The sequence below is a fragment of the Theropithecus gelada genome, chromosome 7b, assembly GCF_003255815.1.
Source record: "Theropithecus gelada isolate Dixy chromosome 7b, Tgel_1.0, whole genome shotgun sequence".
Classification (NCBI taxonomy): Eukaryota; Metazoa; Chordata; class Mammalia; order Primates; family Cercopithecidae; genus Theropithecus; species Theropithecus gelada.
Genome location: NC_037675.1, coordinates 6,640,498 through 6,712,169, shown reverse-complemented (window position 1 = coordinate 6,712,169; position 71,672 = coordinate 6,640,498). Strand labels below are relative to the sequence as shown.

The 71,672-nt window shown below is 44.3% G+C and overlaps 2 protein-coding genes across 7 annotated transcripts in view; one reads left to right on the top strand and one right to left on the bottom strand.

Annotated features, from left to right (window-relative positions):
• MRPS11 (mitochondrial ribosomal protein S11) overlaps positions 1-7,862 on the top strand; it is a 10,576-nt gene extending 2,714 nt beyond the window's left edge. For 2 of the 3 annotated variants that reach the window (XM_025391711.1, XM_025391713.1), the window contains 4 exons: positions 2,256-2,354; positions 4,716-4,845; positions 6,587-6,652; positions 7,466-7,862. In XM_025391711.1, the coding sequence (XP_025247496.1) occupies positions 2,256-2,354; positions 4,716-4,845; positions 6,587-6,652; positions 7,466-7,573 (403 nt within the window). In that variant the 3' untranslated portion in view covers positions 7,574-7,862. The remainder of the gene's footprint in view (positions 1-2,255; positions 2,355-4,715; positions 4,846-6,586; positions 6,653-7,465) is intronic. The other variant, XM_025391712.1, reaches the window with a different exon arrangement.
• Positions 7,863-42,942: 35,080 nt separating this feature from the next.
• DET1 (DET1, COP1 ubiquitin ligase partner) lies at positions 42,943-67,443 on the bottom strand. Of its 4 annotated transcripts, none has more exons than XM_025391707.1 (7): positions 67,280-67,443; positions 65,147-65,216; positions 60,537-60,643; positions 59,551-60,401; positions 56,256-56,443; positions 46,928-47,119; positions 42,943-43,603 (listed from the first exon to the last, which is right to left on the bottom strand). In XM_025391707.1, the coding sequence occupies exons 2-7, from the start codon at positions 65,167-65,169 to the stop codon at positions 43,414-43,416; spliced, it is 1,551 nt and encodes a 516-aa protein (XP_025247492.1). In that variant the 5' UTR covers positions 65,170-65,216; positions 67,280-67,443; the 3' UTR covers positions 42,943-43,413. The 4 variants fall into 4 exon arrangements, with proteins under 4 accessions (XP_025247492.1, XP_025247489.1, XP_025247491.1 ...); XM_025391708.1 differs by having other exon boundaries at positions 42,946-43,603; positions 60,541-60,643; positions 67,280-67,340; XM_025391704.1 differs by having other exon boundaries at positions 59,551-60,643.
• Between the last annotated feature and the right edge of the window lie 4,229 nt (positions 67,444-71,672).

Genomic DNA, 71,672 nt, shown 5'->3' with positions numbered 1-71,672 from the left:
ATCATTAATAGCGTAAATGTAGATGAAGAGAAGAGGTTCAAGGATTGAACCCTGGAGCACTCTCACATTTAGAGATTTGGGAGATTAGGAAGAACCATCAGAAGAGACAAGGAACTTCCAGAGAGATAATAGGAAAACCAGGAGAGATCATTTGTTTTTTAATTTGGCTCAAAGTGGGGAGATCAACTGTGTCAAATGCTGCTGATGTGATAGGTTGCTAGATCAATAACAGAATTGCGTATTGTATTTAGCAATGTGGAGTTAGTCGGATTAAAGCATTTTTGGTGGAATGGTAGGGGCTCATATCTGATTGAAATGGGTTCAAGGAGAATAGAGGCAGAGGACAGGAAGAAACAGCAAGTATAGTCAGTACCTTAAAGTTCCTTAAGAGGGCTCTGCTCTAAGGGTATAGAGAAATGGACAGTAGCTCCCAGGAGGTGGGTTCAAGAGGTTTTGGAGGGTTGTTTTGTTATTTTTTCAGTTTGGAACGTAACAATATGTTTTGCCATTGGGAGTAGTGCAGTATACAGGGGAAAAAACAAGTGATACTGGAGTGGGGACATTGTGGGAACAGCGTCCTTCAGGGGCTAATACACAAGTGGAGCACTGTAACAGGAGACAGCACAAAGGCTGTGGGCACAGATGTTCGGTAGTGGGAGCTGGAAGAAAGTCTGATTGCTTCTATTCACCTATAGAGGTCATCCGCTCAGCAGTGAGGAAGCAGGGAGTTGGAGGTTAGAGGAGACAAAAGAAGGTATAAAAGAGTCATCTAGGAGAATGGAAGGATAATTGAACTGGGGATGTGCTGTACGATTGCCAGGCAGTTCTAATCACTTATAAGGTCAAACCCACAGGAAAGAAAATACTTGTAACCTTTGAATACCAGTGTGTTTTTGTTTTGCCTTTTAAAATACCTCTAGAAAAGCAGGTAGGGCTGGGGTGAGAGTAGCCCTCAGATTATAATATAATTTCTAAAATGGAATCTATTGTATTTCAAGTGGCTGTGGTAGGTACAAACATGAATCTGATTTATGTGTGTAGGCCTAGTGGAACAGCAAGTTTATTTCCAGCTCCATCGCTGAAGGATGGTTGTGTGCGTTCAAATTTTAAAAATCACAGCTTTGGGAGGCTGAGGCAGGAGAATGGCGTAAACCCGGGAGGCGGAGCTTGCAGTGAGCTGAGATCTGGCCACTGCACTCCAGCCTGGGCGACAGAGCGAGACTCCGTCTCAAAAAAAAAAAAAAAAAAAAAATCATAGCTTGGTGAGGAAAGCTCTAGACTGAGACAGATCTCCTAGGTCCAAGGCTTGGCTTCTCTTACTAACCCTATTTCCCTATTGGTACCTAATTTTTGCCATCTGAAAATAAAGAGTACTTAGCTAGAAATAGCCAGAAAACAGCTTGGACTAAGACAGTGGAAGATCTTGAACGCAAGACAATGTGTTCACATCTGATTCTATTGGGACATTTGAAACATTGATTTCCAGACCCCAATCAGAAGTCCAGGGTGAAGCTTAAACATCTGTATGCTTCACAGCTGGCTGATGTTCAGCCTGCATTGAAAACCACTGGTCTAGGGTAGAGGTTGGCAAACTATGGTTCACTGGGCAAATCTGGCCAGTTGCCTGTTTTTGTAAGTAAAGTTTTATTGGAACACAGCCTATTAATTTACTGTTGTCTATACCTGTTTTTGGGATATAGTGGAAGAGTTTAGTAATTGGGACAGACCTGTTGGCCCGCAAAGCCTAATATATTTACTATCTGGCCCTTTACAGAAAAGATTTGCTGTCCTTTATTCCAGGGGATTCTGGATTTTTTTTAATGGTAATGATATGAGTATTATTTTTGTCTCTTTTTTTATAAAGTAAAGTCCAGAGACTGTCTATGGTTGATGAAACAAGAAACAGGTTTGAGTGTATTTTTTAAATTGTGAGAAGAGGAACCTACAAAAGATCTGAAAATAATGATATGGGTATACTAGCAGGGACAAGGAAGATGGGGAGTATGAATTAAAATATCTTCTCATAGCAGAAAGTCCCTAGATGTGTCTGAAGTCAACAAGTCAAGAAACAGCCTCATAAGCACGGTAGTCACAGATGCAGTGGTGGCACCAGAAGGACTGAAAAGGAATGGTGGGGGCAGCCACTTCAGAAGCAGCAGGGGGCAGAGAGCTGTTGTTTTTTAACCATGTGTTGTATTTCTTTGACTTTTAAAAAGTTGAGATAATTTTAAATAAAATCTTTCTTCTAATTGCAGCATTTACCCTCCCATTCCAGGAGAGGAGAGCTCTCTGAGGTGGGCGGGAAAGAAATTTGAGGAGATCCCAATCGCACACATTAAAGCATCCTACAACAAGTAAGTGGGAAGGGAAACACTGGGCAGGTCTAGCATGAGATTCTTTCTGCTTCAAAGGGAAAGTCAAGCTTGGCCCTGAATACCCTGGGGTAGAAGCGAGGGTGCTAAGTGCTGCATGATGGCGCCAGTGTAGAGCAGCATCTTCCTCCTCACTTGAGGAACCACCTGCTGTCTTTACAAAGCTTATTCAAGTTTCGTGAAAATGTGACATACGGTGGGCATTTCCTAGTTATAAGATTTCTTTGCTTTCCTTGAGAATAGTTTTGCTCAATAGTTGGAAGAAGTGTATTAGGGGCATATGGTCCCACCATGAAGGTGTTTATTAAGTGTTGCTGATAGGGAATGGATGATATATAAATTAAAAGAAATATGATTCAAGATATTAATATGATTTATTAATACACTAACCAGAATCTAAACGAGTAAATAGATACTGTCCTTACTGTGGGCCACTGTGCACTGGCCTCTGCCTTGTAGAGCTAAATGTGGATGGTGAGTTTAAAGTGACAAGGCTAGTGTTCTTGTGTGGCTTACAGACGGGGGCAGTGCCAAGGGAATTCCTAAACATATGCTGGCAACAGAAGCATTTCTGGTATTAGTGACAACTTTGCAGGTTGGCCCCCACTTGGAAATGAGATCAGTATTTGGTCACAGCCAACCCACCCAGCAATTTAGAGACCAGCACAAGAGACTAGAGTCATGGGCTAAAGTGTGTGGCACAGATGAAATGCTCTAGGATTCATTTCAGCATTTGTCAGATAAACGTAAAGTGACAGCAATTGGATTTCCTTTTTTTCCCCCTTTCAGGCTAATAAGGACATAGGCTAACTCTGCATTTAAGTGTCTATGGTCTACTCTGTACAGCACTGTTTAGGCTGTCACAGAGACAAGCAATTATGCATCTATTCCGTATGGAAAACCCTAGAAACTGGTAGGGGGAATGGCAGAGCCATACCCAGGAAAACAAGCGGATGACCCAAGCTCAGGGCTGACTCCAGCGGGCCTCCCCTTTAGTCACTTCTCCTGCCTCCTTCTGTGAGCTCTCAGAGCTCTCCAGACCAGAAATAGAATGACGATGACTAAAGGGGAAATTGAAAGCATATCTGAGGATTTCTTAAGGCATAATCTTAATTGTATTAATAAGTTAACTTATTAGAGATGATTAGGAAAAAGGTGTGGCTCACACCTATAATCCCATCACTTTGGGAGGATCACTTGAGGCCAGGAATTTAAGACCAGCCTGGGGAACATAGTGAGACCTAGTCTTTACAAAAATACAAAAACTAGGCGGGCATGATGACATGCACCTGTAGTCCCAGCTACTCAGGAGGCTAAGGTGGGAGGATGGCTTGAGCCCAGGAATTGGAGGCTGCAGTGACCTGTGATCATGCCACTGCACTTCCAGCCTGAGTGACAGAGTGAGACCCTGTCTCACAAAAAAATAGAAACAAAGAGAAAATTTTACTTGTTTAAAATAATTTTTGATCATGAAATATAGTATCATAAGCATCAAAAGTATCCAATATGAGGCCGGGCACAGTGGCTCACGCCTGTAATCCCAGCACTTTGGGAGGCCAAGGCGGGGAGATCACCTAAGGTCGGGAGTTCAAGACCAGTCTGACCAACATGGAGAAACCCTGTCTCTACTAAAAATACAAAATTAGCCGGGTGTGGTGGCGCATGCCTGTAATCCCAGCTACTCTGGAGGCTGAGGCAGAAGAATCGCTTGAACCCGGTAGGCAGAGGTTGCTGTGAGCCAAGATCATGCCATTGCACTCCAACCTGGGCAACAAGAGCAAAACTCCGTCTCAAAAAAAAAAAAAAAAAAGCATCCAATATGGTAATGTTACTAATATTTTTTTAAGAGTCCTTTTAGAGCTATATACTGAAATATTTACAGACAAAATGATAGGTCTGGGATTTGCTTCAAAATAATCCATTGGTGAGGGGAGTGGGGTAGGAACAAGCTTTATAAATGAAACTGAATTGGGTAAGAGTTGATAACTGTTGAAGCTGGTTGATGGGTCCATCAGATTTCATATGTTATTCTCTTCACTTTTGTGTATATTTAAAACTTTCCCCAATAAAGTCATTTTCTGGGTGATACTTGTAACTACTCTCAGATTATGGAGCACCCTTTAGATTATGTGACTTACCAGTTTTCAGTCAGGTTTAGGGGAGAATTCTGACCTTTCCTGATACTTCTTGTAGGAGTTCAAAACATGTTCATCTGATAAGCTCAAAGTAGAAGCAACTGAATTCCTTTTTCTTTCTCACCCAGGCTTCTAGGGGCATAGATTAGCTCTCTCTTATTTCCCTAAAGAAGAGTGGTATCCTGTGTGTTTCTTCTGCTTTTCTCAGCACACAGATCCAGGTAGTCTCTGCCAGTAATGAGCCCCTTGCCCGTGCTTCCTGTGGCACAGAGGGATTTCGGAATTCCAAGAAGGGCACAGGCATCGCAGCAGAGACAGCAGGCATAGCCGCAGCGGCGGTAAGTGTGTGTTCCTTCGGCTGCCCTCTGTAGTGTGTGTTTGCTTTCTGCATAGCTCATCACTGAGTGGAGAATCCTCATTATACTACCCATTCAGAAGCAAGGGTTTGTCATGGCAGCTTAGATGCCCTGACATTGGGGCACTGGTTTGAAAAGGTTTATGTGAAAGGCTCCTCTTTTTTCTTTCTCTCAGCTTCATTAGAGGTGAAGCCCCTGTTCGTTCATTCTAGGATGTAAAAGCCAAGATACCAAAAGCTTGAGAACCAAAGACCCCTCAATTTAAAAACCATTAGCCAGGTGTGGTGGCACCTGCCTGTAGTTCCAGCTACTTGGGAGGCTGAGGCTGGATGGCTTGAGCCCAAGAGCTTGAGGCTGCAGTGAGCTATGATCTCACCACTGCACTAAAGCCTGGGCAACAGAGAGACCCTATCTCCAAAAAAAATTAAAAATAGGCCGGGCACGGTGGCTCACAGTTGTAATCCCAGCACTTTGGGAGGCCAAGGCAGGCAAAGAGATCGAGACCATCCTGGCCAACATGGTGAAACCCCGTCTCTACTAAAAATAGAAAAATTAGCTGGATGTGGTGGTGCGCGCCTGTAGTCCCAGGTATGCAGAAGGCTGAGGCAGGAGAATCACTTGAACCCGGGAAGCAGAGGTTGTAGTGAGTCGAGATCACACCACTGTACTCCAGCCTGGCGACAGAGTGAGACTCCATCTCAAGAAAAAAAATAAAAATAAAGACCCATGGTTTGGGGTTGGGGGAGATAAGATAGTCTCTTTGGAGAGGATATAGTATCGTGAGGACTCATACGATACCAGTTCCAGTAAGAACTGTTGTAGACCTTTTTTAGAAGCAAATTGGCAAGGTGCTGCTATTGGTATAGTTATTGAGCATGTACATGTGCCAGACACTTTACATTTATTATCTTGAATCTTCAAAGACCCTCAGGATTATCCACATTTTCATAAGCCATTTGAGATTCAGAGTGTGTGACTTGCCCAAAGCCATGCACCGATTCAGTTCACTCATCAGAACCCAGATTGGTCTGAGACCAAAGCCTGCACAATTTCTACTATAGCACAGGCCTTACAAATGTTCAGACTGCCAAACCAGATGTATTTCCTGAAGGAAAACCTTGACCTTCAAACAAGGCAAGGCACCCCAAAATATTGATTGCATGTACTATCATCAGAAATCAAAATGTGTAAATGCCCAACCATGGACAGATCATATACTATGAAAAGAAGTACGTCAGTGTTCACAGTGGCTTCTGCATGGTGGGTCATGAGTGAGTTCTGTGTATTTTCCCTTTTTGTAATGAACTGCCTTTATTATCAAGAAAGAAAATTTCAACTCTAACTACTTAGAGATTTTAAACAATACTTTTGAAGTGGGTATTTAGGTTCAGCCTTGAAGCCTAGGGTGTTGCCTCATGGTCTGAAATTCTGCATGTGCCCAGCTGAGAAAAAGCTGAGCAACATTTAGAAATCTCCATTAGGTGGCAGTGCTGTCCTAGGCTAAACAGATCACAGTCACGTGAATTCTGCAACCTGCCAAATTCTGTGTTCTCTGCTGGCGCTTGTCCTCCACTATAGCCATCTGCCCTTTGCCTCCCTGTTTACTTCTCTGGGTGCCCTTTCCCTGAGCTCATACCCGTCCTTGCTCTAGGAGGCCGTAACAAGAGATTTGGATGCAATAGTTCTCTCTCCGGGGCACTAACCACTCATTGCTTCTCTCCAGAAAGCTACACAAAAAGGTGTGACCCATATCCGAGTTGTGGTGAAAGGCCTGGGGCCAGGACGCTTGGTAAGCTACAGTGATTTCCGTAGTGTGTGTGCCTCCTAGTAAGTGAGAATCTGGGGCTTGAGAGCAGAGTATAGAGAGATTAGAAAACACCCTTTAGTGGATTTCCATGTTTGCTTGAAGTTCCCGTCGGTGGTTTATATAATCGACTAAGCCCCTCAGAGCAAGCCTAGATCACTTAGTATAATTCATCAGACACTCACTGAGTGCCTGCTGTGTGCCATAGACTGGGAATTTGAAGGTGGTTCCTGGGGGAACTGTCACAAACAAATCCCTCAGGACAGACTGGTGAGTGCCGTGGTAAGCATGTGCCAGAGTGCTGGGAGCCCATCAGGGGATCCCGTACCTAGCAAGGATAATCTTTCCTGATGATCATTAGCACAGATAATCTTTAGCTTCCTCAAAGAGGTGACATCTCTCTGACTTTGCAGGAATAATGAGGTATTAGGGAGGTGGAGGCACAGTGGGTGGTGGGGGACATTGCAAGCAAAGAAAACTGCCGAAGTAAGCTACAGAAGTATGATACCCAAGGTGTGCCAAGATCTACAGGAAGTCTTTGTTCAGACTGTAAAGCACAACGTGGAAAGTGGTGGGTATGATTTGAGAGGGGGACAGTGAAAACCTAGCTAAAGGGTTTGGGTGGAGATGTTTGTGAGAGTAGAATAGGATTGGGATTATAGGTATCAAAGCCAGTGGGCATCTCACCCCTCCCTTCCCTTCTCTACCCCACCCTGTCCCTCTCCGAACCCTGCCTGGAGACACTGGATTATCATTTCTGGGACCATGCCATTCTACTTTTCTTTCTGCTCCTTCCAGTCTGCCATCCACGGACTGACCATGGGGGGCCTGGAAGTGATCTCAATCACAGACAACACCCCAATCCCGCACAACGGCTGCCGCCCCAGGAAGGCTCGGAGGCTGTGATGGGAAGGAAGCCTGCACTTGGACCTGACCTCAAGCCTCAGCTCCAGTGGGACCTTGTAAAATGCTCCCTGTCAGAGCTCTCTCCAGAATATGCTTGTTAGAGGTCCTTCAAACAGTAAGGGAGAGCTTTGCCTCCTTACACAGTGGCCTTTGCTTGCATCTCCAGCTGGAGATGGGTGTGCCCAGAAGTAAGCTTTGCATCCCTTACAAGAGAGGAGCTACAGGGGCAGCCGTGGCCTAGACCCAACCTGTGCTCAGAGAAAATAAATATCTGTACCATCTGTCATAATTTTGAGATTTTTGTTTCAGAGTTACATAATTCCTACTTCCTCCTGAAAAAGAGAGTGTGATTTGAGGTGAGACCTTGGATGAAAGGGTTAAAATGTAAATGTGAGTTGCTGTTTACCAGACACTTTTGGTTTCAGATATTTCTTATCTAGCCCCTTACCCAAGATTTCCAGAGCTAATCCTAGTGACTTTTCTTATTAATGACTTGTAATTTGGCCCAGATTGAGAGCTTTTTGCCACCTACCTCTGGATTCTGATAGATTTCACCATTATGGGCATGTTTAAAGTTAGCCCTAAACACAGGATTTTCTACAAGTGGACAGTCAGACTCCCCACATTAAAGTGGCATTCATCGTTTACACTCCATGGGCTTCAGCAGTCCCAGCACTAACGAGAGAGTGCCCTAAAAGCGGGGAGGGTAGAGTTGTGTAAGACATGATTCTTGGCCAGGAGCAGTGGCTCACACCTGTAACCCCAGCACTTTGGGAGGCCAAGGCGGGTGAATCACTTGAGTCCAGTTTGAGACCAGCCTGGGCAACATAGTGAAACCCCATCTCTACCAAAAATACAAAAATTAACCAGGCATAGTGGCGTGTGCCTGTAATCCCAGCTACTCTGGAGGCTGAGGCATGAAAATCGCTTGAACCCAGTAGGGGGAGGCTGCAGTGAGCTGACATCGTGCCACTGCACTCAAGCCCAGGTGACAGCGAGACTCTGTCTCAAAAAAAAAAAAAAAAACCTGATGATTCTCTAGAAAATAGGATGCATGGCAGGATGGGCTCGAGTAGAGCCCAAATCTAGAAGTGCAGAAAGCAAGCTGATAAGGAACCTGGGTAGTGCTGGCAGTGGGGCACAACTCAGCACCCCCAGGCAGGACTGACTGCTTCTCTGTTGGGGCTCTAGGGTTCCTGCATACGGCACAGAAGCCAAAGGTGGGGGCTCTAGAGACACGACCAGAGAGGCCCCTCTTCCACAGGCAGAGAAGACCAAAGGTAAGAGTATCACCAGAAGCTGAGAAGGAGTGATCAAGTACGCAAAAGCACTGTTCCTCCCAGATGAGTGCAGGAAGGGCCTGCTGACCAGAAGGGGAAGGCACTGTGGGGTTTTACTTCTGTGTCCAGCCAGCTAAGCACTGTGATCTGCCTAAACTCAGTATAGGAAAAGACACAGATGCCCCTTAAATAGGCAAGAGGCTGTGTTAGGGCAAAGAAAGGAGGAAGATCATGAACCAAGACCTGAATTTAGAAGGAAAAATGCCTCCCTACTGCCTTCTCGTTAATCTTTAGCAGGACCTATGAAGGTCATCTTGTGACCAGTGACCAAAGAAGCCCAGCCGAAGGCTTCTTGGATCAAAGCCACTGTCGGAAGGAATTAGACTGTTTCACCGCAAAACTACATATAAATACAATGCATAAAAACATGGTGCATTTGAAGATCGCACTTTGTGCCGGGCACGGTGGGTCACGCCTGTAATCCCGGCACTTTGGGAGGCCGAGGCGGGTGGGTCACGAGGCCAGGAGTTTAAGACCAGCCTGGCCAACATGGTGAAACCCCATCTCTACTAAAAATACAAAAATTAGCTGGGCATGGTGCCTATAATCCCAGTTACTTGGGAGGCTGAGGCAGGAGAATCGCTTAAACCCAGACAGCGGAGGTTGCAGTGAGCCAAGACTGCGCCACTGCACTCCAGCCTGGCGACAGAGCGAGACTCCATCTCAAAAAAAATTAAAAAATAAAACTTACACTTTGTGATTTGATATGGTTTGGTGGACAGAGGGCCCATAGCAATCAGACAGTTCATCAGTCAGGGCCTGAGCAGGAAACAGCTCACAAGATTTAAGAGAAAAGCTCAATGAAAGCTCTTTGCAGAGGCATGGGCAAGGTTCAGGAAATAAGGTGGAGTACAAAGTAGCTGCCACCCTAGGCTAGAAGAGGCAGGGGAAGAACAGTTCCTAGAACCTGGCAGGAGCTGCCACAGCAGCAGAGTGCAGCTCTGCCAAAACCGTGGCCTGAGGGAGAGGGAAGAAATGCCTGACTGTTCCTACCCTATAGTCCCTTGCTGGGGTCTCCCTTGGCTGATCCCAAAAGGAAGGGAACTCAGTGTTGTGGTACTTGGAGGCTCAGCCTCCCAGGCTGCAGAGTGATCTGGAGGGGCACCTGGAGGATAGCAAGCACAGAAGGCTTCTGTGGCTCCTAAAAGTCCTCCATACACCATAGGTTTTTATTTTGGTTTTGGTTTTTGAGTCTCGCTCTGTCACCCAGGCTGGATTGCAGTGGTACAACCATGGCTCACTGCAGTCTCAAACTTCTGGGCTCAAGCGATCCTCCAGCTTCAGCCTCCTGAGTATCTGGGACTACAGGCACATGCTACCACACCCGGATAATTTTTGTATTTTTTATAGAGACAATGTCTTGCCATGTCACCCAGGCTGGTCTTGAACTCCTGGTCTCAAGCAATCCTCCCACCTCAGTCTCCCAAAGTGCTGGGATAACAGGCGGGAGCCACTGCACCTGATCTACACACCATTGTTTCAAAAATGTTATTTTACTCACAAGAGGGCTTTGGAAAGGAAGATCCTGCCCAGCAGAGCCTACATGCGCAGACAGGACAGAGGACCCTTAAGGATCAATGGTCTTGGGCCCAGAAATGGATGTCTGGCGCAACCCCGGGAGCAACAAGGGAGGCCACCTTGTTGACTGTGCACTGGAAAATGCATGTTCCTTTATTGTAAGCTCTCGGTGCACAGTGTTGTTTCCAGGCTCTGAGTGGCCAATAAAGCTGGTGCTGTCTTAAATTGTACTGTCTCTTAATCATTTGTCTTGGCCTCTAAAAGACTGACCCTCCCACCCCTGTGAGAGACAATGTCACCCTCACCGAAGGCTGACCAATCTAGGCGGTGATTATTTACCTAACATGCCGGACTGCCCTGTCCCTGCTGCTGCAGCCCCTCTCAGCAGCAGGTCTCCTTCCTGAGGAAACAGGTGGAATGTGTGCTTGCACTTCCCACAGGTGGAAAGATGCAAAGCCCAGCATGTGGGTCCCAAGTATTTGTACAAGCAGGGTGTTGGCATCAGCTTGTGTGACACACTTTGTTGTCTTCTGGCAGCACAGCCTCAGATTATTGCTATGGGTGCATCTGCAGTTTTGCTTCTAAAGCTGGCTGCACAGGACTGGCTACATAAGGAAAGCCTATCCTTCTACACCAGCAAAAAAAACGCAATTTCTTTCCTTTCAGCATAGACGTGATGTTTTCACATCTTTCTGCCAAGGCTGTCACCTGACACCGAGATGTATGGTCACTGCCAAAATAAGCCTGTTTACCACTAGAGTCCCTGAATGCTAGCAGAATTTCACTGGCACCTTGGGAGAAAGCATTTCCCAACTGTATTTGCCTGCAACCTGGCTCTGACATGTCTCTTTAAAAAGAAAAAAAAAAATGCATATATACCTTACTGCTGGGCTTTATTCTTTTTCTCTACTCATTTTCTCCTGTTCTGGAAAGACACATTGCTTTTTAAATCTGGGTACTATCAGCCCAAGGTGATGTAGCTATCTCTTGCCAAAGCAGAAATTATCCAATCACCAAATTAAGCCAACATGGGCTAGCCACAAACATGGAGGCTGGGCACTGGGAGAACGGAGCTGGAGCTGTCCATACTCTGGAGCTCACACTCTGAGGAGGCAGGACAGGTATGTGGCTGAGTTAGAATGGAGTTCCATAAAAGAGGCACAAATGGTATTGGCGTTGGAGTGAAAGACCCATCCTCTCAGCTTCAGGACCGGAAGGGAAGTCTTTGTGGAGGAGAAGGCGTGCAAGAGGAACCATGGGCGAATGAGCATCCTCAGGAGCTCAGAACACAGGCAAGCCTGAGGGGTGAGAGGTCAGGTTCCCGGTTCCCGCTAAGTTGGCATGGTGGGTCATGCAGTTTGAACTGGATAGGGAGACTGGATGGAGAGAATAGCTTACCAGAGGATTACAGGGAAAGAAAGGGGTCATTAAAACTTGCAGTCAGGCCAGGCACAGTGGCTCACATCTGTGATCCCAACACTTTGGGAGGCTGAGGCAGGTGGATCACCTGAGGTCGAGAGTTTGAGACCAACCTGACCAATATGGAGAAAACCCATCTCTACAACATGGAGAAAAATACAAAAAATTAGCCGGTCATGGTGGTGGGCGCCTGTAATCCCAGCTACTCAGGAGGCTGAGGCAGGAGAATCGCTTGAACCGAGGAGGCAGAGGTTGCAGTAAGCTGAGATCGTGCCATTGCACTCCAGCCTGGGCAACAAGAGTGAAACTGGGTCTCAAAAACAAAACAAAACAAAACAAAACAAAACAAAAAAACAAAAACTTGCAGTCACACCAAGGATAAAGAGCAGGCTCCACAGATGGGATGGACAAAGGGAGGTGGGTGTGTAGACAGCTGCGGTCAACAGGAACTTCAGAGTTAGAGATTCAAGAGAGAGCTCATTCACAGGAGAGGAAGTGAGGCACATGGGTGTCTAAAATAGTCGAACTATAAGTCACTGAGGTTTAAGTCAAGTAATTATGTGGACAAAGAAACTTACCTTGATGCTGAAGCCTGGAAGAGCATGTCAGGGAAAAGGATAGAGAAGTCTATGAGGTTCAAAGTCCTCAAACAAAGTGGAGTGGCCCATAGTGTAGGAAGCAGACCAGGAGTTCAGGAAGGCGGAAGTAATAGATTGTACACACTTCAAAAGAGCAGGGCTATCAAATGGGGGTGATGGAACAATATCCCTGGAGGGGCTGAGGAGGTGGGAGCATGCTGACACCTATCCCTGTCCACTGGGTGGGAGGTAGGGAGGGCGTGCACAGTGCTGGGGAAATGAAGGTGATGAGACACTGTGTCTCCTCAGTAGACTGAAGGTGTAGGGACCATGGTGGGAAGGGAGGGGCGATGAAAGTGCAGCAGCCATGGACACAAGATGCCCAGAGCGTGGAGAATCAGAAGAGCCTCTGGGGGCCAGAGCCCCACAGGAGCCAGAAACTGGATTGGAATCTGTCTAATACCCATCATCTACTCTGCTTCCACCCTGACTTTATAACAGAAGAATTTCAAAAGCTCAAAAACTGTGAAATGATGTTTAATCTTACTAGTCATCAAGGACATAGAAGCTAAATGCCTTAGCATCATTCCCCAAATGCAGAGATGCCAATCAATGCATAGTGGGACGAGACAACCCAGGAAAACTGTACAGAGTAAGGAAAAGAAGATGGCCAAGATCATAAATGCAAGCAGGAGAGACTGTGAAGGAGGCAGGACAGAGGGCTTAGTCAGAGTGCAGGTTGCTGTCCAGAAGTCTGATAGGAACTCTACCAGATGAGGTGCCCCTTAGGTTTAGCCACGTGGAGGTCACGATTCACCAAAGGGAGGAGGGTCAGAGACAGTGGGAGGTGAAGAAACAGAGGTTAGGCCAAGGGTGCTGAATTTTCTGGTTAAGGCTGTCTCGTGGTGATGGAGAATAAATGGGATCAGCAGTTTGCCCTGCACCATGATGAATCAAGTCAGAATATGCAGAGGAGATGAGAAGAGGCTTAGAGCCATGGAGAAGCAGACCTCAGCCAGATGGCTATCTCCCCTCTGAGGGAGACAGCAGTGTAGGACCCCAGGGACAGGCATGCCCACTGTAAATTGGGAACAGCAGTGTCTGATGTGAGCACCGACAATGGAAACAAAATGTCCTTGGAATCAGTACACAGGGAACGTTTTGTGTTCTTTCCAACATTCTACACCAATTGTTCTGAAACAAAAGAGCATGTGCTCTCTCTCAGCTCTTACTGGGGGAAGGTAAATACCTAGAGCCTCTTCAGAGGGAAATTTGGCAATATCTGCCAACACAAGATGCGAAGACCTGTGGCTTCATAATTCCCTTCTAGGAATGTACCACATAGAGACAGCACTGTCCACTAGAACTGCTTGCCCAACAGAAATGCCCTATATCTTCCCTGCCAGAATGGTAGCCACTAGTCCCACATGACTCTTTTTTTTTTTTTTTTTTTTTTTTTTTTTTTTTTTTTTTTTTTTTTTTGAGGCGGAGTCTCGCTCTGTCGCCCAGGCTGGAGTGCAGTGGCCAGATCTCAGCTCACTGCAAGCTCCGCCTCCTGGGTTTACGCCATTCTCCTGCCTCAGCCTCCCGAGTAGCTGGGACTACAAGCGCCCGCCACCTCGCCCGGCTAGTTTTTTGTATTTTTAGTAGAGACGGGGTTTCACCGTGTTAGCCAGGATGGTCTTGATCTCCTGACCTCGTGATCCGCCCGTCTCGGCCTCCCAAAGTGCTGGGATTACAGGCTTGAGCCACCGCGCCCGGCCCACATGGCTCTTAAAATGTGACCAGGAACTGCGTTTTAAATTCTATTTAATTTGAATTAACGTGCTTTGAAATAGCCACATGTGGCCAGTGAGTATGGGACCACAAAGCTATGGATATTCTTTCCAATGTGTACCAAGTATGCAAAGATATTTTTGAAGGTACTGTAAAAGATTGGAACCTAAATGTCCATCAATAGGGGACTAGTTAAATTATAATACAGTACATCCGTATAATGGAATGTTAGCCCTGAAACACGCCAAAATGCTTGCTAAGTGAAAAACGAGTGGGGGCAGAACATTGTGCATAGTATAGTTGCTAATTTTTGTAGAAAAGGAGAAAAGATGTGTACATACATGTTTGTGTATGCATTGAGTATCTGGAAAGACATACCCCAAACTGGCAGTGTGCTCAGCTCCAGGGCGGGAAACTGGGTGACAGAGTAGCAGGTGGAAAGCAGACTCAACTCTTTACCTTCTTCATCTTTAGAGGTAGGTGCCATATTGATGTTACTTATTCAGATTAATTAATGAACCAATTAAAAATAAAGAACTGTTTTTCAAAAAATGTATAGACGCTGCAGTCAGGCATTACATAAACCATCTGCTGAAATGTGCACATACTTTTTTTAGTATATATTTGGACACACATGGACCCTGTAATACTCCCCATCTCCATTATTGGTCCAGTATTTGGGGGAAGACATCTGATTTGGCTCTCAAATTTGTTCTCGTAATTAATCTGGCTTCTCCCCGCTGCCCACCCAGGTTCAAATCAAACTATGCACATGCTCCCAAATTAGCATCACAAGTCTTGCCAGAAAAGTCAGCCTCAGTGTCATTATTGCTTGGCCTGGAGGAGGAGGCAGAGAGAGCAGGGTGATCTGTTTCCATAGTGCCCTGTGGCAGCTTAACCACCTAGGATTTGCGTAATCCCCTTGAACTAAAAAGAAATGTCAACTGAGGGGCAGCGTGGTGTCACAGGGGGCCCTGGCTGGGAGGACACCTGTTGTCTAGACCCAGCTTGAGAACAGACTCAGCATGCAGGCTGTCAGGCCACACTCCCTCCCCAACACCAGATCTCAGTTTCTCCCTCAGGACCATGAGGGGGTTGAGTGGGACGCAGCTCCAGCATCTAAGGAGCCTATAGCTCCTTCGTGGCTGGAAAGAAAGCCTGGATCCTGACTCACTAAGCTGCTCTGAGGGAGAGCCTCAGGGATACTACACAAGCCAGATTCTATGCCCCTGGAAATCCAATTAGTTCTCCCCTGGACTCTAGGCCAGGCCTGCTCCCTGCCCATGGCCCCACCTGCCGCCCTACTCAGTTGCCCATTCCTTCTAGCCTGCTGGGCTGAGAAGAGCTTAGGCTTTGGAGTCACAAAGACTAGGGTTTGAATCTCAGCTCTACTGTGTGACCTTGGAGAAATGGCTGCATCTCTCTGAGCCTCAGCTATTCCCACCTCCACAGGACTGGCAGGGGGATTTGTAAGGCAACTGTGTACTCTGCTCGGGCACAGCGAGTGTCATCCAGGCTGGCCCTGCCTTTCCTGCCCTGCCCTCCCGATCCTCACACTGCTAAGGTGGCAGCTTCCATCCTCACAGGGCCTTGGCTGATTCTGTGGGGCCCTGGTGGGGAGCACACTGGTGAATGCAGATGCATGCCCATCTTGTTGCTGCTGTTATAATTATTAATTATTTTCAAATATTTTTCCTGTAATTTTAATCAGAAAAGCTATGGGAGCCAATCACCCATCTTCCTACTTCCTTAAATTCATCCAACTGTAGATAAAGCCCAATTGTTCAAAAAAAAATTGCAGCCAAAAATGAAATGAAATGAAAACGCCAAATGATTGGGAAGTCTATCCCTCGAGTCTTTCTTCCCTCCCTCCTTCCTCAAGCATCTATCAACACTCAGATTCAGGATGTCTAAGCCCTGGTAACTGGCCTGAGCAGCCTAGGAGGCTAGCTGGGGAGACAAATTCAGAAAAAGTCCATTGTGACACCACCTGGTGCTACCACAGAACAGGGACACCTGTGAGTGAGTGAGAGAGACAGAGAGCACCCTAGAGTGTGTGTGTGTGATGGTGGTGATGAGAAGATGAATCAAGGAACACTTCCTAGAGGAGGTGACACAAGCTTAAAATCAGAGTAAGAGTTAGGAGGCAACTATGGGTTATGAGGGGTGATGGGGGAGTTTGCAGCAAAGAAGATGGCATGAACAAAGGGTAGAGTGCAAGCGATCCTCCTTCCTCGACCTCCCAAAGTACTGGGATTACAGGTATGAGCCACCAGGCCCAGCCTTAAATTAAAGATCTTGAAAGCCAGGCACAGTGGTGCATGCCTGTAGTCCCAGCTGCTCAGGAGGCCAACACAGGAGAATCACTTGAGCCCAGAAGTTCGAGTACAGCCTGGGCAACATAGCATGACCCCATCTCTTAAAACAAAAATAAAAAGAAATATGAGGGCTCTTGAGATGGGGCGATTATCCTGGATGATCTGGTGGGTCCTAAATGCAGTCACAGGTATCCTTGTAAAATGGAGCCAGAAGATTTGACTACACAGACAGAAGAAGAAAGGCCATGTGACCACAGAGGCAGAGACTAGAGAGAGTCAGCCATAGGCCAAGAAATGCCAGCATCCACCAGAAGCTGGAAGGGGCAAGAACAGATTCTTCCTGAAACTGTGATGGTTCGTTGCCCGATGTGCACAGCAAGTCAATATGCCAAGACACCAGATTGCAGTAGAGAAAGGAGTTTAATCGTAGGGTCACTGAATGAGAAGATAAGAGGAAACCTTAAATCCATCTACCCAAGGAGTTTGAGGCTAGGGTTTTTAAGAGTCTTGGAATGGGCCGAAGTGTGGAGATCATCGATGGGTGGAAGAGTGCAGGGTGAAGTCATGGGACAAGGAGATGAAACAGCTGAATTCTCATGGCGATCCCATTTCTGTGTGGGGGTCTTCAAACTGGTTCCTGGAATTCATGGCCTGGAAAATATCTTAAGCCATCTTTACACAAAAACTCTATGATTCTAATGTCAGAGATCCTGTCTATAGGAACAACGTGGATGCAATCAATTGTTAAATAGTCTCAGGATCCTAATGTCAGAAATCCTATCTGTAGAAACGATGGGGATGCAAATGGTCAGTAACCAGTGCTACATGACTTTTAGCAACAAGGAAGAGGGCCAAAGTGCATCCTGATAAATGCTTAATTCTAACTATATTTCTGTTCAGAACTGGGCGGGCAATTCTTGTCAACCCTGTACAGATGGTTTCATTCCCTAGAGCCTCTGAAGGAAGCACAGCCCTGCTGCCAACTTGATTTTGGCCCAATGATACTGATTTGGGACTTCTGGCCTCCAGAACTGTGACAGAACAAATGTCTGTGGTTTTAGGCACCCAGCCTGTGGTCATTTATCACAGCAGCCACAGGAATCTAATAGAGGAAGGAGAGAATGCTGGAGAAGTCAGTGGGGATGGAGAGAAGTTGGGGGCGGTGGATATAGAAGAGGAAAATGGGCAAGGCTGGGGTGACTGCAGGTGGGATGAGAGAGGGAGGGACAACCAGGCATCTGGTGGCCTCGTAACATCAGAAGGGCCCTACACTACTGGGGCACCAGGAGGGCCCTCTGCAGGCTGTAAGCAGTGGGAGCCCCTGAAAGGTTTTAACAGGGCTGTGCCGTGGTCAGAGTGTGTTTTAGAAAGAGCAGGCTGGGGTCTGGGTCACTGGATGGAGGAACTAAAGGCACCTGGAGTCAGGGAGACCCACAGGAGGTCATGGCTGGGATCCAGGTGAGACATGAGTCTGGCAGAAAACAGCCGCAAGCAGGATTGCAGGCAGGGCAGATTCTAGGGAGGTTTAGGAGGCTGTCTTAGTCCCTTTTGTGCTGCTGTAATGGAATACCACAGACTGGGTAACACTTCTTACAGTTCTAAAGGCTGTGAATTCAAGTTTGAGGGACCAAATCTGATGAGGGCCTTTGTGCTGTGTCATCCCATGGAGGAAGGCAGAAGGACAAGAAAGGGGATATGAGAGAGAGAGAGAGAGAGAGAGAGAGAGAGAGCATGAGAGAGAAAGAGAAAGGGCATGTGAGAGAAAGAGAGCACGAGAAAGAGAGAAAGAATGCAAGGGCAAAATTGGATTTTCTAACAATCTACTCCATGACCTAATCACCTCTTAATGGCCCCACCCCTTAATACTGTCACAATGGCAATTCAATCTCAACATGAGTTTTGGAGGGACATCCAAACCATGGCAGAGGCAAAGGTGCCATTTCCGGGTGGAGGAGGGGTGAGAAGCACGGAAGTGGCTGCAGGGGCGCCACCAGCAGAGCCTGTGTGGGCCCTGTCTCAGGGATGGGACTCGCCTGGGCCTGATCCTGGGCCCTCTGAAAGCCAGGGGGGAAGCCTCAGTGCATTGCAAGGACCCCTCTCCAGCCCCCTCAGCTGTGCCAGCCGGGCTGCCTCTGGGAAAGGACACACAGGGGATCCTGGTGGTCTTGTCCCTGGGAGCAGGCAAAAGCACATTTTTTGTCCTGTTGGGATTGGGATAATTGGGGCATTAACGGAAATGCATTTCTCACCTATTTTCTGTCTGATTGAAAAGAACTTTGCAGTCATTTAGAGCTCTTACACCCTCTCTAATCAGAGCTCACTTCGCTCAGTCAGAGGCAGAAAACTGGGTCACACGTGGACTCCAAAACCTCCCAGGATGCGACAAACCAAAAGTGCAGCATCCCCCACCTCCTCTGCTCCCTGCCACACAAGGACATAACCACCCTATCCCAACCCCTCAGTGAGTACAGACTCAGTAGCGGGCTGAACTTGGAGTACTGACAAGATACGCTTTATTTTTCTCCCATCACTGCCTCCAGTCAGCTTCCTCACATCACCCTTTCTAGACTCCTGAAGCTCCATCTCAGGGAGACTCCATGGCTTTCTGGTACTTTTTCTTCTTTTAGTAGGCACAGGGTTTTTCCATGTTGGCCAGGCTGGTCTCGAATTCCTGACCTCAAATGATCCACCTGCCTTGGCCTCCCAAAGTGCTGGGATTACAGGGGTGAGCCACCACTGCGCCTGACCTGGTTACTTTTAATTCCAAGAATAAATCCCATTTGATAGTTATGACTCTTCTTCAGGGACCTAAAAGTCCAGTCAAGTCTATAATAAAACCTCAATCTCACCACCCACGTGCGGCTTCCCCTCCTCATCTTCAGGCTCTTCCAGGTCTGGGATCGCAGAAAATGGAACTGGGGAGAGCTCACATTGTTTTGCTCAGCAGGTGCTATATGTGGGGCTCTCTTGGCCAACCCTGGCAGTCACACTTCCTTTACTCCAGGGGGATTCTTTCAAGGGCCCTAGAGTGAGCTCTTTGGAGACTTGCCCCACCCATCCATCCATGCAGAGACCTCTGCCCCAGGCTATTCTGAGGGGGATATGGAGTTGTACTGCCTCAGACCTCCTCATGGAAGCACCTATCGCCCAGCTACCAGGAGCACTGTCAGCCCCAGGGACAGCCCAGGTCACACCCTTCCAATGGCATGTCCACCAACAGGGGACATCCCTGACACTTTTGGCTCCAACTGAACCCCCCAGGGGCCTGCAGCACAACTCACCTTCTTCCTCCACCTGATCCCGCTTCCTCCTCTTCTTCCCACAGTCATTGATCCTGGGGTACTTCCCTAATCTCCAACACAGAGCTGTCTCCAGGTCGGCTCCTTGGAGAACCCAAACACAACCCCTTCCCTGACAAGCCTGAACCCAAACACAACCCCTTCCCTGACAAGCCTGAGCACTCTGCACTGCCTCTCCTCACCTGTCTCAGCTCCTGCCCTGTGGCCCACCCCATCCAGCCTCCTACTGGGGGGACCCCTGAGCCCCATTAGGTGAGAGGGGTACCAGCAATGTTGGCTCAAGCCCAGCTCCCTTCACAGTACCCACTGAGCTGCAGGAGCCTCAGGGGTCACCAGTTGCTGGCAGCATAACTTACCTGGCCATTGCCCCTCTGTCTTTGCCCTACCATACAGGCTGCTCCTCCAGCCTTCCACTTCCAGCCTTCTCCTGGAAGAAGCATGAAGAAGCATGCTCCATTATCTACCTGCACAGTGATGCCCCAGCCAAGTCACATGAGTCACCATCAGCGCTTTGCTCCCAAGAACTCTCTTGTTAAAGTCTGCTTTAGAGTGGCATGGAGTAGGCTCACAGGTTTTCTGCAGCTCAGCAAGCCTCCAGCCAGATCATGAGACACCATCCTGCACTTGTGACAGGCTCCACACTCTACAAGCCAGCTGCCCATCGCTTGACTTCCAAGCAGGGAAAGCAGCTGTGGCTGTATATGGTGTCTCCCTAGTTGTGCTTGCACAAGAATTGGAAGAAGAGCGGCAGAGACCATCCTCATGCCCCACCCCCACCCCCTGCCCTTGGTTGGTTGGGGTTTTTTCTACTTTTTAGTAAAGCATTTGCTTACTCCCCACGCTTTGGTTGGGGAGATGGTGGATTTTTCCATAGCAACTTTATGGGTGTTGAGAGGTGGCTGTGACAGTGGCCATGACAACCTCTCCATTGGGGTCAAGGAGCTGAAGGTCACCCACCCCCACAATCCCTCCCAAAGCCCTGTCTCCCTGATGGGGACCAAGGTAGCAGCAACCTAGGGCATCTGCAGGGACACTCTGGACCCTTCCAAGGATATGTAAACACCTAATATCCAGTAACAAATCCTTTTCCACCTGAAATAGCCAGGGTGGTTTCTGTTTCCTGCAACCGAGAGCCTGACTGGCACAATACACCTTTTCCAATTTCTAATCTCTTACTTGGCCTGGAATGGGTGACCACTGTTGGATTCATTTTGCTGTCCTTTATTAAGTCCTATCTGGAGATGATTAGCCCTTCCCTTACCAGCCCTTCTCATCCTCGGCTGTTCACATGAATTCCTAGGGACCCTTGTGAAAATGCAGGTGCTGGTTCAGTGGGCCCTGGCTGGGGCCTGAAAGTCTGCACCTCTAGCAAGTTCCAGGAAAGGCCTTTGCAGTAACCCTACCCTGGACGTGCTGAAAAGCACAGCTTTAGACTGTCGACCCTGTCTCAGCCTCCAGGAGTGCACAGTGAGTTGGCTCCTAACTGTACACAGAGCTGGCTGGGCAGTGAGAACACGGGCCACCTGCCTTCTCTGCACCTTGTGACTGAAGGAGAAGTCCAGCCTCCCAGGCAGAAGGCAGCAGTGCTTCCTAGGTGGGCTTGTGATTCCTTGAAGGACCAGCACCTCAGGAGCACCGAGGAGCACAGCAGTCATTGTGCTGGGGGTGGAGATGGACAGGGACCAGGCAGGAAAGGAAGTCCTCTGAGGGTGGCAGCTGCTGGGCTAGGCCTTCTGTGGCAACAAGTGGGCAGAAGGCATGGCGTCAGTGATGTGGAGAAGGCAAAGAAATGCACTGGCTGTGTTCCAGGAGCCAGGAAACAGCCCTCCTGAGTGATCCGGGCAGGATGGGGTGGAGTCAGTGCAGGTGCAGGCTGAGGGGAAGGACTGGAAACAGGGCTGAGGCCAGGCAGTGAAGGGCCTGCAGAGGAGGCTGGGGCATGCCTAAGGGTCCTGAGCAGGGCTGTGATCAGAAGCATGGCAACACTTGGAGAATGGAGAGTGGACAGCAGTGAGGAGATGGTGGCCTGGAGAGAGTGGCCTGAGGGACAGAGGCACAGAATAAAAGGGCTCCGAGTTCACATGTCCTCCCACCGGCCTAGCAATGGGAGCCAGGCCTCATGGGCCTTATTAACTGTATTTTATAAACTGATCCATTCACTCAGCCAGCTTTTGTGTTTTTTCAAAAGTTACGGCACTAAATATGGCAAAAGAAAAGAATACGTTATCCATTCATTTAGATTATGCCATAAACTTGTGCCTTTGCAGGGCACATTGAAAGTATCCAGCATGGCACTCAATATGTGTGTTGAATGTGTCAAATGAATGAGTGAATTTATAAAACTAGAGCAAGTTGCCATGGGTGGGGGTCTTCCAGGTTGCTCTGGTCATAGGCTGTGGGGTTGGCAGCCTGTTCCTGTGGGTCCACCCTCTCTACTCTGACACACCCAGCCCAGGTTTAGCAAAGTGGTCACTGATCACTAGAAATATGTAGATCTTCTTATTGAATGTCTAATAAACAGCTCAACCCACATGGCAAAACTGCAACTCTTGGTTTTCATCCCATCCCCAGAAAATCCTTCCTCTGACCCAGTCCTACCTAAGGTAACCACTCACTCAGTTCAGGCCAACAGGCTTTGCAGTCATTGACTCCTTTTCCTTACCCCTGTGCTGAGCTCATTGACTGGTCCAGTTGGCCCAACCTCTAAAATATAACCCAATCTGACCGCTTCTCACCATTTCTCCTGCCATCACCCTACTCTTGCCTGGCCCTTTGCCTTGGCCTCCTAACCACCTTATCCTCCAAGCACAACCCCATTTTGCCCCCAACATCCAGAGTGATTTTTTTTTTTTTTTTTTTTTTGAGACAGAGTCTCCCTCTGTCACCCAGGCTGGAGTGCAGTGGTGCGATCTCGGCTCACTGCAACCTCTGCCTCCCAGGTTCAAGACATTCTCATGCCTCAGCCTCCCAAGTAGCTGGGATTACAGGTGCATGCCACCACGCCTGGCTAGGCTTTTTTGTATTTTTAGTGGAGATGAGGTTTCACCATGTTGGCCAGGCTGGTATCAAACTCCTGACTCAAGTGATCCACTTACCTCACAGTGTTATTTTTAAAGCACAAGTCAGATCATGTCACTCGTTTATTAGTTTTCTTATGTTCTTTGTCTTTGGCTAGAATGTAACTCTATGAAGGCAGGATTTGTGGTTTTGTTGTAGCCGGGGCCTAGGAAAGTGCTGGGTAGGTGCTAAATGTGTGTTGAGGGCCTCACTGAAGAGGACAGTCTATGGCGGTGGCTGGAGTGGGGGCCTCACCTCTAACCATGTCAGTTGCCCAGAGCTGTCCTGACCCACCCCACAATGCAGAGGAGCAAACGCCCAGCTCCAGATTCAGCCATGTTCCAGAAAACGGCATGGGAACACTGGCGTGCATTACAAAATGTGATTTTTAAGATGGTTTTCTAGAATGTTTCTGGAGAACCATCCCAAAATGATAAGTGAACTCTGAATTAACAACAAGATGAATGACTAAAATGATATATGGGGTGGATTCTACAGTGTTATCTAGAACCCAAAACATTAACCAGGGTCTGATTCTGAAAGGACCATAGTGGTATCTCCAAAATGTGACAAAAGAATTTAGAAAAGAAGGGATATTTTTTCTTTTCAAAAAATAGGTGCTTAATAAATATGCATTGAATAAACTGCTTATATAATAGAAAAGAAAAGAAACTGTGTTCCACATGTCATTCTGAGACATACCAGAATGGCTCCAGAAGCAGTATTCTGAAAAGGGGTCACTAAGAAATCCTGGCATTCCGTCCACCTCAGGGGTTTACTATATATTCCTCTGACTCCAAATTATTCAAATATTTACTTTATTATTGTATTATTTTGAATGTATTGTTGAGAGGGGAATCTAATCCTTTGTGAAATGAGGCAGGAAACAGAAGGCAGACATAACAAATGAAATCAGCAGACTCAAATCATGGGGGATGTAGAAAACATGGAAGAAGCAGAATTGAGAGGAGGGGAGGAGAGAGATCACTCACTTCAGGTACCAACTACAGGCCCATTGTCTTGGTTTACATCTTCCTTTCTAGAAGGGAGGTTAAAGGGGGTTCTCTAATAATTCATAAAATCTTTTGCTCTCCCAGCTCTTCAGATTAGGAGACACTTGCTGGGTGAACCGCCTGGCCATTGAGAGGTGGGAGATTCCAAGGCCTTAGTAATGGTTGTGTCTCATCCCACTGCCATGGGGATGGAGATTAGAAAGCCCTAAGCATCCAGGACTCAGAGTTGCGGGAAGGGCCAGGCAGAAGGGCCCACCGTGCGTCTCCACCAATGGTCCCTACGGTTGCTGGGTACACTTAATCCCACTGTCACCACACACTCACCACAGGGGTACACAGGCAGCTCTCCCCTGCAAACAGCAGCTGGTCAGGGCTGGGCTCCACGGCTGCCCATCTGCCACCCACTCTCCTAGATGCGAGGATGTCTCTAAGACAGGCCTTATCCCTCAGAGCATCTCATTCAGTTTCTTCTGGTTTGGATCTGTGGCTCAGATGGGGATTTTCCCTCCTTCCCACATGGCTGGCCACCTGCATGCAGTGTGAGTTCCAGATAAACCGTTTATCCTTCCCTACTCCATGCCCTTCCCCAGTGCCTCACGTAGCAGAGTAAAGATGACTGAGCCGCAAACTTGAAGTCTAAGTTTGAATTCTGGCTCCAGCTTTGTGACTTTCAGAAGGTTACTTAGTTTCTCTGTGCCTGAGTTCCTTATCTATAAGAAGAACACAGTAACAGTAGGCATTTCAGGGAGTTAAGTGGATCATAATTGACATACACAAAGAATTTTAGCACAGTGTCTGGTTCAAGTGCCCAAGAAGTGCTCACTGTTCTTAGCTCCCCTGCACTCCTCCTGGGTGGGGCTTGTAGACGCCTGCTTTAACTCAGTCAGGGCCTTCAGCTCATCTGTTTGCACTCTAAGGAGGCCCAAAGCTATTGCTTCAGAAAGTGTCCTGAAAACTATGAATGGACCTTAAGAATCTAGTGGCAAGACTATAAAATGAAAGGCCTGCATGCTAATTGTGACCCTGTCAGTGATTCCCTTGTCCTTGTTCTCTTACTGGTTTCCCAGTCTATACAGTGGGAATCCTTTTGCCTAATTCTCATCACTCCAGTAGTAGAATAATTTTTTATGCTGTTTCCAGATGTCATCTGGAAAACTCAACTTTGGTACTAAAATACTAGTATCTGGGGGCCGCTGCCCTAGAAAGGGAGCTCCCCCAGGCTATGTGTGTTGCACAGCTGGCTCCAGAAGTCTGGCACAGGTGGGCTGATTGGCAGAGCCTCAGTAGCAATGCCCCCGTGAGGGAGGCTGGCCTTTGCTTCCAGTTAGAACTCAGAAAGTGTAGGACCGCACAAACCCAGAAAGAGGTTCGAATGCTATGGGAACCAATCAAATGACAACGTCACTCAAAGGGTCCGAAAAGCAGAACCATGGGGGTGAGCCCACTGAAGTCACTGTATGGGCGAACCGAGGCCCTGGACTGGAAACTGCTGGGAGCCTCTGAATTAGTTGGCCTCGGAGCCCCTGCAAGCACTGCTTCAGTGTGAGGTTGCAGTGTGAGACTGCCTGCGGTTCTGTGCTACCTGCAGCACTGAGTGGCCACAGCCCAGCTGCTCTTTTGTATTTTCTGAAGAAGTTGTGGAAAGGACACAGCCTTCCACCATCTTCCTCTGCACTTCCACCCCCAAGCCAGACTCCTGTTGTTCTGTGGCTCACACAATATAAAATAGACACACCTAGAAGGTGTCTGCAGGCTGAGACAGGCCAGTGTTGCCTGCACAGCAGGAGAACTGAGAGGTGGTAGCTTCCTATTTTCACTTCATCAGTAAGCAGCAGTTGGAATGGAAGCAGACCAAGGGCTGTCATCTCCTACAGTCTCTCCAGAAATGGAAAAAGCTTGTCCTTTCTCACTATGGGTAGAATGACTTGAAAATGCCAAATTAACCCTTCACACATGCACTTGTGCCCACCCTGACTGAAGGAGAGGCTCTCTGGAGAGGGCAGCCTAGCCTGGCACTTGACAAGTGCTTTCTGTTGTGGATGGCTCACTACACATTAGACCCTGGCCAGACATGCAGTCTCTCATTTCATCCTCAACACAACACTCAGCAGTCAGTATTATGATGCCTATTTATAGATGAAGAAACTGAGGCTGAGATAATACAACAGGGTCAGATAGCTGAGGAAGCATGCAGTCAGAATTCTAGAGACCAAATCTTCGGCAACTCACCAGCCTCCCTCCCTTGGCGAGTGTGACGAATTCTGTCCCTCCGGCACTCTCCCTCTCTCGCTCCTACTCCCCTCCCCTCTGCTTCATCTGGGCATCAGGTCACAGAACTCCTCTGCCTCAGGTTTGCAGGGGTCCTCGCCTCCTTCACTATCCAACCTGGCCCCAAAGACAGCATGTGCTCATGACAACAGCTCGGGCTTCAGAATCAGAGACTCAATTCAAATCCTGATTTTACATCCACCGTGTGTGTTATTTAGGGCAAGTCTCTGAGCCTCAATGTTCTCATCTGAAAACAGGAATATTATTGCCTCCTTCACAGAGCTGTCGTTTAGATTGGTGGAAATGTCTGACAACTCCCTAGGACAGGTGCCCAGAGAGGGCAGCAATGCAGGCACATGACAGTTCTCAACAGAAGCTTCAGAAGCAGAGACCACTCAAGCTCCAATCCTGACTCTTCCACTCAGTAACTGAGGGCTGGTAACTGAGCAGTCCAGAAATACCTCCTGGTTTACTTCACAGGGTTGCTGGGAGGATTTAAGCAGTTAATAGAGTGAGAACACCATGCTTGGCACACAGTTACGCTCAAAACACTCCCCTGGGTGACTCAGTGGCTCCAGTTGCATGCTCTGCCTCTGGCTCCTCAAGCTTGACTTCCAGTCTCGAGGTCTGGCTCTCCAGGTTCATAACCTGCCTCTCCTATGCATGTTCCCACTGGGTATCTTCTCGTGAGCACCACAAATCGTGTCTGGCATCTTTCCTTCCCAACTGGCCTCTTCGTGGCTCCCCAGTCTTGGTTGGGCACCATCTTCCCCCACTTGCTAACTCACCCCTGACTCTGTCCTTCCCTTGGCCTCCCATGTACAACTGCTCACTCTCTGTATCATGCCCATCCATCCCATCCTCCCCATCCCTTGGCCACTGCCAACCCACAAGCACTCCTGACCATCCACCCTGGGGCACAGGGCACTGAGACCTGGTCAGTGTAGAGGGGACGGTGCCCTGGGCTGGGACAGGACACATGCAATAGTGCCCAGCAGACTGAGAGCTCTGTCTGAGAGGCAGCAGCTTGGACAGAAGCTGAGATCTCTGCCAGCCAGGTTGTCCAACAATAGCTGTCCCTGATTGAGCACTGAGTGTGCCAGCACTGTGCCAAGCCTCCGCTGATATTACCAAGTCCAGCTGCCAGTTATAAGAAGCTAGTGAGGGTGGGAGAAGCAGGAACAAAGTGGGCAGAGGAAGCAATAAGAACGCGGGCTGAATGCAAACAGCAGGAGCCGAACCTGGGACAGTTTCTGCACCTCTGAAAGTCTGTTCCTCCCTTTCATCAGGTCTCCATTGCCTACAGGGTGGGAGGGAGGAGTTCAGGAGTCTCCTACGCATGGATGATTTATTTCCTATGTGACTGTAAAGGCCTCTTTTCTAGACCTCCCTGCTTCCTGCAACAAATCCATTCTGTAGCCAGGGTAATCTGAAAACACAAATCTGACAAATGGCTTCACCAATTAAACTCTTCAAGGGCTCTCTAAAGGCAAAAGCTCAGAAGGCTGACAAGGCTCTTCATGGTCTGCTCCCCATCGCCTCCCTGGCCACCCCAACGGGGGCACTTAGCTTTAGGTAAGGTTTTGTTTGCTGGTCCCCAAGCATGCCAAACTCTGTTGAGCATCCATGCATCTACACCTCACTGCCTCTGGCTGGAACACCCTTCTCTTCCCATTCCTCCACCTCTCCCCTATTGTCATCGGGCTAACTCCTCTCATCCTTCAGAATTTTCAACTCAGGTGACATCTTTGCCAGAAGCCTTCCCCAACCCCCAAGTCTAGGTCAGATACCCAAGGTCTCTGTGCTCCCCCAACCCTTGTGCACCTCTCTGTCACCTGATTTCAGTGAATCCCCCCCAGCCCATTTATTTGTCTGTCTCTGCACCTGGTCTATAAGCTCAGGGAGTCCAAAGACCACACCGTATTGACCTTTTTAGCCTAGTGCCTAGCTCAGGGCCAGATACTCAAAAGAAACTCAATAAACGTTTGTGGAATGAATGAATAAATATGAAGTGGCCCCTGCAGACACAGCCATGCTCACCACTGTGGCTAGAGAAGGACACAGGAGTCTCACACTCAAACAGAGCTGAAGGAATGATGAGGGGACTGTACAAGCTGGAGAGCACACATGCTCAGTCTAAAGGGGGCCCCAGTTATTGGCATGTGGGACTGTTGGGCTTCCTGACAGCAACATGAAAAAGCAGGATATTCTTAAAAACTTCAAAACTGCAAATATACTAAATAAAGCATGTCAGTGTGCAGCACCTCATCTCAAGGCCTCCAGTTTGCAACCTCTGCAGAAGCACTTGGGAGGAACCAGCCTGGTCTGAAGTCTAGTCTCTGAGCAGCCATCTCTCAAACCTGGTGAGGAAGACAAGTTCAGACTCATAGTGGTGGCTGCTTTGAATATCTGCCATCCCACTCTCTCTTTCCAAGGGCCCTAATTAGCCAGTTAGCCAGCCACCTAGGGTGAGGCTGAAGCTCCCCTTGCACAAGGTGGTGTGGTGCCAGGGCCTCCAATACCTCCCTCTGCCAGTCCATCCTGAAAGGCAGGCCTCCCAACTGGGGGTGAGATCATTCCCTCTTCCTCAAAGTTGTACTTTTAAATCCCAGTGGACTTTTCTAGGCCATGTTGCTCTGTCTGTGTAATAGCTGGTCACATTCTGTCTGCTCTAATCATGAACTTGAAGGAGAGGAGTGGTGGAGCACCTGAACCACCAGTAGGCAGTTCAAGGATCAAGAGGTTCAGCACCACAGCTGGCAGGAATAACAAGTTCAGACCACTCTCTTCTGAAGAATTAGCCCCAGACCCAAGGACACCCCTGCCTCCACCCCAGGCTATGACGGCAGGTGAACTGGCCACCCCCTCGTCTGGAGAGAAAGGGCCTTAGAGCAATCAGATGTGAGTACTTCATGTTGCTAGGGAGCAACAGGCAGCAGCTGGCTGAGAAATAAGTCGTGTCCTTGGGAAAGCATGTTCCTGGCCACTAATTAAATGCTGCTGCAGCGTCTCCTCCTTCAGGGAGCTATAGAAATGTGCTGAATTAATGCAGATGGGAGCAGCTGGTTCCCAAGCCTGCTAAGCCTCCTCCTGTCTCTGCGCAAAGGAAAGGCTCAGGGGGCAGGAATGAAATTGCTAAACCCCTGGAAGGCTGGTAGAGAAAATCTGGCCTCAGACTACTCAGTTCAACTAGCCCACAGAGTGTCTACCTAATACCACTTCTACTGCTGCAGGTGAATTCATCTGTTAAATACTTTTAAGAAAATCTCATTAAATTCCACTTCTGGGTACATGCCCAAAATAACTGAAAGCAGGCTCTCTAAGAAATATTTACACATCTATTGTTCATCACAGCACTATTCACAATAGCCGAGAAGTAGAAGCAACCCAAGTGTCTATTGATGGATGAATGGATAAACAAAATGTGGTACCTACCCACAATGGAGTATTACTCAGCCTTAAAAAGGAAGGAAATTCTGACGGGGCACCCTGTAATCCCAGCACTTTGGGAGGCTGAGGCGGGTGGATTACGAGGTCAGGAGATTGAGACCATCCTGGCTAACACGGTGAAACCCCGTCTCTACTAAAAATACAAAAAAAAAATTAGCCGGGCATGGTGGCGGGCACCTGTAGTCCCAGCTCCTTGGGAGGCTGAAGTAGGAAAATGGCGTGAACCCAGGAGGCGGAGCTTGCAGTGAGCCGAGATTGCGCCACTGCACCCCAGCCTGGGCGACAGAGCGAGAGACTCCATCTCAAAAAAAAAAAAAAAAAAAAAAAAAAAGGAAGAAAACTCTGACACATGCTACAACATGCATGAACTTTGAGGACATGATGCTAAGTGAAATAAGCCAGTCACAAAAGGACAAATACTAGTATTCCATTTATATGAGGCACGAGAGTAATCAAATTCATAGAGACAGAAAGTAGAATGGTGGCTGCCAGGGTCTGTGGGGAGGGATAACGGGAAGTTGTTGTTTAATGGGTATGGAGTTTCAGCTTTGCGAGGTGAAAGTTCTGGGGACTGGTTGCATAACCACATGAATGTACTTCAGTAGCACTACTGAACTCGCAGTGGTGTTACACTTAAGAAATAGTTATGATGATAAATTTTATGTTTTTTACTACAATGAAAAAAATCTTAATTCATGTTCACAGTGAAAAAAAAATTACAAAGATAAAGGGAAATGTCTATCTTCCCTCACTTCCATGCCCACTTTCCAGAGAAAACCATTAATAGTCTTCTATGTCCTTTCAAAAGCATTCTGACTCTACAAGCATGTATGTATTTATATGTATACTGACTTTAAGTTCAGCACAGTTTTTTCTTCATATGAAAAATAGCATCATACTAAACACAGTTCAACTCATGTCTCAGCTTTCCAAATCAATATGTACAGATTTGCCTCATTACTTCTAACAGCTCTATCAGATCCCATTGTATGGCTGTTTCACGATGTATGTAGTCTGTTTTCTACTGATGCACATTTAACAGTTCCCACTTTTTCATAAAAAGTTGCAATGAACATGTCTTGTTCACATATACAAATGTTTTGCCCTGACTTATTTATTATTTTTTTCTTCTGATACCTTTGGTAATGACACAGAGTTAGAATTTAACTGGGTTAAAAGTTATGTGTATTTTTTAACATACTGCTTTTTTGTCTTTCAAGAAATCTGAACCAACTTACTCTCCCACCAACAGTGGGTGACAGTACCCTACACCTTTGTGGATACTAGGTCATCAAACATCTTTAACCCTTGCTAATCTGATGGGTGAAAAATAAATATTATAAATAATTGTCATGTGGTTGTTGACCATGTTTATTTATTTTTTTCTGGGAACACTCTGCTAATAACATCATCCATTTTTTTCTTTTGTAGTGTTCATATTTTTATTATATGTTTATAGGATGTTTTGTAGTAAGGAAATCAATCCTTTGCTAAAGGTGTTGTCATTTGACTTTGTTTTGTTTTTGGTTTTTGCCATGCACAAATTTTCACTTGTGGGATTTTTATGGGACTTTTACCCCCAGAAGGGGCTTTCTCACTGCAGAATTATAAACAGAAACCTAGAAGACAATGGCAGCCTGGCTATCATCACAGGACCATTTTGCATACTTGTTTTTCTCTGACCTTGGCCCCTGTTGCTTGCCTCTCCCTGAATCCTCCGATCATGAGAGGCACAGAAATGTTCCTGCATCCGGCTCCAGCTTTCTCCATTCTGCCTTTTTAGGAAACTCAATATTTTTCCAACATGTTTCTTAACCTTCTAAAATTTATCCTCTCATTTGATAACCAGGTAAACCTCATGTTCCTCTAAGATTCTGAGGGGATGTACCCCAGTTATGAATCACTGCCTTCTGCATAACCTCCTCAGACAAGATTGCTTTTCAAACTCTCTGAGGTTTGTAATATGAAAATGTGTGCATTTTGCATTTTCCCAATAAAAAATGTACTGAGGTGTTTTTGTTTTTGTTTTTTTTTGAGACAGAGTTTCACTTTTGTTGCCCAAGCTGGAGTGCCATGGTGCGATCTCAGCTCACTGCAACCTCCGCCTCCCAGGTTCAAGCAATTATCCTGCCTCAGCCTCCCGAGTAGGTGGGATTATAGGCGCGTGCCACCACACCTGGCTAATTTTTTGTATTTTTAGTAGAAACGGATTTCACCATGTTAGCCAGGCTAGTCTCGAACTCCTGACCTCAGGTGATCTGCCCACCGTGGCCTCCTAAAGTGCTGGGATTACAGGCATGAGCCATCACGCCTGGCCTTTTTTTTTTTTTTTTTCCTTTCCGAAGGATATCCCTCTCAGGATTCTGACATGGCTACTACATCAATCTCATCCCGAACCTACCCTGAGGGTTGACAATCACTTTTCAGATAGACATTTAAAAAAAATTGTTTTAGCCAGAATGACATTTAAAAAGAAGATCTGAAAGGAAAACAAGCTAGAGTCAATTTGTTTTTGTTGTTGTTGCTTTTTATTTCAGTAGCTTTTGGGGTACCAGTGGTTTTGGTTACATGCATGAACTAGTGGTGAAGTCTGAGATTTTAGTGCATCTATCACTTGAGTATACACTGTACACAATATGTAATTGTTATCCCTCACCTCCTCCCATCCTCCCCTTCCAAGTCTCCACAGCCCATCATATCACTGAATGATAGAGGCAATTTATTTTGAGTAATACATCCCTCCTTAAGACAGATTTCAAACTTTGTAACCCCCAACAGAAACTTTTAAAGACTAGGGCAAAGAGACTGAATCTAAAGATTACCTTTCATTCACTTTTTATTTCTGTTCAGAACATTCCCATTCCCGAACTTCTCCTTTCTTTCAGTAGAAATATAGGCGCCTCTCTATTCTTTCAACAATTAATTAAAACTAGGAGACTCTCTGTTTTTTCAGTCTCTTCTTCTCACTCTGAGAAGTTAATGACTACACTTAGAAGAGAAACAGTAGTTGGAGACCAGATCTTGGGTCCCAGGAAGCAGAATGAGCTGGGCCAGGAAGAGCAGCTCAAGGTGCAGCAGTGTGGGGAGCCTTCGAGCCCCACTTCTGCTCACTAGAGTTAATGTGTGCTACTGCCAGGCAGCGACTGCTGACAACTCGCCTGGGGCGCTGCAAATGCTCCCTGCAGGAGGTGAAACTTCAGCATCAAAGAATTAATGAAACATTACATGGATAAGCAGTGAGCTTCCACAAGAAAAGCCGCCCAACACTCAGCTTTCTTGCTAACTCCATACTCAAAGACTGGTTCCCTGGTTCCCTCACTGATGGTGGGACAGTTGAGAGGACAAGGCACCTCTTTCTTTCTAAGAGAGGAAGACTGGCATTCAGAGACATTACCAGACTAGAAAGGCAAAGGTTAGAGCCGTGATTTATACATTCTTCTATTCCTAGTCCCTGGCACTTAGCAGGTCCTCCATAAATGTATGACACATGAATAAACACACAAGTCAACTAACAGACTAGTGTTAAGAGGGAGAAAGAGGCCAGGGTCACACCTGTAATCCCAGCACTTTCGGAGGCCAAGACAGGCGGATCACTTGAGGCCAGGAGTTGGAGACCAGCCTGGCCAGCATGGCAAAACCCAGTATCTACTAAAAATATGAAAATTAGCTGGGTGTGGTGGCACATGCCTGTAATCCCAGCTACTTGGGAGACTGGGGCATGAGAATCGCTTAAGCCTGGCAGGCAGTGGTTGCAAGAGCCGAGATCTCACCACTGCACTCCAGCCTGGGCAACAGACCGAGACTCTGTCTCAAAAAAAAAAAAAAAAAAAAAAAAAATTAAAGAAAAACACAGGAGAAAAAGAAATCATGTGGGATATATTGTCAACCTTTAATAAAAAATACTTTGCTAAGTCATCCCCCTACAAGGAAGAAGACAAATACAAAGACACAAAAATAACAAATTTCCCTATTAATGTTTTTGGAAATCAGTAAAATACCAGTTTAGACCTAAATAAATTCAGAGATTTAAATGAATTCTGACATAGGCCAGGTTAAAGTTTACTTGACATTAACCAGTATTGTTACTTTTAGCAAACTGCATGATCTCTCTGAGATCAGTTTCCTTATCTACAAAATAGGAATACTGCATTTTTCAGAGGATGCCATATTGCAAAAAGCCACCTTTATTTATGTGTGTGTTGGCTATACATTGCTACACAACAAATTACCTCCAAAATTCAGCAGCTGAAAACGTTTACTGGCCAGGCGCAGTGGCTCACGCTTGTAATTTCAGCACTTTGGGAGTCCAAGGTAGGAGAATCGCTTGAACCTAGGAGTTTGAGACTAGCCTGGACAACATAGGAAAGCCCTGCTTCTACGAAAAATTAAAAACAATTAGCCAGGCATGGTGACACATACCTGCGGTCCCAACAACTCAGAAGGCTGAGATGGGAGGATTGTTTGAGCCCAGGAGGTCTACAGTGAGCCATGATCATGCCACTGCACTCCAGCCTGGGCAACAGAAGGAGACCCCTGTCTCAAAAAAAAAAAAATATTTATTATCTTACACAATTTCTGAGAGTCAAGAATCTGGGAGTGGCTTAGCTGCACAGCTCTGGCTCAGAGTTTCTGATGAGGTTGCTGTCATCTATAGGCTTGAATGAAGCGGAAGGACTGGATTCTGAGATATTTCATTCACATGGCTATTGGCAGGAAGCCTCAGTTCCTCAGCAAGGAGGTCTCTCCAGGAGGTTGCCTGTGTGTTCTTGTGATATGGCGGCTGAATGATGGGAGGTGCGGGCTGGGTGCAGAAGCCTAGCCTTGAAATGTCTTTTATAAGTAAGCCTTGAAAGTGGTGCATCATCACTTCTGCTGTGTTTTATTGGTCATGCCAACCAACCATGATACAATATGGGAGGGCATGAATATGGAAGATAGGGTCACTGTAGGCCATCTTAGAGGCTGACTACCACAATCTGTCACTCTAAGAACAAATTAAACCATGACAATGCTTATTGCTTGGAATCATTTTTATATTATATTAACCATGCCTTTTGTTTTCTGATGCTTTGACATCTTCCGGCCATCCTGACCCTGGACTGCCCCTCCCAGAGTTTGCTAATTCCTGGAGATAGCACACAACTTGCCTGGGAACATGTCTTTCATATGCAAACCAACCAATTCAGAGCCCACACCCCCAAGCACCTTTTTATAGGGCTCTCACACTCAGTCCCAATCACCCCAGGGCCAGGTGCCAGACAACTAGGGATAGCACCTAGACCCCAGGGCCCATCAAAATTCAAATTCGTCAATCCCAAACCTGCTTACCTGCTGTCTGGCACACTCCTTTCTGCTGAAACCACAACATAGCCTCTTATCCATGTTTTCACCTGCTCCCTCTGCCTCCAGACCAATCCAGGTGCTTACCCAGGCCCTGCATGGCATACCAGGCCTTCAATTTCTAAGGACCTAAGAGTATAACAAATTTCTTGTGTTTTTTTATTTTTTTGAGACGGAGTCTCGCTATCGCCCACGTTGGAGGGCAGTGGCCGGATCTCAGCTCACTGCAAGCTCCGCCTCCTGGGTTCCCGCCATTCTCCTGCCTCAGCCTCCCGAGTAGCTGGGACTACAGGCACCCGCCACCTCGCCCGGCTAGTTTTTTGTATTTTTTAGTAGAGACGGGGTTTCACCGTGTTAGCCAGGATGGTCTCGATCTCCTGACCTCGTGATCCGCCCGTCTCGGCCTCCCAAAGTGCGGGGATTACAGGCTTGAGCCACCGCGCCTGGCCCACAAATTTCTTTCTTCATGACAGTCATTTCCCGTGTGCCTTCCCACGGCTGATTAAGACAAATGCCAGTACCTTTGAGATATACGTATTCAAAAAGTGCTTTTGGCCTTTTTCAGATTTTGTTTCTTATCTGACTTAACCTCTAGTTTCACTTTTTTCTATATTGAATCACATGTCCCTGGAAGTTAATCAGCTCCTGTTCAAAGTCAGCAGGAAGCATCTAACAAATCGATTCACATCTCAATGAGTAGTCCTGTGCTCTGCATGAATTGGTTACACTAGGCCTCTCACTACACTAAAACTTCTTCATTTATTTCAAAGGATGGGTCAATTTCTCCTTTAGTTGCGCCTTGTTTGCTGTTTGAAAGGCAATCTTTTTGCATGAATCTCAGCATTTCAGTAAAACTTCATGTACTAGTGGGTCTCTTTCTTAGTTCCAAAAAACAACTCCTGCTTTGTAAAAAATCACATTCATTCCTCCAATGGCAAATCTGTGCTTTACTAATATCAAATTAACCCCACTGCTCTGCCTTTCTGAGTACAAAACCACCTTTTATTATAATACCTAATCACAGTATAATCTTTTTGAAGGTATCTTAAAAAGCGCTTACATTGAACATATGTGGTTATCAACAATGCACATTACTCAACAAAAATGATGACAATAGGAAGAGCACGCCCAGTTTGCACATCCACAGGCAACGAGAACAGCAATGTTGCAACTGCTGCCTGGCTGACACTGAGAAGACACCAACTTTAAGATACACTCCAGTTTCAAAAACTGCATCTCAAAATTCATGAAATGCAAATACTTTCCTATATAAGCTGCTGGGCATAGCATCTGGCCCATAGTAAGTAAGCTTTTAATAAATGTTAGCCATCAACAACACATCAATAACAAACCTTCGGCAAACAAAGCTCCCTTTAACCAATGTGTCTGGTGGCAAGGCAAAGCAGGTTAGAGGTGTTCTGGTCTCCTCAGACTTGGGTATGCAGGGGCAGAGGTGATACATGGCAAGAGAATGGCACCACCTCAATTGCCATGGGTGGGCAGGGGTTGGGCCTAGAGAAGCGGCAAGCTTATGTTAGTTGGTCACTAGGAAATGAAGAGGTACAAAGCGGGCTGGGAGTAGACTGTGACACTAAAGAGGCAGGAGACCGTCCCAAACAGGCCAAGAGATTTACAGCGAAGGAAGAAGGCAGGGTGCATTTTACTGAGCACTTATTATATCAAGAGCTTTAATTAGTACTCATTTAGTGCTCACATCAATCCTGAAAAGTAGAAATTATCCCCATTTTACAGAGGAGAAACAGACTCACTAAAATTCTTTGCATCAAGCCCAGGGGTACATCATAGGTGACAGAGCCAGGGTTTGCACCAGGCTTCACATGAAACTTATTCCCATAATTCTAACAGGCACTATGGATAAAGAATCCAAGTCCTACTAAGTATCTCCCTGCCTCCTACACTGGTAATCAAACGTTGCCTGATGGAGAGAGACTTCAGAATTTTTTTTTCCAAACAGAGTGTTATAGCTATAAAGGATATATACTGAGCAGATAAATGCTGTAAACAAAATTGCCCTGTGGAACATCAAAATCACTTAATATGCTCAATTGCTTTCAAAGCATGCATTGCAGAGAACCATTATGCTGATTACCAATAATTATAATCTACTCATTAAGGAAAGTCCTAAGGGCTTCCACAAAGGAACACTTCATGACTGAGTTTAAGTTACTCTGTGTACTTGAAAATAATGAAGCTACCATTCTTTTAAAAATTATCTAATTTAGGTTTTTCACTCATTTATACTGTGCTTCTCTGCAAGGGCTCCAAATGAAAGAGGTTTTGCTACCCTTAAATGGAGCCCTTCTCTCAAGGTCCAGAGCAGCTTGGCACTGATAGCTGACATGTCAGCTCCCTGCCAAGCAGGGATGGGAGGAGAGAGGTTCAGGGAAGAATCTGGATCTGAAAGTCTGTCCCTGCTTTGCTTAACATTTTGGTTCCAAAGAACTTATTTCTCCAGATTCTTGAGATCCATCAGACACTTGTGAAGAGAAGACACTGGAATTGACTAAGAACTGCCTTAAATCCTTTAGGAATAAAACTAATATACAAAAAAACAAAGGCATTGATAACTTAATATGGGCCAAGTACTCCGTGAAGTGAGTGCTTCCCCTCTACTCTCCTTCAGCTGTTGGAGTGCCCCAGTGCCTTGGATCCTCACCTCTTTTACTCTATATATTCCATTCCCATGGTTTTAAATTCTAACTGTATGTTGATGTCTTTTAACATTATAACTCCAGACCTGACTCCTTTCTTGAGCTCCAAATTGATGCATCCCATGACTTAAAACATTCTCATCTGGATATCTAATAGGCATTTCAAAACTAGTATGTCTAAAAAAAAACACATTTCCACCCACCCCAACCCCACCCTACCAACCTGTCTTTCCTCCAAGACTTCTCATATAGCTTCAACATCTATCCATTTATTTGACCCCAAAACTTAGGAATTATTCTCAATTTCTCTTTTTTCCATCCCCCTCTGTTCTGTCCATCTCCCACATATCCAACTTCACTCTAGGGATGTCCCCTGAGCAGTCTAAACCAATCACGATAGTCCCATACTCTTTGCTAGAGACCAGAATCCTAGGCCAAAACTAGTCTGCATGGAATGTCATGTGTCTTAATTCAGGTCAGTGGTACAATGAGGTAAAGATTTCCGGGAATATTTCTTTTTTGAGGATGTCAGTGAAGAAACACATATCCCACATTTCCACTATCCAGTGCCCTATGAACATACTCAAAAAGAATCTACCTTAGGATGAAGCTGATTTTCTGGATGGCAGAAGGGAAGAGGAGGGAAAGAACCTGGCTCACAGATGACATGGCTGATTACCTAGAGCAGGGGTCCCTGACCCCTGGGCCATGGACCAATACCTGTCCATGGACTGTTAGGAAGCAGGCCGCACAGCAGGAGGTGAGTGGTGGGCAAGTGAGTGAAGCTTCATCTGTATTCACAGCGGCTCGCGTTACTACCTGATCAGATTAGCGGTGGCATTCATTAGAGTCTCATAAGAGCGCGAACCCTATTGTGAACTGTGCATGCAAGGGATCTAGGTTGCGTGCTCCTTATGAGAATCTAATGCCTGATGATCTGCCACTGTTTCCCAACACCCCCAGATGGGAATGTCTAGTTACAGGAAAACAAGTTCAGGGTTCCCACTGATTCTACATTATGGTGAGCTGTATAATTGTTTCATTATATATTACAGTGTAATAATAATAGAAACATGGTGCACAATAAATGTAATGCACTTGAATCACCCCAAACCATTCCCCTGTGCCCAACCTGTGGAAAAACTGTCTTCCATAAAACCAGTTCCTTGTGCCAAAAATGTTGGGGACTGCTGACCTAGAGCATACAACCCTGAAATTCACTGTACATGTGGATTTCCAATTCTGTGAGACAATAAATTTCCTTATTGTTGAAGCCAGAAATTTTGGGTTTTCTGGTTTTGCAGTTGAAAGCAACTTAATAGATGCAAACAAGGGGAAGCCAACAAAGGGGACCAAGAAGCAACAATCAATAAGGCAGAAAAAAAAAACATATACTGTCCTAGAAACAAGAGAACCAAGTATTTCTTGCTATAGAGACAAATCAACTATGTCCAATATTGGGAGGTTGAGGAAAAGAAGGACTAGAGGTGACCACTGTATTGGCAACATGAAATCACTGGTGACCTGGACAACTGTAGTTTCAGAGGAATGGTGGGGACAGAAACTTCTCTGGAGTGGGTTGAGGAAATGGGCCACAGGGAAGTGAAATCATTTAATTTAGACAACTCTTGAAGTTTTGCTATGAAGGGTAGCAGAGAAATGAGCAGTAATAAAGGAGAATAAGGGGTCAAAGCAGGACTTTTTAAAGACAAAAAATCTTCTAATAACAAAAATGATTTATCAAGAGAAATATGATGCAAGATAGAGAAAATAATTGCAGGAACAAAGACCAGAGTCTTTTGAAAAGCCACAAGGAGACAGGATCCCGTGGACAGGTAGAGGGGCTTGCCTTTTAGAGAAGCAGTGATTATTCCATTTGCTGCAACAGGAGGTAAGGCAGGGAACAAGTACAGATGCAAGCCATAGCTAACATGGTAAAGAAAGGGGAGTTCCCACCTGATTCTTTCAATTTCTGCCAAGTGGCAAGATGACCAGCTGAGATATTGGAGAAGTTTTTTAATGTGTTTTTAATAAAAAGGGTGTCACTCTGTTGCCCAGGCTGGAGTACAGTGAGGCTCACTGGAACCTTGAATTCCTGGGTTCAAGCAATGCTTGTACCTCGGCCTCCCAAAGCACTAGGATTATAGGCCTGAGCCACCAAGCCTGGCCTACTGAAGGAGGGGTTTTGAAGTGAGAGGCAAAGGTGCAAAACAGCAATTTCAGAGAGTTGGAAAGTAAACAAATAAGGAAAGTCTTACAACGCTGAAAGGATTGCTCAGCAATCTTGAGTGCCCATTTTAAGTCTGCAGTCATGAATTTAAGAATAGACATGATTTTTCTGCAGTTATTTTCAGCTGTTCAGAGACAGAAATGTAGGGAGTTAAGAGTTTTCAAAATCTGCATGAAGGAGGCAGAACAGCAAGGAAGTTAAGGGAGTGATTATGGTGTTAGATCGTGCAACCTAGCCTGAATAAGGAAAGAAGAGAGGATCTGAGGGGAGACAACAGCTATGAAGATGCTGGTATCCCAGCAAAGGCTAGTGGTCCACCAAAACTCATTCTCTTTTCTTCTGAATGCAAGAGTACACAAAACACAGCTGGCCAGGCACACTACACTTCCTAAGCTCCCTTGCTTGTTAAGTGGCCATATGGTGAGGACCTCTTCAGTGGAACATGAAGGGGAGTGATGTGTGGTCCTAATGGAGAGTCTCCTCCACACTCATCCTCTCCCTATTTCAATTCAGGACAATGCCACAGTGAATGGCAAAGAAACAAGATGGAAGACACTTGGGTCCTTCGGGCTGTGTGTGGCAGAACCACTCACTGACTCTGAACATCTGCCTTGCACTGTGACCTGAGAGAGAGGGGAAAAAAAAAACTCCTCTCTTGTTTAATCACTGCATTGTGGGGTCTTTTAGCTAAAGCAGTTTAACCTTACCCTAACCTGGGTCAGGGATTGAAGGTTTCAGTGGGGTCTAAGATCCTCTGTAGTGGAAGTAGTAAAGAGAATAAGGTGAAAAGCTAAAAGGGAGTGGTCAGAGTGGGGTGTATGGATTATGAAATTGAAACTTTAGAGGTGGGCAGTTAGAGGTGATAAAAAGATCTAAGATAGGACCAATGGAATGTATGACTAAGGTGGAAGAAAGTACAAATAAAGTTTCAGAAAAGATAGGAGACTGGCCTAGAATCACACATGAATGAGCAGAAGGGCCCAGATTCCCAATGAGACCTAAATGACTTCACACTTCATGCCCTTTCCACTCTGCCAGGTCCTCAGGTTCAATCAAACCACCTGGTTCAAAGAAAAAGCTGCAGGTAAAGTGTTTCTATGAAGAAAAGTTAGTTTGGCCCCACGAACATGTAACACAACTTCTCCTGGGTAATGGGTAGTACACTACAAGAACACAATTACAGCCAGTGCCTAACTTAATAATGGCTCAACTCAGGATTGACTGACTTACAAGACTGCAAAAGCAATACACATTGAGTCAAGTCCTTAAGATGGGGTTATGTCCAGGTAAACCCATCATCAGATATCTTCAACTTACAATGGGTTTACCTGGACATAACTCCCTTGTAAGTTGAGGAGCAACTGTTTGGTTTTTTTTGTTTTTGTTTTTGTTTTTTCGAGATGGAGTCTCGCTCTGTCCCCCAGACTGGCTGGAGTGCAGTGGTGCAATCTCGGCTCACTCAAGCCCCACCTCCCGGGTTCACGCCATTCTCCTGCCTCAGCCTCCTGAGTAGCTGGGACTACAAGCACCTGCCACCACGCCCGGCTAATTTTTTGTATTTATAGTAGAGGCGGGGTTTCACCGTGTTAGCCAGGATGGTCTTGATCTCCTGACCTCATGATCCACCCGCCTCGGCCTCCCAAAGTGCTGGGATTACAGGTGTGAGCCACCACACCTGGCCAAGCATCTATATTGTTAATACATAATTAGAATCATCATGCTTTGCAACCCTGTATTTTTCATGATCTATGAAGTATTTCATCCATCCAGGGGCCCAGTGGCAGCATTCACACCCTCCTGTTCTCCTTTGGATGACCACCACTGACTCACCTGGCCTCTCCCTCTAGTCTCTATTCCCTCCAAGCCATCTTCTAGACTGCTGGAAGTTACCTTGTGAAATTCGTATTATGCCTTCCACTACATAAAACCCTAGCAACCTGCACAAGACCTCTCTTTCCAATATCCCCTTAGTCTATCTGTTCAGTCACATTTCCCCCGTCTCCCTCGCCCCAGTGTACGCTGCAGCTGTATTCGCTTATTTACCATGTTCATACTTCCATGCCTTTGTATATGCTGGGGCTCTCCTTGAAACATCTTCAACCCTTGGTCATACAATACACTCCCACTGATCCAACTCCAGTGCTCTTCCCCAGTATATTTTTCTTTTTCTGCCCTTCCTTCATCTCTCTCCACTGTCCCTAGGGAAACACAATTAGAGCTATTATTGTACTGTATTATAATAATCTGTCTATCTCTCTCCTCATCCTTGGCATCCTGACACAGTTTCCACTTGACTCATAGTAGGTGCTCAAATCCTGCACTGAATGCTGAATGAGACTGAATTTAGCTGTTCCACTTTGATCCCACTGAAATTAGATGAACTGTTTTTGGTGGGACTCAGGATTTCATATCACATTTCTTATTTTCCCAAAGAAAGTCAGTCTGAATGGCAGAGGAAATACAGGGTTCAGCTCTTTGCATCCATGGCCCTTTCACAGTCTGCTCTGGAACCCAACATTTCAAAGCTACCTTCAAAGTCAGATGTTACTAAACAAGGCTACTACACTACTGGTGGATACATTATGCAGATGAAACATAAACAGGCTGGCAAGAGTTGAGAATGTGACAGAGGATGTGGCTAGGGTCACCAGGTGTTTGTGGGATGGCTGTGATGGCTCAGCCATCCAGGAACAGCCAGTCTGGTCTCTGTAGGGACACCTGCGGCTTGCCAGCTCCCACTACCCAAATTACAGTACGTGCTACACAGTATTTGTTTCTGCCATGGCCAAGGAGAGCTGCTCACTCTTCCACCTGCATGACACAGATGGTACAGATGGGAGCATGCTTCCACATGAGGATGTGCAATTACACCCAGTTCCTCCAGCTGTGACAATTACTAAGAGAAAACCCGAGGGAAGGAAACAATCCTGGCAGATAACTGTCTTCCCTGCTGGCGCTTACCACTTAGTTCTCCCAGGAACAGCTGCTGCATCTATGGCCTCCCATCTCTTTTACAGTCCTTCCTGGAACCCAAGTACTTGAAAAGCATTCAGTATGATAGGAACATAAAGCAGTCATCGAAGCATATATATTTAAGTATGAAAATACCATGGCTTTATTTTTCTCTTAAAAAGATAGTCGTGCTTATGGGTTAAATGGAAAGGATGTACATCGTTCTCATGAGTAAACAAGATTTAACTGCTTTCAGATGCAAACCATAATGCCAAAGAAGTGACACGAAGGGGGTAAAAGTCTAATGCTTTCATCTTCACAGCAATCAAATGCAAAGTAAAGCAAAAATGAAATGGACTTACTTAATGCTGGGCATTCCCACAGGGAAAATGTAAGAGGATATTATATCGATCAGTAGCAGTATTGTATACAATTTAAAAATTCCTTTAGGTTGAGCCACCCTCACTCTTCTCTCTGGCTCTCTCCCATCTGAGGTATAGCAGGCTGGAACTAACAGAGCTAGTAGTCAGGAGTTTTTGCTTTGGAGTCCACTGAGATAAGTGGGTGGCAAAGTCTTGGAAGACCAGATAACTTGGCTCTGGTGAGGCACCTACGTGCAGCAGTGTCGCATATGGAAGTTGACGACATACTCAGCATTAGTCCTCTGCACAGAAATAGCAAAAGGCTCAAAAGGGTGAAAGGTGAAGGCAACAAGGCGTCGCACTGTGTGGTTGATGGGGCGGCCCAATAACCCCGCCTGGATCTCAAACTTGAGCAGGCCTGAGTCCCGGGCATAGAACCTAAAAAGAACAAGGACAGAGACAGAGAAAGAGGGGAAGTATTGATATCCACCATCAAACAGAAATCTAGACAGCAGGGGAATGTGACAGACAAGTCATTATTTTACCTTATTCATGAAATCTCCTTTTATATCAGCCCCAGGTTATCAGAACTATAAAATCACCTTGGTATGATCAGCTCATTTAGTGAAGAGTGATTATAAATTTTACTATGTTGCACTGAGTCACTGGTCATTTCTCTTTCCTGAGATGACTCAGTTTTACAGTCCTAATTATAGCCTCTCCGCTTCCAGACGCTCCTGCCTCAAGATTGTCTAGGCCAGGGCTAAAAATGAAATGAAAGCCACGTGTGTAATTTTAAATTTTCAGGTAGCCATACTGAAAAAAATAAAAATAAAAAGAGGAAATTTAAATAATACATTTTATTTACTCTAATATATCCAAAATATTGTAATTTCAACCTATAATCAATATGAAACTATTAGTGAGATATTTCTCTTTTTTTTTTTTTGGAAATCTGGTGTGTATTTGACACTTGAGCACATCTCAACTTGAACTAGCCACATTTTAAGTGCTCAATAGCCACATGTGGCTAGTGGCTACCATATTGGACAGTGTGGATCTAGGCTCACCTTTGAGTTTTTCATATTTAAGAATAAATTCTTTTAAAAGGTTCTTTTTCATGCTCAGAAACAAAATACTAAGTAGTGTTTAATTTTTCATCTAATATGTGAGACTAAAGATGCTTCCATCCATCCTAGTATTTAAATACCTTTACCATATGCAAAATAAATGCCCTATGGTTTGGAGAACTACTGATGATTAGTGAGTGGAGGCTGAATGGCTGAGGCAGGTGGGGGTGGGGTGGCAGGGAGGATTCTAGAAAATAAAAAGCCCTGAATTAAAGAGTCCTATAATCTCCTTTTGGAAATGCAATATATAAGCAGACCTAAAGATATTTATACCTTTTGACTCAATAATCCCATATCCAAGAATTTATATCCTCAGAATTTGATTTAAATGAAGTAACTAGTACATGAATAAAGATGACTGCTATGGCATTTGTTTTAATGTAAAAATATAGAAAGAGAATAAATGCTCAGTGATGGGGGAATAGTTAAATAAATCATGGTACGTCTATTTGATAGAATACACCATCATTAGGACTATAATTGTGAGGACTATGTATAATAACAACATGAAATAATGTTTATAAAATAAAAACAGACTACAAAAAATGATGCTGTGATTACAAGTGTGTAAATGTAAATATGCACACTGACAAAGACTAGACTGGATTATACAGTAAAGACATTGGAGGAATGGTATTCTGTCTTCAAATGTCCTTAATATTCCTTATATTTCTCATTTTAAATTAAAAATATAAAGAATTATAAGAGAAACCCCTTCATTCAGGAGCAATAGCATTTCCAAATTTTAGATTCATCTTCTCCAATTAGAAAAGTAGGAAAGTCAGAAAGGAGAGAGAAATGTATCTCATGGTACTTGACTCGTATTAGATGAGGCCCATCTTTTTTATGTGTAAAAAACACACAGCCCTACTCCCAAAATCCCCAAACACAAAGGGATTGTAATTTAAAGTGGGTTGTTTGAGTTTCTAAATCTCACTCCCACTTTACAGGACATATGGGTAAATAAGAAATATAGTAAATACTATCCCAGGGATGCAATGAGCAAAATCTAGAATTTGGAGAACACTAGAGGAAAAACAACCTAATTTCCTCAATAATTTCATTGCAAAGAAAATAAAAGGGGGAAGAAGAACCTACAGAATAAAAATGACTGGGCCAGGCACAGTGGCTCATGCCTGTAATCCCAGCACTTTGGGAGGCTGAGGTGGGTGGATCACCTGAGGTCAAGATTTCAAGGCCAGCCTGGCCAACATGGTGAAACCCCATCTCTACAAAAACACAAAAATTAGCCAGGTGTGGTGGCAGGCGCCTGTAATTCCAGCTACTTGGGAGGCTGAGGCAGCAGAACTGCTTGATCCCGGGAGGCAGAGGTTGCAGTGAGTTGAGATCGTGCACTCCAGCCTGGGCAACAGACAGAGACTCCGTCTCAAAAAAAAAAAAAAAAAAAAAAAAGACTGAAGGGACCAAATGCAATGCATGAACCTTGTATGGATCTGATGCAAACAAATTAACCATAAAAAGAATATCTGTAAGACAACAGGGATATATAAAAACTGACTAGATGTTTGAAGATATTAAAGATTTTTTGTTAATTTTTTAGAGATGGGGTAATAGTGTTACTTGTTTTGCTAGGATAACTTGGATTTCCTTTAAAAATAACCTCAGACAGTGGTGGGAAGGGGAGGGAGCAGTGGTGGTGATGGAAATAGGTGAGACAGGAGCAGTCACAAGCTGGTAACTGTTCAAGTGGGTGATGAGTACATGAAGGTTTATTACGCTCTTCTACTTTTTGTATATGTTTTTCCATATACAACTTTCCATAATAAATAAAAATATTAACTAGTTTTTGGAACTTGACTCTAATTTCCCAAAGGAAATATTATAAATGGTGATTAATTATACAGAATATGTCACACAGGCCCATTTAATACACAAGGAGGCTGGATGATGAAATATATCTATCATAAAGATCTAACTACCAGTTTCTATGTGACAAAGACCTTCCAAGCTCCAGCCTAGAGCTCCAGGAACACACCCACCTTGAGGTAACTCCACTAGTGACAGTAATTCCAGCTCCTCCCGCTAATACTATTATAGCACACAGAACAGGCTCCATGTATGGAGAGACAGATGGGTCTGTGAACTAGACTTCTGTGAGGAAAGAATTTCTTGTAAGACGTCAGTTTCAAAGTTCTAACAATAACACAGCAGTCTACATTCCAAAATTCCTCCAAGTGAGGAAGCATGAGTTTCTTCTAAATCTGTCAGCAGTTCCCCAAATTGTCTCTGCTACTTTTTCTATTAGGTAACATAGCAGGATAAAATCTGTGTTAGATACATAATTATAAAGTCTCAATGACAAAAACTATTATGGAATCGTATTAGATTATTAAATGGGAAAGTACAGCTTCCTACCCTGGATACCTTTAAAAGAGGACAACACTTATCTGAATTAGATGTTCTGATGAGAAGCAGAGAGTAGGAATAATTTATGAGACTAGTACCTAAATGATCGTAGCACTCACCGCATTATAGAAATAGCCTGCCTTTCAACCTTACCCATGAGTACGAGTGGAGACAGTCACAATCAAATGATGTCCAGAAGAAGAGAAAAGAAAGCAGGCCATCTTCAGCCCTTGAGCAGTTTGTAGCTATAGCAGTGACACTGTACCTGATTGGGTGATCTCCACAAGTCTTGGGCCGCTCCATGACAGATACCCACTTGTCATCATAACTGAAGAGAGACAAATCCAGATAGGGGCTACCGCTGTAAGACTGAGCACTGATGGGGAGCTGACCCAGCAGCCGGCGTACTGCCTCTGTGTGCCCTCCATACTTGGCATTTATAATAGTGTCTTTGAACCTAAACAAAAGGGCCGGTGAGGAAGGCTTTGTTAGTGAGTACACAAAGCTGTCTTGGATTTTAAATTGACAAATATATATCTAAGAACAACTCATTCTTTAAATACAAATTAAAACCTAGGTAATGAATTAAGACAGAACTCTCTCTCACACATTACAAGTCTGGCCAGCTACAAATACTTTTAAAAAGCAAAACATATAACTAAAAATGGAAAACAACAAATTACTTTAGAAATGTGTTTGGGTTTTGGGTTTTTTTTATTTTGAGACAGGGTCTCGCTTTGTTGCCCAGGCGGGAGTACAGTGGTGTGATCTCAGCTCACTGCAGCCTTGACCTCCCCGGCTGAAGCATTCCTCCCACCTCAGCCCCCAGAGTAGTTGGGACTACAGGCACATGCCACCACGCCCAGCTAATTTTTGTATTTTTTATAGAGATGGAATTTCGCTATGTTGCTCAGGCTGGCCTTGAACTCCTGGGTTCAACTGATCTGCCCGCCTTAGCCTCCTAAAATGCTAGGATTACAGACATGAGCCACCACACCCGGCCCTACTTTAGAAGTTAACAAAGACTCTACAAACAAGTTTGAAATGAGTATAACTAGTTTATGACAACTATTTCTACTCTTTTCTAATAACAGCTCAACTGGGTTTGAAAAAGGTCAAGAACTTACTTTCCCCAAATAATTGCCTTAGACTGAATTAGGAAGGAGTTATAGAGAACAGAAGCAGCCTTTGACTCTTCTTGGGATCACCCACTTCCAGCAAGCCTTTCACAAATAAATTACCCATTCTTTGTTTAAATAAAATTTGGAAACTAGCTACTTATACTCCTGCAGAAACACCAGTATCTAGAAGAACAGTAACAGACATAGAGAGTCATATATCTCACTTATCTTTGAAAATAATGACAAAGCAGTTATTTCTCATGACTATAACAAATGCTAAGTTTTATTTTATTTTTTTTAGAGACAGGTTCTGGCTGTGTTGCCCAGGCTGGAGGGCAGTAGCACAACCTCAGCTCACTGCTACCCCCACCTCTCCTGGGCTCAAGCAATCCTCCCACCTCAGCTTCCCAAGTAGCCAGGAACACAGGTGCGTGCCACCACACCCAGCTAACTTTTTTTTTTCGTAGAGACAGGGTCTCGCCATGTTGCCCAGATTGGTCTTCAACTCCTGGCCTCAAGCAATCCATCTGCCTCAGCCTTCCAAAGTGCTGGGATTACAAGCGTGTGCCACCGTGCCTGGCCACAAAACTAAATTTAATACTCTTTGACAAGTACTTCTATTCTTCTGGAAATCTGCCCTAAGGAATCACTCCTACATGCAGAAAAATCTCTGTGCACATTCATACAGCACTGTTTATAGAGGAAGAAAAAATAAAAAGCTAATGGAAAACTACCATTTTCAAAGATTATATGGTAACAGGAAATGTTTATCACATCTGTAAATAAAAGAAGTAGGATACAATACTGTCTATGTAATATGGCTAAAAACACAAAGAAAACAAAAACTCACACTTAAAGCGAAGACTGGCAGAAACACATTAAAATGTTAATAGTCGTATAATGACATTTTGAAGTTTTTCCTTATTTTTCACTTTCCTACACCTTCGTAGAAAGAATGTCAACTGTCTATCAGTATATATATATTTTAAACCTCTATATTCAAGCATATCATACGGTTCAACAATCAAGGGGATATAAATTTTTTTTAGTCTGGGAGAAAAGTATAATATCTCATCCCTGAAACAAATGGAATAAAAAAACTTCAGCGTTCCTAACTCTCATGAGACTAGAAAGATTAATTAGTTGAGGGTAATTTTTATTTTCACTATTAACCTACGGTATTAGGTGGACATGAACACTTTTCCGCTCCCCCTAAAGAAAGCCTAGCAAGCAACACTGCTTTTCCATTACTCCTCCTGACAGTAATTTTCACAGCCTCAGTATAAATCATAAAAATAAATCTTGGGCCAAATAGAGCTTATTTCTTCCCTTTCATTTGAGCTGAAATAAAAGATCCTGGACACTTTGGTTTTCAGCAAAGATCTGGCACCATCTCATCTACACCTTAGCCCTGCCTGACTCACTGACTCGCTGGCTTTCAAAGGTAAAATCATGGGGGCTGGTTCACAGCTTTGTGATGACCACAAATCAAAGCATCTGTGATAATCTACAGGTTGAAGCAGTTCCTCTTCCTCTGCAGCACCTACCACCTCCACTCTCCATGCTCCCCACTGATTAAAAGCAGTCACTCCCTTTGATGTCTTCACACTTTAGCTCCTGCCTCAGCGTCACTCTGTCCCGCCATACCTCTCTTAATTCTCGGTAATTTCAAAATCCTCAGAGATGTTCTTTACAGCACCATAGCCTCCTACTAGTTCCTTGACCTCCTCTCAACCTCAACTGCTTATTCCACAGTCACACCCTCAACCTCACCATTACCAACGACTGCAAACCCTCTCTAGTCACAGGGTAGACCGTCACGCTCTCCAACCATCTTTTCTCCCATCTTCCTGGCTCACTCCCTCTATTCGTCCCAACTTCAGCAATCCTTCAACCCCTACAGGACCTATAATCCACTGATTCTATCAACTTCTTGCCATCCTACACTCTCATCATATCCTCTCTTCCTTCCTTCCACATAAGATGAAATCACTAAATAATCCATTGCACACATCCTCAACAATCTTAAATTATCTTATGGTACTTGCTTAGAAAAACTATAACCTCCAGTTAAGCTCAACTTTGCCTATTCCTTGCCTGTACTACTTGGTTTTCTCTATGGCTGTAGAAAAATATACAATGCTCACTTTAAACTTATGGCCATGAACTTTATGTAGGCTCTTAATGCTGCAGGGCACTCGTATTACATTTCCATAGTCCTTCCAGACTCCCACGCTCTTCCACGACTATTTCATCTCCCCTCTTCCATGCTGACTCTTAGCTAATGGCATCACTTACTTTGTTACTGACAAATGGAAGTTAGCAGAAGATAACTTTTTTAAAGCTCCCATCAGCACATCTACCCAACATTTGTACATATATAACTTTCTGTGCTCCCATGCAAGGCAAATCCATCTGCCAGTGCACCAACCCAGCCCTTCTCATACACTTAAGCAGTTCTTCCACTTTCCTAAACTGTTTCCCCTTCTCTACAGGATCAGTCCCATCTGTATGCAAACATGCCATTTTTCCCTCATCTAAAAAATAACAAAAAACAAAATCTAACACCACCTACCTCTCCAGCTAATGCACCACTTTTCAGCTCCCATTGTAATAAAACTCCTCAAAACACTGTTCCATACTGTCCAACTTTTCTCCTCCCATTCTTTCTTAAACCCACCCTGAAGAGGCTTTCACCCCTACCATCTTACTCAAACCTACTCTTGTCAAGGTTACCAATGATCTCGATGCTGCTAACTCCAATAAGTTAATTTTCAGTCCCTATTGTACTGAAAATTGTCAGGTGGCTGTGACACAGCTAACACTCCTTTGAGAAACTATGAGACACCTCCACTTACAGAACTTTTGATCCTCTCCCCTAAACCTGCTCTACCCACAGGTTTACAGTTTAATGGCAACTCTCTCTTGCAAGTTGTTCAATCCAAAAATGTTAGAATTATCTTTGACTTTGTTCTTTCATAGCCCACAGACCATCCTCCATTAATCCACTGGGCTCTAACCTTCAAAATACATTGAGAATATAATTACTTACTATTCCCAATGCTACCACCCTGATCCAAGCCACCACCATTAAACAACAAATAATCACAGAGGACTTGGTATGTGCCAGACACTCTTCTAGGTGCTTAGGATACATTAGTGGACAGTAAAGAACTTAAATCCTAGTGGCAGGAAACAGAATGCCATAGTTATACTTACTGGATCACTGCAAAAGTCTCTTAACTGGTATCCCTGCTGCCACCCTATCTGCCTACATTCTCATCTTAACAGAACAGCCAGAGTGACTCTGTTAAAACATAAGTGAGACTATGTCATTCCTCTGCTCAAACGTGACACAATCTACCTCATCTATAGTTAAAGCCAAGACTATAGAATGGCCCTATGTATCTGCCTACCTCCCCACCCCAAATCAGGTCTCTGACCCTATTTCCAACTACTCTGCCCCTTGCTCACTCCGGTCCAGCCACCCTGGCCTTCCTGCTGTCCCTCAAATGCATCAGATCCACCTCAGGGCCTTTAGATATGCTATTCCTTTTGCTGGGTATATTCTTCTTCCTGCTATCCACATGGCTTGCCCCCTGACTTCCTTCAAAAGCTTTCTCAACCACCACCTTCTCAGTGAAGCCTATGCCAACAACTCTACTAGGAAAACTGACAATCTCTTCTTAATATACTCAAACTTACCAGTATTCTAACAATTTTTTTTTTCCTTGGACACATTCTTCTTGGACTCCTCCACTCTCGTGCTTCCAAATGGTCTGACAGGTGGACAGTCATTCTGCAAATTCCCTTTATCATTATCCTCAGGACTCTCTTTGCCTCTCTCCAGTGTCAGACTATTTCCTACATACCATTCTTTTGTGGTCTATTGAAGTACATCTCCATAGGCTTCCTTAGAAAAGGTACATGAGAGGTAATCTTTTCAGACTTCACAGGTTTGAAAATGTCTCTATTCCACTCTATCATTTGGATATAGAATTCTAAATTGTGGCCAGGCATGGTGGCTCACGCCTATAATCCCAGCTCTCAGGGAGTCAGAGGCGGGAGGATAGCCTGAGCACAGGAGTTCGAGACCTGCCGGGGTAACATAGCGAGACCCCGTTCTCCACAAAAAGGAAAAAAAAAAAAAAAAAAGACAGAATTCTAAATTGCAAATCACCCTTTTCATAGACTTCTGAGGGCCTGATTTTAATGACTTCAAGCTTTCGGTATTATTGATAAGTCTGATGTCATTATGATGACATTGTTTTTACACGTGAAATGTATGTTCTTTCTCAAAGTTTTCACAATGTTCTCTTCATCCCCAATGTTCCAAAATTTCATGATGATATGCCTCTCAGTGTGGGTCTTTTTCATTGACTATACTGGATACTAGATGAATCCAGTGGTGCACTGATAAAGGTTTAATTTTTCTCAGGGGAAAAAAGCCATGATTTGTAGTGCTTGCTGATTTCTGTGGTGTAAATCTTCCTGCCAAGGTACCAATGTGACATTACTCAATGTGCAGTTGCCAAGAGAAGAGCAGTAGCACCTTATTATATAGTATTTACACCATATAGATAAAATAGATGAAAAAACCACAAGAGCCTAAGTAACAGTAAAATAGGAAATAATTTGGAAATAATTTTTAATAATGACCTTGTTTAACAATCAGCTTGCAAAAATTCCTGAAAGTTTAACAGTCAGATCTCATGAGCCAGTACAAGCCAGCTCCAGCACTGGATGGTCCTGCCAATCTAAAAATTTATGTTCTTCAGTCCTGGGAAACTATCCCATTATTTCTCCACTTTAGGTTCTCCACTGCTTCTTCAGGAATTAGCCAGATATTTGACCTCCTAGGCAGATACTCTGGTTTTTTTTTTTAATGTTTCTCTTCTATGTCCCTTCTCTTATCAATTTACTCTACTTTCTTGGAGAGTTCCTCCACCACATCTAACAAATTTTAAATTTCCAAAAGTTTCTCATTGTTCTAGGAATGTTCCCGTTTTTGCTTGGTTTGTTCGTTTGTTTTTGAGACGGAGTCTCACTCTGTCGCCCAGGCTGGAGTGCAGTGGCGCAAACTCAGCTCACTGCAAGCTCCGCCTCCTGGGTTCACGCCATTCTCCTGCCTCAGCCTCCCGAGTAGCTGGGACTACAGGTGCCTGCCATCATGCCTGGCTAATTTTTTTTGTATTTTTTTCTTTTAGTAGAGACAGGGTTTCACCGTGTTAGCCAGGATGGTCTCGATCTCCTGACCTCATGACCCGCCTGCCTCGGCCTCCCAAAGTGCTGGGATTACAGGCGTGAGCCACCCTGCCCAGCTAGAATGTTCCTGTTTTTATACTTTAAATTGTTTCAGTGAATGTAACATTGTTTTCTTTTTTTTTTGAGATAGGGTCTTACTTTGTCACCCACTGTGGAATGCAGTAGCTTGATCTCAGTTCACTGCAACCTCCGCCTCCCAGGTTCAAGCAATCTTCCTGCCTCAGCCCCTCCAAGTAGCTGGGATGACAGGTGCATGCCACCAAACTCAGCTAATTTTTTTGCTTTTTGGGAGACCAGTCATGTTCCCCAGGCTGGTCTTGAACTCCTGAGCTCAAGCAATCAGTCCACGCCAACCTCCCACAGTGCTAGGATTAAAGGCATAAGCCACCATGCCAGGCGTGTTTCCTTACTCTTTATTCTTTATTCTGTTTGTTTTGTGTTGGTGTCTTTTAGAATAAAGGCTTTCCTTAAATGACTCATGATCCTTGGTGTCTATTTTTATTCTTGAACATTTATTTTGACCTATAAGGGTCCCAATTTCATTGATTTTTACCAAAAGATTACTGGGAAAAGATTACTATAAAATTTAGCATTTAGAACCATGTGTTCACAAGAAGTAAAAAAAAAATTTCAATTTATATATACATTGTATTTTCAATGTAGCAAAGTATGATTAGTGGTCAACAAAATATGTTAGCATACAATTGGGTTGGGGACATAGAATAGACATACAAATTTGAGAATCAGAAGAAGCAATGTAAAATTCCCAATTATGGGTATAATTTGCCATGAATTTTTCATATAAAATACTTGAATACCAAATTACTATGGTAATTAGCATCCTTTTGTTATATTTTAAAGTGTTATTTTAAATGTCAATGTTTAATATACACTGAAAATATCATCCTCTACAACTATTAAATTTAGTAGAAACAGAAAAAAAAATTTAAAAATCAACTTAAAAATATGTGAGGGTACCCCAATTTTTCAAAATCTTTTAGTGGTAAAGTAAAATCCTTAAGATCGCTGAGCTAGAATATACAACCTGTCCCCTTGGTTTTTTCTGGAGCTTTCTGTAATTTTGTTTAATTCCGGATGTATTCTGAAATAATTTTTGGAAAACAATTTCTTCTAATTCCTGGATAACTTCATTCATTCAGCAAATACCTACTGAGCTCCTCCCACAGGGCAGACACTGGCCTTGGTGTTGTGCATACGGCAGTGGACATAATAGACAAAATCCCTGCCCTCATGGAGCTTATCATCTGGTGACTTCTTTGATGTCTTGACTGAGTGCACCCATCTTTTGTTGCTTTTGTTTTATTGTTTTTGAGACAGGGTCTTGCTCTGTCACCCAGGCTGGAGTGCAGTGGCGCGCTCATGGCTCATTGCAACCTTTGCCTCCCAGGCTCAAGTAATCCTCCCACCTCAGCCTCCCTAGTAGCTGGGACTACAGGCATGTGCCACCACACTCAGTTATTTTTATTTTTATTTTTTTGGCATTTTTTGTAAAGACAGGGTTTTGCCATGTTGCCTAGGCTGGTCTTGAAACTTGGGCTCGAGCGATCCACCTGCCTTGGCCTCCCAAAGTGTTGGGATTACAGGCATGAGCCACCACGCTCAGACTGTTACTTGTCAATTACCTGCTTAATTTTGAAGCAAATTTTAAAAGAAAATTCATCCCAAAATGAAAAAAAGCAAAATCTGACTCATGTTCTGTATATAAAAATTCTTCTATACTGAACAGATACTAAGGCAGAAGATTTGTGTGAACCAAAGAAAAAGGAAAACGCAAGACAGTTGTCTGAACTCAGTAGCCATCTATCTATAATCAGGTACTATCTCTTTATATAAATATGATGCCACTGCATTAACATATTTGTTTTTCCCAGTGGCAGTAATGCTTATTCTGATTCATCCACTCACTGTGGTCTGATCCATCTTTGGACCCAGAACAGGTATTTTTCCATTACTGCCTAAAGTAAGGGAAACAATTTAAGTATGTGAAATATGATGAGGCACTAACTAAAGTAGGATTTAGTTTAGGCCCTTGGCCCAAAGGAACCATTTGTTTCATAATAATGCACTACGGCAATTATTAGAAGCTCTGGTTCATAGGAGGACCTTGCTGACTGGGGGGTATATATTTAGGGTGACCTAAGTGATTTGTAAAGGCATTCCAGGTGTCAATATCTGTAAGTCTCCTCTTTGTGTTGGTCAGTTTTCCTAGGGAAGAATCTCTAATCTCCTGCCTGGAGGGTACAAGCGTGGATGCCATATCTGGGAAGGGGGGTAGGACTCTTACCCTTCCGTATGTCAACTTTCACCTAATTCCTGTTTTTAGTATAACATGTCTCATCCTTACTTTTAAATATACCTCATAAACCTGAGACCAGAGCCCATCTGGTTCAATCTGTTCAGAGAATAAACTTCCAGCCTTCTGCAGAGGTAGAAGAGATAGTCACTTAGCTATGTAGACTCAGAAAAGGGATCTAGAGGGTCTGACTGCTCCTTTTAAGAACTTTACCAATCCTCCTCATTTCAGCCTACCTCACAGATACCTTCAGAAGTACTAAGAGGCACCTGGGACCTCCAACTTCCTGACCCTTTCCTGAGTTCTCTGGTGTAAGGCAGCTTGTTTCTTGATGACTAAGCTCTGCAGCCTTGAGTTTCTGCTCTCTGAGGTATGCTAAGTCAGTTCTCATTCATTCCCTGGCTTTTCAGCTTTTAAAACTTTGTTAATATGTCCTATCTCCCATCGTCTCCTCTCCTATTCTCTTCGTTCTTACAGGTTTATACCTTCCTTTATTGTCATTTTAGTGGGACTTAGCGATGGAGCAAAGATAAATACATGTGTTCAACATATCATGTTTAACCAAAAGTTCTAAAATTATTTCCTTATTCATTCAATAAACATAAGTGCTTGACAGTGTACCACTGAGGATACAGCAATAAATGAAGACACAGCCTCTATCTTTCTGCAGCTCACATGCAGTCTAGAAAGAATCACAGACAATGCACAAATAATTCCACAGGTGCTGAGATAGAAAGAAGTTCAGGAAGAAACAAGGGGTTATAATAGGCAGACTGACCAAAGCTATGTGGACAGACAGAATAAGAGACGGTTTCCTAGAGACAATAGCTATTGGCCTAACACCAATTTTTCTAAAAAAAAATAAGACTGTTGAGTCTGGTACAGCAGCTTACCGGCGCTGGATCTGCCTTGCAAAATTGTTGCTAGAAGCTGAGCAGGGAAACTGGACTTCACTGTGCAGGGTAGCATTACGAAAAAGGTCACAGAAGTTCTCAAAGAGCTCCAAAAGCTCATCTGACGTATTCTCAAACACAGCAATCACCTCTGTTGTCACCATATTGTATACCACAAAGAAAGATGCCTGCAGAAGAAAAGAGAGAGAGGTATAGGACAGCTGAGTATAATGCCATGCCTAGGAAACTTATCACTTGGCTGAAAATTCAAGGCATGAATTTTCCAACAACAACAACAACAACAAGCAAACACCTCAGCTTTACCACTGAGGTGGAAACATGGCTCCAAGTGGTTCTGGGAAAATAGGAAGCAACCGTGGGATTTATCAATTGAGAGCCTCAATGTTGCCAGATTTCCCACTGTATCTGTGCTGCTAGAATTACTGAGATGGCCAGCATATAAGTATAAAAAGGTTTTAAATTTTCATTTCAAACTGTGCAAATTCAGTATTTTTCCTTCCAAATGTTTATTCCCTACTTGCTCCCCAACCCACCCTGAGATAAAAAGCACTTCTTAAAATGCCAGATTTAATTTTCTTTCCTGTTGAGAAAGTGATTTGCAGCCTGGGGCTGCCTGTTGGCAAATTATTTCCTCTTGTATGTGTACAGTTGAAAGTTCAATTTAGGGGTATTTATTTTTCCCTCTTAATATTTCTAACATGCAGAGAGACATCTTAAGTACATCTTGTTCTAAACTGCCCAGGCAAGTTGTATACAAGCAGGGTACTGCTGAACAAATGAAAAATCAGATAGGCATTTTCCACTTTTTTCTTCATAAATGTTCTTTCAGCCAAGAGCATTTGTAAAATACATTTGAGATTTGTAGCAATTAAGATCAGAGGGGGAACCTGAAAAGCATTCAAATGCCATAGGTGACAGAGTTACTGCTTTTTCTAAATGGGCCCTCGGTGGCTAGCCCTCTTCCTTTAAACTTCCAGTGCTGTGCTCTGCCTAACAAGGAAGTTCCAAGAACCCCTAATTTTTGTTACAGTGAATGTAGCAGTGTGAATCATCTACTTCTGACAGGACCCTAGAAGTTCTCAGACCACTAGGATTAGTACTTCAGCCTCCTATGATTGAGTTTAAATCTCAATTACCAATTTCTGGAGCCACTCGACCCACCTGTTTTACTAGTTATTAGTGCTTCTCAGAGCTTACATTACATGGCTTTTGCAGTCACCTGCAAATTAAATTTGGCTGTAAATTAAAGAGGCTAGAAGGTAACCTGAGAATAATGCTCATAATATTACCGAGGCCTTGTGTTTGGATGTACTTTTTACTTATTAATCTTACTGGAACCTATCAAATTAAACTGGGGGAGGAGTGCAGAGGACAACTAGGGCAGAAAGATTGGGTTTAGAGTTACAAACTGTATAAGCAAAGCATAGAGCCCTAGTTATGTCGCTAGCTACGACTTATTGTAGCTACCAGAAAAAACTAGGCCACCTTTTAGCAAAGAAGAAAAGAATAATCTCAAAGGCAGCAGTCACAGACAACTTACTACCTCCAAAATAAAAAGGCAATTATAGCTCAAACCTAAATAAAGATTGATTCATGTCCTTTCTATAGCCCTGGACAACACTTTGATCCTATCAGGGCTTCACCAGAATCTCTCATAATTACATGGATATAAAATTACTCAAACATTTACTAGCCTTCCCTCCAAGGCAGACTGGGAAGTAAAGAACAGGAGGATAGAGAAGTCAAGGACTTCACTGCAATATCCCATGATACATAAGACGAACCAGATGCTCACCTGTGATTGCTCAATGGGCGACTTCATCATTGATAGGGCAGAAAAAACATCCACAAAAAATGATCTCTAACCATATTACTCCCATACTTTTTTTTAGAACACATAAACTACAATTCAGAAGGAAAATGTTAGAAGATATTTTACCACAGGTAACTGGTGAGATTATAGGACATGATACCCTGTACAGAATCTGTTAATGGTAGAATCAGCTACAGGTCAGTAAGAGATACCAAACTCAGCTGGCCGCGGTGGCTCACGCCTGTAATCCCAGCACTTTGGGAGGCCGAGGCGGGCGGATCACGAGGTCAGGAGATCGAGACCATCCTGGCTAACACGGTGAAACCCCATCTCTACTAAAAATACAAAAAATTAGCCGGGCGTGGTGGTGCGTGCCTGTAGTCCCAGCTACTCGGAGGCTGAGGCAGGAGAATGGCGTGAACCCAGGAGGCGTAGCTTGCAGTGAGCCGAGATGGTGCCACTGCACTCCAGCCTGGGTGACAAAGTGAGACTCCGTCTCAAAAAAAAAAAAAGAAGAGATACCAAACTCAGTTGACTTCATGATTTACTGATTTGCTGGTTGTTCTGAATTTCCAAACTAGTGTCTAAGGAGACAATCTGCAAACAGGAGAACTGGGGGGACAAAGGTGTAGCAAGGTAGTTCTCTAACTTGGTCAACACTGAAGTGGAGAGGTTTTCAAAGACAAATGCCCAAATTACCCTGAATTTCAATATAGTGTTTCAACCCCCAAATCTTAGCAGTTCTGTGCTCTTTATATCACCTTATTCCCTTTTGGGAAATGCTTCTTCCCCCTACTGAAAGAAAGGCATTCTTCCCCTAAACTGAAAAACCTTTAAGACTTGTTGTCCTGATGACTTTCCTCATGGATCATCAATTTTGGCTTCTTTGATCTCTTCACTGCTCTACAAGCTATGTCCCAGCATGTGGGCAAGGTCAGGGTAAAGTCACAGAACTTAATTCCGCCAAATGAGTGCACCTGTTAGTTACCTTATAAATAGGACTTTACGGAGAAGTAAATTATGAACCATTTAAGGATGAAAGTGGGGTTATTTAGAGAATTTTCTTTTTTGTATCGTATACTCATTCTCATTGCCATTACTAAAATGGCCAGACCAATAAGCACAATCTTACAAAATCAAGAGGTTATCCATAAGTAGTCCAAATCTTGACCTTGTAGCATTTGGGCTTCCATCTCATGAGTACCGAAAATGCTCTGCAGAAGAGTTAGGGTAGTAATCAGAGTTGACTATCTTCCTGTCAATGACTTGAACTTTAGCTTCCATTTGTCCAGATAAATACATATGACCAGAGAAAAAAGGAGCTGATTTTAAGTTTGGGCCCTAGGATATCAACTCAGACTACGTGAAATGTCTATTTCTGAGGGGTGGGCTATAAACAGAGAAACCTTCCCATTTTGTCAAGGAGACTGGACAAGTAAAAGGCAGAAGTGCACCTCATACCTGTGATGGATCTGTGACTCGCAGTGTTACTACATCCTCACTAGTGTACTTGATAAACAGATGGTTTTCATCCAGAAGCTGCATTTTCCACATTCGCAGCTGCCGCAGTTGGTCAAAATACTGGAAGAAGCGCCTCTTGGCCATTGCGCTACCATCCTGTTCCGCCCGGCGCCACAAATACACCAGCAACCGGTGTTTGAGGGAATTGATGAAAGGATCCCTAAAGGGATTGGCCATGCCTGTCTGACTGTCCCGCTGTACCTCAGGGAAAACAGCTGACACAGTGAGCAGGTCATCCTCATAGCAAAAGCGGCCAATGGTCCGCACATCAATGAAAGTGCCTTCAGGAGTCACCTGGAAGACATGGATGGTCTGTTGTTGCACAGACAAGATGGCCAGGATGTTTTTGTACAAGTATAGCCCTTGGTTGTGTGACAAGACCACCTTGTCACACTTGAATGTGCGTGTATCACATAAGCGGCCAGTATGAAGGTCAATGATGTGGAGGGAATAGTCTTCTAGAGGGGACCGCGGGTTGGGGGTCACTGATTCACTGTTCCGATATACCTCAAAAAATGGAGGGTGAGGCTCATCCGGGAGGTAGGCAGCTGAGCCCACGATGACACAGCGGCAGTCATCAGTGAAGAGACTACACTCCCGGTTCAGGTGCTCGCCATTGGCTGCAACATTGGTAATGTGCAGCAGGACAAAAAAGCGTTCAAAGAGCCGGCCCCGGATATTCACTGACCGCTGGTCATTGCCATTGGACAGGATTTCTCCTTCATATCCCTGCAGTAGGTCCTCTGCTGCCTGGCAGCCCTGGTACTCATAGATTTCAAGAGATGTCTGGTCTGAAGAAAAAGCAATAAAGTAGCGTCCGTCAGGTGAGAATTTACGCAAAAAACAAGGAGGCTTTTCAACGTTGACAACTGTGAAGTTGGGGAAGACATTCTGATGGAACACTCGGACTTGGTGCCAGTGGGTACCTGCCTTGCCTGAACTGATCCGCCGGCGCTCCAAGCGGTGAATGACATTTTGGTTTTGGATTCTTCGAGGCCTGATGGTAGAAACATGATGATCCATTATCACATCTCTAAACAGAAAAGTAAAGCAGAAGTCAAGAAAATGAAACAAAATTGACCAAAATATAAATATATACAAGTCAAACAGATTTCTCTTCTTATATCCTGAACCTAGGAGCTCCCAGGATGACAGTGACTGGCATTACTGCTTCCCTTTAAGTGGTCCTAACATTTCTAAGTCTAGAAACAGGTCTAAGGGAAGGATCTAGTTCACTAGGAATACCTTCCAAGTATGCTCAGCTGTTGGGAATGTTCAACAGAAAAAAACCTACAACTGCAAATTTGAACAGTATAAGACACATTCGGCCAGGCACGGTGGCTCATGCCTGTAATCCCAACACTTTGGGAGACCGAAGCAAGTGGATCACTTGAGCTCACTAGTTCAAGGCCAGCCTGGAAAACATGGCAAAACCCCGTCTCTACAAAAAAAAAAAGAAAAATTAGCCAGGCATGGTGGCACATGCCTGTAGTTCTAGCTACTTGAGAGGCTGAAGTGGAAGGACTGCTTAAGCTCGGATCATTGAAGCTGCAATGAGCCATGATCACAACACTGCAACAGAGTGAGACTCTATCTCAAACAAACAAACAAAAAAATCATATTCAATGTGTATTCATTCCAGCAAAAAATATTTATTGAGCTGTTAAGATGTCCATATTACCCAAAATAATCTACAGATTCAATATAAACCCTATCAAAATCCTAATAGCACTTTTTACAAAGATAAAAAATTCATCCTAAAATTCATATGGTATGTCAAGGGCCTCCAAATACACAAAATAATTTTGAAAAAGAACAAAGAGGACTCAAGCCTCCTGATTTCAAAATATATTACAAAACCACAGTAATCAAAAAAGTGTGGTACTGGATAAAGACAGGCACAGACAAATGAAATGGCCCACAAATAAACTCTGGCATATATGGTTAAACAATCTTTGATAAGGTACTACTACTACTCAATAGAAAAAGGATAGTCACTTCAGCAAATGGTGTTGGGAAAACTGAATAGCCACATGCAAAAGAATGAAGTCGGACCCTATCTTACACCCTATACAAAAATTAACCCAAAATAGGTCAAGGACCTAAATATAAGACCCATAACTATAAAACTACTAGAAGAAAATACAGGAGGAAAGCTTCATGACATCAGACCTGGCAGTGATTTCTTAGATAAGACACAAAAGGCATAGGCAACCAAGACAAAAACAGACAAATGGGAATACATCAAACTTAAAACTTCTGTAATCAAAGGACACAATCAACAGAGTGAAAGGGCTTTCTACAGGATGGAAGAAAATATTTGCAAATCATATACTGGATAAAGGATTAATATCTAGAACATATAAAGAACTCTTATAACTCAATAACAAAAAATCATATACCCAATTTTAAAATGGTCAAAGTACTTGAATAGACATTTCTCCTATACAAATGGCCAAAAAGCATATGAAAAGATAGATGCTCAACATCACTAATCATCAGAGAAATGTAAATCAAAACTACAATGGGATATCACCTCATGCCCATTAGAATGACTGCTTTTTTTAAAAAAAGAAAATAACAAGTGTCGTTGAGGACATAGAGGAAGCTGAACCCTTGTGCACTGTTGGTGGAAGTGAAAAATAGTACAGCTACTAAGGAAAACAGTATGAAGATTCCTCAAAAAAAATTAGAACTACCATATGATCCAGCAATTCCACTTCTGGGTATAAATCCAAAATAACTGAAAGCAAGATTTCTAAGAGATATCTGCACACCCATGGTTCATATCAGCACTATTCACAGTAGTCAAGAGATGGAAGCAATCCAAAAGTTCATTGATGGATGACTGGATAAACAAAATGTGGTATACACATACAGTGGAATATTATTCAGCCTTCAAAAGGAACAAAATTCTGACAAAATTCATCATTGAACCTTGACGACATGATGTGAAGTCAAATAAGCCAAAAAGACAAATACTGTATGATTCCATTTAAATGAAGTATCAAAAGTAATCAAATTCAACAGCCAGGTGCAGTAGCACACACCTGTAATCCCAGCTACTTGGGAGGCTGAGGTGGACCACTTGAGCCCAGGAGTTTGAGTCTAGCTTGGGCAATAGAGTAAGACCCAATTTCTTAAAAAAAAAAAAAAAAAAAAAACTGTTTTAATTTAAAATGCTTATCATTAAAAAAAGAAAAAAGAATCAAATTCACAGAAACAAAGAAGAATGGTGGTTATCAGGGACTAGCAGGAGGGGAAAAGGAAAGGTGCTGTTTAATGGGTTAGACTTTTCAGATTTTCAAGATGAAAAAGTTCTCAAGATCTATTTCACAACAATGTGAAGATACTTAATACTACTGAACTGTACACTTACAATCGGTTAAGATGGTAAATGTTATGCTATTTTAAAATCACAATAAAAATATGCTTTAATATTTATGGGGCATCTATTATATGGCATAGTCTTCTAAATGTTTTATTATACCTTGATTCAAATCAAAGTTAAATCTCAGGCCATAAAAGTCAACGGCATTTAGTTAAAAACTCAAGTTATAAAGCTGTTGCCAGACAAGGAATAAGCAAACACCACCTTCTCTCCCACTAAAAATGCAGCTATAAAACCTAGAGAATGCATAAGACAGGCATACGAGAAAAACTAATTGGCTAACAATAAAGTACCACTGAATGGGCAGTGAGGTTAACGCTGTCTCCCCCCCGGTCCTCCTGCTGCTTGGAGAGCAAGTGTGTTGCAAGGAAGGTAATTAAAGTCCCAGTTTTGTCATCAGAAGATCAAAAGGGAGACCCCAATGAAACCAGAAGGTACTGAGGAGATATCAGAGGGGGAGGAGCGCAGAAAAGTAACATCATGAAGTTGTTCATGAACTCCCAAGCTGCGCATGTGTGGATCTGGTCCAAATCAGACTAAAGGCTTTGAGATCTGAAATAATCACCACCCAGATCTCAGACTGGACACTGAATGTCACATGCATGGGACAGATCCAAATAGCACTGCAAAGACTTTCTGAAAATTCATCTGCCATTAGAACCATAGCCTAAAGAAAGGGAGTTGCAAATTGCAAATTCCCTGAAGCTAATTAGGTAGACTGCCTACCAAGCCAAAAATTACCAACATTCCTCTTGGGATTTAAACAGGCCCTATCATCTTATAATATTCAAAATGTCTAGGATACAATCCAAAATAATTCAGCATATGAAGTACTAGGAAAAAACTCAATCCAGAAAAGACAATTGACAGACACCAATGTTGAGATGCTACAAAAGTTAGAATTCTCTGAGAAAGATTTTGAAGTATCTGTTATAAAAGTGTTCTAATAAGCAATCACAAACACTCTTGAAATGATGGAAAACCAAAGTCTCAGCTAACAGAAGATATTTCTTAAAGATCCAGATAAGAAGTTTAGAGCTGAAAAGCAATAACCAGCATACAAAACTCTTCTAGCTTCCATAGAATCTAGTAAAAAATTTTTTTTTAATTTAAAAACAATTCTGAAAAAGAATAAAAAACTCGCTGATGGGCTCAAGGGCAGAATAAAGTCATCACAGAAATGAGTCAGTCACCCTGAAGATAGATCAGTATACGTTATCCAAAGTGAACAAAAGACGAGAAAGAAAAAAAAAAAAAAAAAAGACGGAAAAAAAGTCAGTAAAGCCTCAGGGCCCTAGGGAAAATATCAAAAGGTCTAACCCTGATCTTTCGAGAGAGTACATAATCCTAGAACTTTGGGAGGCTGAGGTGGGCAAATTGCTTGAGCCCAGGAGTTCAAGACCAGCCTGGGCAACATGGCAAAACTCCATCTCTACTAAAAATACAAAAAGTAGCCAGGCACAGTGGTGTGCACCTGTAGTCACAGCTACTCAGGAGGCTGAGGTGGGAGGATCACTTGAGCCTGGGAGGCAGAGGCTGAAGTGAGCTGAGATCATGCCACTGCAATCCAGGCTGGGTAACGGAGTGAAACTCTGTCAAAAGAAAGAAAAGAAAAGAAAGAAAGGAAGGAAGGGAAAAAAAACAGGAAGGAAGGGAGGGAGAGAGGGAGGGAGGAAGGAAGGAAGGAAGGAAGGAAGGGAGGAACTTCCCAAATTTGTGTAAAGATATAAATCCTAAATTCAAAAGGTTCAGAGACCCCCCCAAATTCAGGAAGTTTAGCGACCCCCAAATATGATAAATCCAAAGAAATCCATGTCCAGACACATCATAGCTAAAATGGAAAAAAACTAAAAGATACACAGTAAAAATCTCTAAAGTGACCAGATAGAAACCATGTATCACCTACAGAGGAACAATTCAAATGTCTAGATTTCTCATCAGAAACCAAGGAAGTCAGAAAGAAGTGGAACAACATTTTTTAAGTGCTGAAAGATCTGACTCTGTTTCATCATTCAAGTCTCAGCTAATATAGTACCTCCTCAGAAATATTCCCCAGCCACCTTACTTCTGCCCACACGAATCTACTGATACACCCTATTTTATTAATGGTCTTTATCTCTTTCTGAAATTAAGTTATTTGTTTACCTTTTTAGTATCTGTCCCCCCATACCAGAGAGCAGGGAACTGGTCTAATTCCTTGCTGTATTCCCAGCACCTAGGAGAAGGGACAGTTAAGTGCTCATAAACATGTTAAAATGAATTAATGGAGCAACAATTGGCATAAGCCTTGAAGAATAATACACTAAACAAAGTAAAAGAGGAAAAACAGGCCAGATGCATTGGCTCACACCTGTAATCCCAGCACTTTGGGAGGCTGAGGCGGGAAGGTCACAAGGTCAGGAGTTCGAGATGAGCCTGGCCAACATAGTGAAACTCCATCTCCACTAAAAATACGAAAATTAGCTGGGCATGGTGGCGGGCGCCTGTAGCCCCAGCTACTCAGGAGGCTGAGGCAGAAGAATTGCTTGAACCCAGGAGGCAGAGGTTGCAGTGAGCCGAGATTGTACCATTGCACTCCAGCCTAGGTGACAAAGCAAGACTCTGTCTCCAAAGAAAAAAAAAAGGGAACAAACCAGATAAAAAGGTACCTAAAAGACACATTTTAAAAAAGCATGACATGGCACATTTGGGAAACGAGCAATTTCAAGTGGTTAGAGCACAGGAAGCACAGAGTGAGTGATAAGAGAGGCCTAGAAAAAGACTGCAAAGCAGGGGAGGGACTGCATCCAATCTGTATTTCAAAACATAAAATGAGGTATTGAATGTTCAGAATGAGACATTCTGTCTCCTTCTGAAAAGGTTCCAAATGCCTTATATAAGTATATATAATACCCAGTCAAGTTAAAAATGTACATACCTCCATGACTGAGCAAGTTTCCCAAACTGCTAGTCACACCTCATTAATAGGGCCTTGAATCAATTTAGTGAATAGTCTGACATTTTAAAAAATGAAATACAAGAAAATAGAAAATATCAAGCTATCATATATTGCAATAGCAAGCATTGTTTTGTAAAACGTTCGTTTCAATTATATTGGAGTTACACGCACTGAACAAGGACCTAAAATGTATACTGATCTAGAACAGAGCAAGGGTCTGCAAACTACTGCCCTCGGCTCAAATCTAGCCCACCTCTCACCTCCTGGTTTTTTTGGGGTCTCACTCTGTCGCCCAGGCTGGAGTGCAGTGGCACCACCGTGGACCTCCCTGGCTCACGTGATTCTTCTGCCTTGGTCTCCCAAAGTGCTAGGATTACAGGCATGAGCCACCACGCCTGACCCCCACCTCCCAGTTTTTGTAAATAAAATTTCACTGGAACCCTGCCATACCCAATCATTTACATAATGCTTTTGCCCTACAAAGGCAAAGCTGGGCAGCTGAGATGACGCTCTTACTTATGTTTACGGCCCTCATTAGATGGTGATGTTCGACCGACCAATACGCAAACACTGTATTCTGTATGCTCATCACAGTGTTTGACACATGGTAAGTCTCCCTTCTTGAACACTGGATCTATCTAACGGGAAGTTCTGTGCCAACTCAGGCATCCACAGAGACTACTCCCTCTGCCTGGAATGCATTTCCCCTGGCCCTTGCTGTAACTTCTCAAGTTGCAGCTTAAGTGCGGTCTCCTTTAGGAAGTGTTCCCTGACCATCTTATCTAAAACAGGCCTCCCATTATTATATTTTGTCTTCTCCATAGTAATCATCGCAATTGTATTTATACTTCCACTTGCATGGTTGTGTTTAATGTTTGATTCCCTTGCTAACCTGTACCCTCCAGACAGGAAGTAACCAGGTGTACCCTGGTCATCTGGTATTCTCAGAACCTAGCACTGGGGCTGGCACACGGTAGGCATTTGGTACCTTATGGAATGAAAGAAGAAAGCCTGACTGAATTGGGACACTAAACTCACTGTGTGGTACTAAGTCCTTTACCCTCGCTGGGTCTCAGTTTCCCTATGGGGGAAGGTGCACATGTCCCTCAATTCCTTGCAACGGCCTCTAAACCAGAAGGGGATGCCAAGGGGCGGGCACACAAACCCAAAGGGGCGCCCCCGGAAAGAAAAGCCTGGGGCGGGGCCTCAATGGGAAGAGAATTCTGAGGGAGGGAGGGAGGGGGCCGTGGGGCCTCTGGGCATCAGCGTCATGCAGGGAGGAGCCTGCCGGGGAGGGTCTGACGGGCTTGGAGGCTGGGCCAAAAATGATAAGTCCTCACCTGTCTGGTCCAGGCTCAAAGAGCCAGGGCGAGGGACGCCCCAGCCTGTTCCGTGCGCGCCTCCCCCTGCCCCGCCCCCGCCATGCCCCAGGACTCTGGCCCCCGCGGCTGCAAGTTCCCGTTTCCGCCAGTCACCGGAAGTGCGGCCCAGCAAGAAGGGAAGTAAGGGAGAGCGCGGCACTGTTCAGCCGACACCAAGAGATGGTACAGCGCACCCTGGTGCCCGGAGGAAGGATCGAAGCCGTAGAGGCTCCGTGGCTCCGAAGGAAAAAATTAAAATGGCGCCTGACCTGGCCATCCCTGTGAGTTCCAATGGCAGTGTCTCTGCACCTGCTGGGCACGTTTGAAAAAATATGAATAGAATTGATTTTTCACCTATTGATTAGATGCTGAGAAACTTCCTACTCTGTTATCTTCTAGATAGCGAGCGCCTTGAAGACTGAGACTGTATTGATCATCTCCGACTAGCAAGGAATTTGCCATGCTAGTTTTAAGATGGAGTTGATTTTAAAATGGTGTCACTCTGGCTCTCGTAGGTTCCTGCTTCCCTAGCAAAAAGATTTTCAACACCATTAGTTATCAGAGAAATGCAAATCAAAACAATGAGATACCACTTCATACCCTTTAGGATGGCTATAATATCTTTAACAGTAAGATATCACATACTGGTGAGGATGTGGAGAAATCAAAAGCCCCATATGCTGCTGCGGGAATGGGTGCAGTCACTGTGGAAAACAGTTTAGCTGTTCCTCAAAAAGTTAAACATGAAGTTACCATTCAACCCAGAAGTACCTCTAGGTATATAACCAAGAGAAATTAAAACGTGTCCACACAAAAACTTGGACACAAATGTTCATAGTGGTATTATTTGTAGTAGATAACATATGGAAAAAGCCTAAGTGTCCATCAGTAGATGAATGGATAAACAAAAGGTGGTATATCCATATGATAGAATATTATTCAGCATTAAAAGAGGATGAAGTACTGATACTTGCCACAACATGATGGACCTTGAAAACATTCTGCTAAGTGAAAGAAGCCAGTCACAAGAGGTCATGTGTTGTATTACTCCATTTATATGAAACATCCAGAATAGGCAAATCTGTAGAGACAGAAAGTAGATGAGTGGTTTCTGGGGGTAAGGGAAAAGGAGAATAAGGAGTTATTGCTAGTGGATGTGGAGTTTCTTTTTGGGGTGATGAAAATGTACTGATTTAGATAATGGCATTGGTTACACACTTCTGTTAATATACTAAAACCTTCTGAATTGTACATTTTTAAATGGTGAATTGTGTAGAGTATGTCTCAATTTTAAAAAACAAAAAGAACAGTTCTAATTGTCAGATTGTCCCCAGCTTTGTGACTGCGATGGTCTGTGGAGTCAGCCCTGAGTGTGCTGCAATCCTCCCACTTCTCCATTCAGCCTGTCAGATACTGCTGCTCTTCAACGTTCAGCCCAACACCCTCTCACCCCTCCACAGCCCACCCTTGCCCACCCCTGCCCACCATGGGGAAGGTGGGACTTCCCTCTGATTTCTTGTAGGGGAGCCTTTCCTTGAGGAGTGTAGGATTTCAGCCAAAAGTATTCTGGGACATTGAGTTCATCGTAGTTTTCTCTCTACTTTTCTATGCATTTGAAACTTTCCATAATAACAGCAAAAAGGACTCTCTCCTCCAGCCTCCCCGGCACTCAAGCAGCTTGTATATATCTTCGTAGATAAATTTACACTCATGGTTGACCTACATGAAGATAAAACAGTAAGAAGAATTCCCTCTGCTGGAGTGTAGACCCACACTGCCCTTTTCCCGGCATGGTGATAACAGGAGAATAGAATAGGGCCTATGCCTTCTCTTCTCTAATGATCCTTGGCTTGTAAGTATTTTCCCCAACAGACTATTCCTTTTTTATTTTTATTTTTGTAAAGGCAGGTGAGTTGCCTTTGCAAATCTTTTGTCCATTTTTCCACTGAGATTATTTTTCTTATTGATTTACAGGAGCTATTTATATATTCTGGATATTGATCTTTTGTTGGGACTGCAAACATTTTTTTCCCTGTGTGAGGTTTATCTTTAATTTTTTTTTTTTTTTTTTTTTTTTTTTTTTGAGATGGAGTCTCGCTCTGTCACCCAGGCTGGAGTGCAGTGGCCGGATCTCGGCTCACTGCAAGCTCCGCCTCCCGGGTTCATGCCATTCTCCTGCCTCAGCCTCCCGAGTAGCTGGGACTACAGGCGCCCGCCACCTCGCCTGGCTAGTTTTTTTGTATTTTTTAGTAGAGACGGGGTTTCACCGTGTTAGCCAGGATGGTCTCGATCTCCTGACCTCGTGATCCACCCATCTCGGCCTCCCAAAGTGCTGGGATTACAGGCTTGAGCCACCGCGCCCGGCCTATCTTTAATTTTTAACCATATTTCTAGTGATGTCGTTAAAATACTCTGACCTTCGTTACTGTTCTTGCTATTTGTCAGTTTAAGACAGGGTCCCATGTAAGAGTCCATCACACTGTGCTTCCTGGAAAATCTGCTAGTGATAAAGGAGACTGAAGCTTGTCTTCCCTCCTTGCTTTTTCCAGGAAGTGGATTTCATTTCATTTTTCCAGCTCTTATTGCTACCATGGTACAATAGGGTTAAAGGGGCAATCAGAGGCAAGATGATGACTGCATTGTGAGTCACTGCAAGGACTTTGCCTTCAATTCAGAGTAAGATAAGGAGCCAGGGAGGGCATTGAGCAGAGGAGTAGCTACAGCAATGGTCTAGGCAAGAGAAGGCAGTGGCTTGTATTGGGGTGATAGAGGTGGAGGTGGTGAGAAACGGTCAGATTTGGGGTGCATATTGAGGATAGAGCCAATAGGACTTGCCAGTGGATTAGATCAGCAGTGTGAGAGAAAGAAAAGAGACAAGGATATCCCAAGGTTTTTGGCCTAAGTAACTGTGGCTGCTTTTGTTTAAAAAGTAATCAAGTATTTAAATTGGGCTAAAAGTTAAGTCAGCTCCACAAATACAGAGACCATCTCTGTTTTGTGACTACTGATCCCCAAGCTACCACAGTGACATGTACATAAGCACTCAGTAAATGTTCGTGGAACGCTAAATAACAATCTTCTGTACAAATGGATAGCATCAGTGGTATAGGCTTCAAGCACGCCTGAGGACACATTTTGTTTCCACAACCCTTTGGCATCCATCTCAACTGTCCCAACTTCTCATTCCTCGCCCTCCCTTCCATTGTCATCTCACCCTAGGAAGAGTGCTAAGTCCCCCACTGTACCCCCATGCTCCTGCCTCCTCCATCCTTCTCATGCAGGGTGCCCCAAGGAGTGGGAAGATGGAGTGACAGGCAGGGGGGCTGAAGGACTGGAGAGCTTTCTCTCTGCTCATTTCAGTCCTCCTGTGGTTCTTCTGCCAAGGCTTTTAGCAACTCTGCTCGCTATCTGCATTAGCCACAAGAGGAGCGGATAGGAACAAAAGCACGATAAGAGGCTCTTGTTCTTTCTCCCTTTCTAGAAGAGGTTAGCAGAGCTCTTCTCACCTTGACATTTAGTGGCAGACATTCATTACCCTAAATATTACACCACCAACAACTACACTCCCATCGTCATCATTGTCATCACCAATCTGCTAATCAAAATAATTGCAATCACCATTTAGTAAATGTTTACCATATGCCAGATGCTACTCATTTCACCTATATTATTGAATTTCATCTGTGAGGACTCTGTGAGGTAGGTAGTGTCATCCCCATTTTACAGATACACAAACTGAGACAGTTTCACTTGACCCTTTTGTGGATCCCCTACCCTATACTTGCTTTGCAAGGCTCACTTCCTCATGCTAAATCCTTTATTGCTGTTTGCAAAACATGCTCAGTTTCTACTTGCAGTTCTGCAGCCTTCAGATTTCAAATCCAAATTTTTTAGAGTCAGGCACGGTCTCACTATATTTCCTGGGCTGGAGTGCCATGGCTATTCACAGGCATGATCATAGCGCACTGCAGCCTTGAACTCCACCATCTGAAGACATACCTTCCCCTCATGCCCTCAACTAAATGCTTGCTGCCCCAGGAGGGACTTTTCTTTATCTTTGGTGACTGTGTAGCCTTCAGTCTTTCTCAGATACTCTCTTCCCACTGCCTCTGGCACCTAGTTGTGCTCAGGCAAAGGGATGAGTATTGTTCTGCTTGATTTGGGGGAAAAGAATATTCACAATAGCTAAGATGTGGAAGCAATTTAGGTGTCCATTATGGGAGGAATGGATAAGGACAATGTGGCATTTATACACAAAGGAATACTATTCAACCTTAAAAAGGAAAAAAAAAAATCAGTCATTTGCAATAACATGGATGAACCTTAAGGATATAATACTTATAATGAAATTACACAGATGCAAAAAGACAAA

What these genes read in the sequence shown, in the direction of transcription:
- DET1 (XM_025391704.1), bottom strand. Translation starts at nt 65,169, where the DNA reads ATGGGGGGACAGATACTAAAAAG. An exon ending in GGGGGACAGATACTAAAAAG is followed by an intron (nt 60,644 to 65,146) that starts GTAAACAAATAA and finishes TTTTCTGTTTAG; the next exon opens with AGATGTGATAATGGATCATC. An exon ending in GAGTCACAGATCCATCACAG is followed by an intron (nt 56,444 to 59,550) that starts GTATGAGGTGCA and finishes TTTCTTCTGCAG; the next exon opens with GCATCTTTCTTTGTGGTATA.